This window comes from Podarcis pityusensis (assembly GCF_964106645.2).
Source record: "Podarcis pityusensis genome assembly, chromosome: 6".
Taxonomy (NCBI): Eukaryota; Metazoa; Chordata; class Lepidosauria; order Squamata; family Lacertidae; genus Podarcis; species Podarcis pityusensis.
This window is the reverse complement of record NC_138030.1, coordinates 3,321,436-3,391,581: the sequence shown is the minus strand read 5'-3', so window position 1 is coordinate 3,391,581 and position 70,146 is coordinate 3,321,436. Positions and strand designations below refer to the sequence as shown.

Here is a 70,146-nt window from a genome sequence, read left to right as displayed (position 1 = left end):
CCTTGCAATGCAACAGATGTCTTCATGCACCACAGGCACGGAAGGGCCCCTCATCCAAGAGATGCCTGGGCTGCTTCCCCCCAACCCCACTCGCTCTCCCCCCCCCAAAGGAAAATATCCATGTTCTCATCCGGCTGTGGGAGGTGAGAAGGAGGGGGCGGTGGACCGGGAGGAGAGGAAAGGAGCACGGCTGCCTTGATGGAAAATTGGCAAGAAAAGTCAGGCAGAGTGGAAAGAGTGAGGTCTAGCCCAGAAAAATGCAGCGCCCAAAGGGAGCAAGTCAGGGGGGAGATAGCGGCAGGGCGGGTTAGGGGGGAGGCAAAGCGGATGTGACTGGGGTGGCTAACCTTTTTTGGCCTGAGGTCCGCAAGCCACCTTGGCCAAACTGCTGGGGGCCGCAAGCCAGCAACAGGTCTGATCCAAAGTGTGTGTGCTTGCATGTACAAACCAGTATAAAGTAAGCAGCACATAAGCGGCTCACAAAACACTACCAAACCATTCTACGTTCTAAATCTCATACAGTGGTACCTAGGGTTAAGTACTTAATTTGTTCCGGAGGTCCGTTCTGAACCTGAAATTGTTCTTAACCTGAAGCACAACTTTAGCTAAGGGGGCCTCCTGCTGCCGCCGTGCTGCCGGAGCACGATTTCTGTTCTTATCCTGAAGCAAAGTTCTTAACCTGAGGTGCTATTTCTGGGTTAGCGGACTCTGTAACCTGAAGTGTATGTAACCCGAGGTACCACTGTATTAATGATCCAAAAATTGAGAGAGCAATGTACAAGATCTGCTACAGAAGCCACAAACAGAAAACTCATTCAAATTGTGTCCAAAAGGAAGATTCAGTCTTTAAAGTTCCTTTAGCTAGGCTCCTGTAGGTAAGGTAACTTACAAAGGTAAGTTTGATCAAATGAAGTGTTGGCGATGTTACGCTCAAGTGTTAGATATCAACGAAGATAAATTTGATCAAACGAAGTGTCGGTGACATCGGTGATATCTACAGGAGCCTGGCTAAAGGAACTTTAAAGACTGAACCTTCCTTTTGGACACAATTTGAATGAGTTTTCTGTTTGTGGCTTCTGTAGTACATCTTGTACATAGCTCACTCAATTTTTGGATTATTAATTTAAGATTTCGAACGTAGAATGGTTTGGTAGTGTTTTGTGTGCCACCTATGTGCTGCTTACTTTATACTGGTCTACTATGAGAATTGGCAGCATAGGTTCATTTCTTCAGTGCATGTACAAACCAGACTGTCTGCATGCACCCCATACCTTTAAAGCGCCCCCCCCCCACAAAGAGAACCATGTTGCAGCACCCAGTGGTGCTACAGTTCCCAGCACCCTGAACAAGCTGCCGTACTCAGAACTTGCTTGCTCCCTCTTCCACGTGACGGCCTGTTGGATATTTGAAGATGGCTATCACACCACCTCAGTTTCCCTTGTGCAAGAGACCTTCCCGGCGGATTTGCGGCCGGGGCTGTTTTGATTTTATCGCATCTGCTTATTGGGGATAAAGCAGGGACGTGTCAAAGCAGCTAAAACAAAGCGCTCAGCAATTGCTGGCAAGTGGCCCGACGCACCATTTCGTTGGGGTTGGCACCGCTTCAAGCCTCTTCCCCTCTGGTCACAGCACTCGGCCTGTTGTAAGATCGATTCCCATCTTGCGTAGCTATTGAGGGCAGCAGCTTCAGCCACAGAGAGAGAGAGAAGCCCAGCTAGGAGCTTCGAAAGGGAGACTGTGGAGCAAAGCAAGTTAGTGCCAGCCTGAGACGCTCACAGAGCTGCTCTTCTCTCTGCAGCTGGGTTGCATATCTTGCAGCAGGCTTGCCTCTTTTCAGTCTGTTCCATCCTTTATGGAGGTGAAATATACTCAGAGTCGAGTGTGGATTTCATGCTCTTTATTCAGCTCATAGTAGTGCGGAAAGAAAGTTCCCCTAAAATATCTGCTATATATACATTATTTACACAATGGGCCGCACGTGATTGGCTAATTCTGGGATACTCCTGTAGGCCAGTCAGGTTGTGGATTCACTTCCACCTGGAGATGGATTGGGTGGCTCCTGCGGACCAATCATACAGCTGCATTGTTCTAGGACCAATCAGACTGCTGCATTCTGAATCCTATTGTTCTAGGACCAATCAGACTACTGCCTTTTGGATCCTATTCAACTCAGTACATAACAGGACGCAAGAGCCTATTGACTTAGAGCAGCGTTTGCAAACCTGGCGCCTTCCAGCCACTGCTATTTTTCTTCTCCTTGTGCCCTCCATCTTTCCCAACATCAGGGTCTTTTCCAGGGAGTCTTCTCTTCTCATGAGGTGGACAAAGTCTTGGAGTCTCAGCTTCCGGTTCTGTCCTTCCAGATGTCCTTTCTTGAGCCCAAGAAAGTAAAATCTCTCACTGCCTCCATTTCTTCCCCTTCTATTTGCCAGGAGGTGATGGGCCCAATGGCCATGATCTTCGTTTTTTTGATGTTGAGCTTCAGACCATATTTTGCGCTCTCCTCTTTCACCCTCATTAAAAGGTTATTTAATTCCTCCTCACTTTCTGCCATCTGCATATCTGAGGTTGTTGATATTTCTTCCGGCAATCTTAATTCCGGCTTGGGATTCATCCAGCCCAGCCTTTCGCATGATGAATTCTGCATATAAGTTAAATAAGCAGGGAGACAATATACAGCCTTGTCGTACTCCTTTCCCAAATTTGAACCAATCAGGCACTATAAAGCTAGAAAGTTGTTTATTTAGAAATTCTGCTGGTTTGCTTAAGAGCTGAAGTTCTCTTCGCTGCTGTCAACAAGGCAAAAGTACTGTTTGAGGTGGACGAGTGGGATGGGGGACTCCCTGGTCCCGAATGAGGTAAAACTGGTTATCTCCCACTTGGACTACTGCAATGCACTTTACACCGGGCTACCTTTGAAGGTGATTCTGAAACTACAACTAATCCAGAACGCAGCTTTGCCTCCCATCCAATGCCAAGGAGATAAAGAACTACACAACTCTTAGAAGACATGTGAAGGCAGCCCTGTTCAGGGAAGTTTTTAATGTTTGACATTTTATTATGATTTTATATTATGTTGGAAGCTGCCCAGAGTCGTGGGGTATAATTAATAAAATTATTGTTATTGTTATTCAAGGAGGGACTTGAGGCAACCTCAGCAACCTCAGACATCCATGGAAAATAATAGTAACAACAACAACAACAACAATTTATTATTTATACCCCACCCATCTGGCTGGGTTTCCCCAGCCACTCTGGGCGGCTTTCATCAAAGTATTAAAATACAGTAGTCTGTTAAACATTAAAAGCTTCCCTAAACAGGGCTGCCTTCAGATATCTTCTAAAAGTCAGATAGTTGTTTTTCTCTTTGACATCTGGTGGGAGGGCGTTCCACAGGGCGGGTGCCACTACTGAGAAGGCCCTCTGCCTGGTTCCCTGTAACTTGGCTTCTCGCAGTGAGGGAACCGCCAGAAGACCCTCGGAGCTGGACCTCAGTGTCCGGGCTGAACGATGGGGGTGGAGACGCTCCTTCAGGAAAGAAAAAGAAAACAAAAAAACAGAGACAATTGGCTTGGTCATTTGATTGCCCTTTTTACCCATTGCTGTCTTTTTATTTGTATATATTGCTTGTTTTATGTTGCCATGGCCGTTGGCTAATGCGAATAAAGAGCTAGTGTGGTGTAGTGGTTAAGAGAGGTGGACTTGTAATCTGGTGAACCGGATTCGCGTCTCCACTCCTCCACCTGCAGCTGCTGGGTGACCTTGGGCCAGTCACACTTCTCTGAAGTCTCTCAGCCCCACTCACCTCACAGATGTTTGTTGTGGGGCAGGAAGGGAAAGGAGAATGTTAGCCGCTTTGAGACTCCTTAAAGGGAGTGAAAGGCGGGATATCAAATCCAAACTCTTCTTCTTCATCATCATCTATCTGTCAGAGACAATTGGGGAATGAGAGTACAACACCCAGGTCCCTCCACGAGCTTCAGCCTGGCAATTTCATCCGCTAGCTTCCATCCGAAATGCAGCAGAGTTGCAGTCCGTCAATGAGGACAATACTGAGCAGAGGCGGATTTAGGGCAGCGGAAGCCTAGTGGGCGCTGCAGGGCGTCGCAACTGTGACGTAGTGGATTGAGCAGAACGCAAGGCTGGCGTTGGGTGGCGTGCCAAATTCTGACCTCTTCCAGGGCACCGCTGAGATTTGAAATACCAAAGTCCAGCTTTTTACTGAGCAAGATGGAGCAAGGCTATGACTCAGTGTGAGGCGAATTCTTCTTCTTTCCACTTCAGTGGGACTTGTGCGAGAGAATTTATGGGTGGTTTTTGTCCAATGGAAAGAGCCAGGAAAAAGGCCAGACCTCAATAAACAAAACAGCCAACGGTCCTTTGAGCCTTTTTATCTCTGCTCTTAGGCTGAAATGTGAAATGATGAATCATCCCTTCTAGGGCCTTAAAATAGATCGTTGGACTTTTTTTCTCTTTTTTTTAAGGGTGCTTTTCGGAAGAATCTCCCTCTCCCTCACCCAGGTTCTGCGTCCATTCAGAATTTTGATGGGGTCACGAGAACAAGTCAAGAAGAGGCAAGGAATGGAAAGCCTCATGCCCCAGGAGCATGGAAAGGGGACCGGTCCATTTCCAAACTAGAGAACTTGGAGAGGATGTAGGAACGTTATTGCCTGTTCTGACATTCCCTAGTTATGGGGCGATGAATGTAAATAAGGCTTTGAAATTGTAGGACCACCAATTTCCAGAGGCCAGCCTGTTTTGTACTGAGCTGAATCCTAGATCAATAGGATCCAGAATGCAGCAGTCGGATTGGTCCGCAAGGGCTACCCAATCCAGAACCAGGCGGAAGTGAATCAGCGACCTGATTGGCCTGCAGGAGCAGCCAATCAGGCTTCTGGAGGAAGTGAATCCGCAACCTGATTGACCTACAGGAGCAGCCTGGAATTAGCCAATCACGCGGGGCACATTGTGTAAATAATGTACATATAGCTAGACGTTTTGGGGAAAGTTTCATTCATTGCTACTGTGAGCTGGATAAAGAGCATGAAATTCACACTCAACTCTGAGTATATTTCACAGCCCATTGCAGCAAGTGCAGAAGAACGAGCCTAGCCGCTGGATTCGACAAAAAGCCCATCTAGTCCAGCATTCCCTTCTTACAGTGGACAACTAGATTAACCCTTCTGAAGCCCATGAGCAAGACCCAAGTTCAACAGCACTCTTTCCTTTTGTGGTTTTTAGCAAACGGCGTTCAGAAGCATAGTGCCTCCAACAGCAGAGAGAAAACATAGATGTCATGGCTAGCATCCTTCAACATCCCTCACCTCCATGAATTTGTCTCATCCTCTTTTAAAGCTACCTAGCTTGGTAGCCGTCACTGTGTCCTGTAGCAGGGAGTTCCGTAGTTTATGCGCTGCAACAGCACTCACCCAACTTGTAATTCCCAGCAACTGGTCTTCAGAGACACATTGCCTCCGACAAGGGAGGCAGGACTTAGCCATCATGACTAGTAGCTACTGAGACCTTTATTATTATTTTTTGTAAAATTGATTTTATTGAGAGATTTTTCAAAAACAAGACCTCAGTTTCCAACCTGTCAGTGATTACATACACCTGACATTTTAAAAGAACAATACAAGCACGCACTGTAAAAACATCCAGCTAGGGTGGCGCTGTGGGTAAAACCTCAGTGCCTAGGACTTGCTGATCATATGGTCGGCGGTTCGAATCCCCGCGGCGGGGTGAGCTCCCGTCATTCGGTCCCAGCTCCTGCCCACCTAGCAGTTCGAAAGCACATCAAAGTGCAAGTAGATAAATAGGTACCGCTTTATAGCGGGAAGGTAAACGGCGTTTCCGTGTGCTGCGCTGGTGCTGGCTCGCCAGCCGCAGCTTCGTCACGCTGGCCACGTGACCCGGAAGTGTCTTCGGACGGCGCCGGCTCCCGGCCTCTTGAGCGAGATGAGCACGCAACCCTAGAGTCGGACACGACTGGCCCGTACGGGCAGGGGTACCTTTACCTTTACCTAAGCAAGATTACAATCGTTGATATAAACCCATCTAGAGATGCTATGTATTATCCATCATAAATACCATCCTCTCTCTCTCTCTCTCTCTCTATAAATTCCATCCTGCTCTGCCTTTGCTTTTAAGGACACGTCAGTTAGGAGTCATGGGATCAATTTGATCCATCCCATGCTGTCTGAGGTGCTACACCTTCCAAATGGTTAGGATTAAAAAAACAAAGATGGTCCAGTTTCGTCTACCAAGTCAGAACAACAAAGTTCAATTAAGTAGTGTCTCAGTCCATGATCAATGCAGATGGTGACAGCAGTCATGAAATTAAAAGACGCCTGCTTCTTGGGAGAAAAGCAATGACAAACATAGACAGCATCTTAAAAAGCAGAGACATCACCTAGCCGACAAAGGCCCGTATAGTTAAAGCTATGGTTTTCCCAGTAGTGATGTATGGAAGTGAGAGCTGGACCATAAAGAAGGCTGATCGCCGAAGAATTGATGCTTTTGAATTCTGGTGCTGGAGGAGACTCTTGAGAGTCCCATGGACTGCAAGAAGGTCAAACCTCTCCATTCTGAAGGAAATCAGCCCTGAGTGCTCACTGGAAGGACAGATCCTGAAGCTGAGGCTCCAGTACTTTGGCCACCTCATAAGAAGAGAAGACTCCCTGGAAAAGACCCTGATGTTGGGAAAGATGGAGGGCACAAGGAGAAGGGGACGACAGAGGACAAGATGGTTGGGCAGTGTTCTTGAAGCTACCAGCATGTGTTTGACCAAACTGCGGGAGGCAGGGGAAGACAGGAGTGCCTGGCGTGCTCTGGTCCAGGGGGTCACGAAGAGTCGGACACGGCTAAACAATAAACAACAACAAAGTCATTTCCCAGCAACCATATTAAAGCACCTGCTCCACAAGATTTCTGTAGGTGTCCCTCCTCCCCTTTGTGAGCTTGTCTTTGTGAGTTCATGGTCATCACGACCATTTGTGTGAGCCAGTGATGGGATCAGGGGAGGGATCTGGCATGCCGAGATGCCTCCGTCTCCATTAATAGAAGGTTGGCATTCAGGATAGGCAAGCAAACATGGCCTGGGGTGTGAATCGACAAGCCCTCTGCACCTTTCAAGTCGGGTTCATGCAGAGTTGAAGGAAAGGAGTCACTCCGCAAGCAGATGCCGCCCCGATCCCCTGATAGCCACAGACTTCTGAGTAACAGGAGAGGCTAGATTACATTACGCCGAGGAGCACAGAGGGATAGGAAATGGTGACACAGTTTGCGTGCGTGCACACAAACACAACTGGCTTGCCAGCAACCCAGAAGGGGGGGAAGTATTCGGAAAGAAAATACATATTGCAGCCAATATTCCAGAGCTCCTTGGCTGCCCGCCAGCTATGTGGAACATTTGATTTCATTTACAAGGCAGTTTCACTGGGGACCTGGTCACTTGGTTGTGCTGCAAATGGCACCCAGGTGGATCTGGAGAGGAGAAGGTCCCCAAGAGAGGTGGCTGGAAAGATTCACGTATTGTGGGAATCTGCTTGTGTGAAATGGCTTTCTGCATAGCCTGGGTTATTTCAGCCACACGGCCACGACTCCTGGTCTCGTTTTGTAGCGGAGGGAAGGCAATGATGTGCTTGAGAGTGGTTAAACTATGGGAAGGTAAAGGTAAAGGGACCCCTGACCATTAGGTCCAGTTGTGGCCGACTCTGGGGTTGCAGTGCTCATCTCACTTTATTGGCCGAGGGAGCCGGCCTACAGCTTCTGGGTCATGTGGCCAGCATGACTAAGCCGCTTCTGGCGAACCAGAGCAGCGCACGGAAACACCGTTTACCTTCCCGCCGGAGCGGTACCTATTTATGTACTTGCACTGGTGTGCTTTCGAACTGCTAGGTGGGCAGGAGCAGGGACCGAGCAACAGAAGCTCACCCCATCGTGGGGATTTGAGCCGCTGACCTTCTGATGGCTGCGACTCCTGGTCTCGTTTTGTAGCTGAGGGAAGGAAATGATGTGCTTGAGAGTGGTCAAACTATGGGAAGCGTCACATAAATAGCTTCTCACGAGGTACAGCACCCAAGGGGTTTAATTGTTCCCGCAGCAATGAGGCATTCCACTCGTGCGCCGTTCAGCCAAAGGAAGAATCTGTGAAATGGGCTGGTGGTTGTGGCATTGATCATTCCTGAGGTTATTCTTTCCAGTGAACCCAGATACATATTTCAGTTACAGATGGCAAGGAAATAAGCATCCTTCCAACTTTTAGAAGAAATCTAAGGCAGCCCTGTATCAGGATGTTTTTAGTGTGTGATGTTTTACTGGGGTTTTATAATTTGCTGGAAGCCTCCTAGAGTGGCTGGAGCAACCCTGTCAGGTGGGTGGAATAATAATTTTAGTAGCTGTGTCCAATAATGTTGGGAACTTGTTCTGCAGCTGTTTTCCCACACACACTTCTATATGATTGTGCAATTATAGACTCTAATCTAAAAAAAAAGAATTAGTTTTATAGCATTGCTTTCTTGTATTCATTTTTTTGGCTTGAGTTTTGTTCTTACTTTATAATCCACACCAAGCCTTCAGAATAGGAGGAAATAAAGTTCTAAATACTCTATGTCACTGGGCAAACTCACTTCTGTTATGTTAGCATTTGCTGATCTTTGGGGCTTGGCAGGAACTCCCAACTTTTTTTTTATTTCACTCTCAGTTGTTTCCAAAAGGTTGACAAAACAGGAGCCTGCCCCAAAATTAAAATGCCACCAATGGGAAAAAAGCAGTTAATCTAACATGGGTAGGCAAACTAAGGCCAGGGGGCCGGATCCGGCCCAATCGCCTTCTCAATCCAGCCCGCCGATGATCCAGGAATCAGCATGTTTTTACTTGAGTAGAATGTGTCCTTTTATTTAAAATGCATCTCTGGGTTATTTTGGGGCATAGGAATTCGTTCATTTTTTTCTCTCCAAAATATAGTCCGGCCCCCCACAAGGTCTGAGGGACAGTGGAGCGGCCCGCTGCTCAAAAAGTTTGCTGACCCCTGATCTAACTCCACAGAACCAAACACACGGAGACCCTCTGAGTGCTCCTATTTTCCAGGGACATCCCTGCTTTAGAGAAGCCATCCTGGTTTCTGATTTGATCCCAGAATGTCCCACTTTTCCTTAGGACGTCCCTATTTTCATTGGAGAAATGTTGGAGGGTATGGAGTTAGCCAACCCCCTGTCTGAAGGCAATCCTGTACAGGGAAGTTTTTTTTAATGTTTAATGTTTAATATTTTATTTTGTTTTTATATATGTTGGAAGCTGCCCAGAGGGGCTGGGGCAACCCAGTAAGATCTGTGGGGTATAAATAGTAAAATTATCATTATGGAATGGGACATCCCTATTTTCATTGGAGAAATGTTGTAGGGTATGCACACTTTGAGTTTGGGATGGTCTCTCTTGGCATCATGACTGACCAGTCCATGCAATGCGTTTGTGCTGCCCTCTGGAGGCTGTGAGGATTATCAGAAGATCATCCCAAAGCAGTGAAAGATTTTACTTTCTTGGACTCCATGATCACTGCAGATGGTGAAATGCAGTCAAGAAATTAAAAGACGCCTGCTTCTTGGGAGAAAAGCAATGACAAACCTAGACAGCATCTTAAAATCAGAGACATCACCTTGCCGACAAAGGTTTGTATAGTTAAAGCTATGGTTTTCCCAGTAGTGATGTATGGAAGTGAGAGCTGGACCATAAAGAAGGCTGATCGCCGAAGAATGGATGCTTTTGAATTATGGTGCTGGAGAAGACACTTGAGAGTCCCATGGACTGCAAGAAGATCAGACCTCCCCATTCTTAAGGAAATCAACCCTGAGTGCCAGTGGCGTAGCGTGGGGGGTGCAGGGGGGGCCGGCCACACCGGGCGCAACATCTGGGGGTTAGGGGGCGCAAATCCACGGGTTAGGGGGTGCAAATTACTTCACTTGCCCCGGGTGCTGACAACCCACGCCACGCCACTGCTGAGTGCTCACTGGAAGGACAGATCCTGAAGCTGAGGCTCCAAGACTTTGGCCACCTCATGAGAAGAGAAGACTCCCTGGAAAAGACCCTGATGTTGGGAAAGATGGAGGGCACAAGGAGAAGGGGACGACAGAGGACGAGATGGTTGGACAGTGTTCTCGAAGCTACCAGCATGAGTTTGACCAAACTGCGGGAGGCAGTGGAAGACAGGAGTGCCTGGCATGCTCTGGTCCAGGGGGTCACGAAGAGTCGGACACGACTAAACGACTCAACAACAACAACATCCCGAAGCAGCTTTTGCCAACCTGGAGCTCTGCAGTTCTTTTGGAAAACAACAGCTGTCGGTCCCAACCAGCCCAGTCATGAACCTGCAGCTGGCCCTGGAGGGGAGCCAGTCATGGCTGGAGAAGTGAGCTGGTTGTCTTGGCCACGGTTTTCTTCTCTGTTTCACATCCTCATTGCTGTCACTTGATTCATCTTGTGTTGGGAGTGGTTCAGCTAGAGACTTCCAAGCCGGGTGGAGCAATCAAAGGCCCTTGGTTGAGACAGTAATGGCAGAAGTAGAACCAAAAGGGAGAAATAGGTCCTGGATGACCAAGAAGTGTCCTTTTTCATCAGCTCCTCCTATCTCTGTCTCCGTCTTTCTCAGGCTCCAGCAGAGCTGATCAGACACAAGCACAGCCCTGTGTGTGTGTGTGTGTGTGTGTGTGTGTGTTTGTGTGTCAAGTGACAGAGGAGAGCAGTTCTTGGTGGAAAAACCACTGCCCTAACCCATCTGCAGCTTGCAGTTCCAGGTACAGATTTTGGACCAAATTTGCTCAGGACACCTACAATTCAGTCCCACACTGATCGGCTGAAAAATGGCGATTAGTGCATTGTAGCACCTTAAAGACCAGACTAGTGAAGCTTTGCTCGATACATGAAATTTGTGTGCATGTGTAAAAGTAAAAGCCCTATTGGACAAGTCCACCATCCTGTTTCTGGCCAGTCAGAGCCTTCTATAGATATGTAGAACATAAAGTCAGGAACCATCCACCATTGGCATCCTGCTCGAATATAGAGGTATAGCCATCACAACCAATAGCCATTAGCAGACTGATTCCCCCACAAATTTGTCAAATTCCACTTTAAAGCCATCTAGGCTGGCGCTTATGAGCACATCTTGTGAGAGGACATTCCATAAATTAGCCAAGCAACATGTGTAGAAGCAACATGCAGAAGTACACTAAAACTTAGCTATGCCAAGAGAAAAAGCTTGCTTATTTCTTTGCCTGCACTGAATTTTCTGCGTTGTTCTCTCCCTGCTCCATGCCTAAATTGATACACCTCCATCAACCGCCTTTTTAAAAATTGAAAAGCAAAACTAGGAGGTCCCAAACACACCATGCTTTCCTTTTATGGAAGATGCTTCAGAGCAGCGGTTCTCAAACTTTTTTTCTCTCTACAGCCCACTTGAAAATTGCTGAAGGTCTCGGCAGACATGTTTTCTGTCTGCTGTAGTAATTCTAATGCACTATGGTTACTGCTGGGTGTAATTTTGTTGCTTCTTTTATATCTTACACATTGCATTTTATTCAATTTGTCTTACTCAGAACTCAAATTGTGATGCAATAAAATGCAATATAGGAAATAAAAGAAGCAATGAAAATACAGTAACAAAAAACGCACTGAGAATTATTTAACGTGATGAATGCGCCACCTCCGGCCTCCAACACAAAACCAGACACACCACAGGCCCCCTGGAATGAAGCTCACAGACCACAGTTTGGGAACCCCACACAAGAGCCTACTAAATATTTTGGGGTCACTTTTCCAAATTTTAATACCTCCACAATACCTTTTTGTGCCTGGGTGGCTAGAACTGTGCACTGTATACAGAATGCAACACAGCCTTCCAAATTCAATTATTAGGGACAGATTTCTTTCTTATTAAGAAAGAAAGAAAAAACTAGGCAGTGTGGATGAGTCCTCCTTGCCTTGCACGTTCCCAATTGACTATTTCGATTGGTGAAACTGGCACTTTTGCAGGTGCCACAGAATACCTGTTTCGCTTTTTATAAGCCTATTGTTTAGTGCAGCACTTTGGAACTCCCTGCCTCTTGAGATTAAGCAGGCGCCTTCCCTGCTCTCTTTCCGCTACTTGCTAAAAACATCATTGCTTAGACAAGCCTGCGCAGATACTTAGAAAGTCAAGTTAATTTTAATCTGTTTTAATACTTGAACTTTTGCATGTTTTAAAGTAGGGTTGTGAGAGAGGTCTCTGGGATGGTTGCTGTGGTTGCTTTTATACAGTAAACCGCGCTATGCTATTGGAATGAAGAGTGCTGTATACATTTAATAAATCATATTAATAATAATGATAGTAACAGTTTATTTTTTACAAATTTAATAAATGTGTTCAGTGTGTTTTTATACAATTCATAAATTATTGTTGTTTAGTCGTTTAGTTGTGTCCAACTCTTCGTGACCCCCTGGGCCAGAGCACGCCAGGCACTCCTGTCTTCCACTGCCTCCCGCAGTTTGGTCCAACTCATGCTGGTAGCTTCGAGAACACTGTCCAACCATCTCGTCCTCTGTTGTCCCCTTCTCCTTGTGCCCTCCATCTTTCCCAACATCAGGGTCTTTTCCAGGGGGTCTTCTCTTCTCATGAGGTGGCCAAAGTCTTGGAGCCTCAGCTTCAGGATCTGTCCTTCCAGTGAGCACTCAGGGCTGATTTCCTTAAGAATGGATAGGTTTGATCTTCTGGCTGTTCCCTCATTGCGAGAAGTGAGGTTACAGGGAACCAGGGGCCTTCTCGGTAGTGGCGCCCGCCCTGTGGAACGCCCTCCCTTCAGATGTGAAGGAAATAAGCAGCTATCCTATCTTTAAAAGACATCTGAAGGCAGCCCTGTTCAGGGAAGTTTTTAATATTTAATACTGTTCTGTTTTTAACATTTGATTGGGAGCCGCCCAGAGTGGCTGGGGAAACTCAGCCAGATGGGCGGGGTATAAATAATAAATTATTATTATTATTATTATTATTATTATTATTATTATTATTATTATTATTATTCTTGCAGTCCATTCTTCGGCTATCAGCCTTCTTTATGGTCCAGCTCTCACTTCCCTACATCACTACTGGGAAAACCATAGCTTTAACTATATGGACCTTTGTCGGGAAGGTGATGTCTCTGCTTTTTAAGATGCTGTCTAGGTGTTTGTCATTGCTTTTCTCCCAATTCATAAATATTAATTGCAATAATAACAATAATAACTGAAAATAAACCCGAGGATAAATGGAAGACAGGAGGCGAGAGAGGGGCCTTCAGCATCCTTCCCTTCCCCTCCCCCCAAAGCGGGATGCAGGCCCGGGCGCCTGGTTCCCTTAGCAACGGGGAGGCCCTGCGCCGTAACCAAGGGGCGGGGCCTCCTCCCGCCGCCCGCGCACGCGCCGCGACGCACTTCCGGCTCCTTAAGGGAACGTGTCCCTGGGCGCCGCCGAGGCTGCCTCCGCCGGGCCGGAAGTGCGGACTGCGTTGGGGACTGGAGACGATGGAGCAGGCCGAGGCGCACAACGGGAGCGGGGCCGGCGACGCCTCCTCGGCCGGGGCGGCCGGGGCTCGGCCTCCCACCACCCCGGAGGGCATGGCGCTGGCCTACGGCAGCCTGGTGCTCATGGCCCTGCTGCCCATCTTCTTCGGGGCGCTGCGCTCCGTCTCCTGCGCGAAGGGGAAGGTGAGGCGGGGGGGGGCGGCCAGGGCAGGACCCTCTCCCGCTCCGAGGCGGGAGGTCGCGGCCCGCGCCCGCCAGGGGCCGGCGGAACTCCACGAGACATGAGGGGGGCTTGTGGAGCAGGATGAACCCCGGGGGGGGGGAGACGCAGCTCTCGGGGGGTAGAGGGTATCTGCCTGGCATGCAAAACGGGCCCCCGGCTCAGGGCACACCCAAATCGGTATTTCCAGGTAGGGCTGCGAAGGATCCCCAGCCTGCAGGTCCATCCAGCAGCTGCCAGTCAGTGCAGGCAGTACTGGGCCAGGTGGACCTAATGGCTTGAGTTTTTCTTCTCTGGCGATCACTCGTAATTATTATTATTATTATTCATACCCCAGCCACTCTGGGCGGCTTCCAACAAAAATAAAATGCAGTCATCCATCAAACATTAAAAGCTTCCCTGAACAGGGCTGCCTTCAGATGTCTTCTAAAAGTCTGGTAGTTGTTGTTCTCTTTGACATCTGGTGGGAGTAAGATCGTAGCCGAGTAAGATTATCTTCCATAAACACGGTTTTAACAATGAGTCCGTAAGTGACGGTGGAGGCCAATTCTGGATCCACACGTCCTTCCACAGTGGGGACATTGGTTTCCGGGTGGCAGTTGATCACGGTGAGGGTTTGCCAAGCGTGCCTTCCTCTTAGCACGTTTCTCCCTTGAGTCCTGAGTTTGAGTGTCTTCAAAACCCACGACACCTTTGGTAAAGGCTTGACTTGGGTAAATGTTTTGACTAGCTTCCCATAGAATCACAGGGCTGGAAGGGGTCCCAAAAGGCCATCCAGCCCAACCCTCTGCAATGCAGGAATGGCTGCTGAAGAACCCCTGCCAGGTGGACATCCAACCTCTGCTTAAAAGCCTTGGGTGGAAGAGAGTCCACCCCTTCAGAGGGAGCCCGCTTGGCTATCAAAGCAGGTTCCATGTTTCTTGTGAAGGAGGTTGGTGCCGTTGGCCGTGGTTAGCCATGGTGGCTAAGTGGAGCCTTTGTGCACAGAGAGAGTCTATTCCTGAATAGCAGCACATGGTGAGGGGGAGCATAGGGACATTACGTTCATGGGGTTCTTGTGTTCTTGGACTCCTTGAAGGAGCGTCTCCACTCCCATCGTTCTGCCTGGACACTGAGGTCCAGCTCCGAGGGCCCTCTGGCAGTTCCCTCACTGCGTGAAGCCAAGTTACAGGGAAACCAGGCGGAGGGCCTTCTTGATAGTGGCACCCGCCCTCTGGAATGCCCTCCCATCAGATGTCAAAGAGAAAAACAACTATCTAGCATTTAGAAGACATCTGAAGGCAGCCCTGTTTAGGGAAGTTTTAAATGACTGATGTTTTAATGTATTTTTAATCTTTTGTTGGAAGCCACCCAGAGTGGCTGGGGAAAACCAACCAGATGGGTGGGGTATTAATAATAATAATAATAATCCCTGACACCCCCTCCAGTCTTTCGGCTTGCAGCAGGCGTCTTTGCTTCCTCCCAGTACCTGAATAGCCCAACTATAGTTCTGTGATTCTGTGTGCTGGTGCCTGTGTTAGAAAGCAGGGCCCTCTTTTCATACATGTAGTGTGGTGATGGCGTGTTCTCCCCACATGCTGCAATTAGGTGCCCTGTCTAATGTTTTTCTTTTTACTTCTGGCCATGTGCAGAGCATAGAATCATAGACTTGTTGAATAGGAAGGGAACCTGAAGGCCATCTAGTCCAACCCCCTGCAATGCAGGAATCTCAGCCAAAGCAGCCTGCCTCTTGCACCCTTCCCTTGCTGCCTCCTGAGTTTTGCATTAGGCCATTGGTCCCATCTAGCTTTGCATTGTCTACCTCAGCAGTTCTGTCTCCTTCCCTTGGTATCTCCTGGGGCTGTGTGTGTTTGTGTGTGTGTGTGTGTGTGTGTGTGTGAAAAGCATGCACTCCAGCAAGTGTTTCTTCCTTTCCAAGTTGAAAAAGGATTCACTTTGCTACATGCAGTAGCGCTGGCCTATTTAGCACAGGACTTTTTGTTCCTTTGCTCTTGAGTGTGCACCTTGGGGAGAACTTGGGACGGAAGGAAGGAGGCCAACTGACGTGTTAGCAGGCAACAGGGCCAAAGTGGAGAGCATGCCCCTCCTCCTTAGATGCTTGAGTGCTTCCTTGGGCAGGCAGTTGTGGCTAGCTGTGTGCTGACGAGCTGCTTCTGTAGAGAATTCATGTTTTGCATATGCTACATTCGCCCCTTTCTGTACGTTTCCCTTTATGAAATTGTGAATGTTGTGTAGGCTGCAGATAAGAAAGAAAAATACATAATCTTGGATTCGTGCACTGAGGCTGGCAGGAATCAATTTTTTTAAAAAAGAAATACTTCACCTGATACATAATTAACATCTGTTGTTTTAGTGCTGGAAGCTGTGGGGAGGGCACTGGCATAAATAAAGTCATGGAATCGGATGGTGGCTCCAGCCCAAGATGGTCAGACCTGTTAATTTCTTTAGGGGTGGTATAATTCAGCCTTGCAAACATACTCACAGAAGTTATGAGCCTGGAAACAAAAGGGGAACCTGTTCTCTTCCAACTTCCTTCAGTTTCTGTTTCTGAATTTTGGAAGGGATGCCGACTGTCCACAGACTATTTCAGGTCTGATATAACAACAGGTTCCCCCAGCCACTCTGAGGAGCAGGTGGATTGAGCCACCATTGTCGTATTAAAAAGTGCCAAAATAATTGCAGGCTGATACCTCAACTGGCCATGTAGTGCTCCATCGAAAGGTACCGTATTTTTTGTTGTATAAGATGCACCCAGACCGTAAGACTCACCTAGTTTTTGGAGGAAAACAAGAAAAAAAATATTCTGAATCTCAAAAGCCAGAACAGCAAGAGGGATCGCTGCGCAGTGAAAGCAGCAATCCCTCTTGCTGTTCTGGCTTCTGGGATAGCTGCGCAGCCTGCGTTCACTCCATAAGACGCACACACATTCCCCCTTAGTTTTTAGGAGGGGAAATGTGAGTCTTATAGAGCAAAAAATATGGTATTTGTCACAAAAATGACTTCAGAACAAGAAGCTGAAAAACAATGAAAAAGGTGTTTGTGTGAGTGTATCAGAGCAAATTTCCATATGACGCATTCCAATAGGGAAACTAATTTGCCTCTGACTGTGCCTGGCAACCCCATTGCTCAAGTTTCCTGAGGGCTGTAAAAGCAGATGTGGTTAAGTGGATGCAATATCTGCCCTACATTGCAGTTATTCTGCTTCCAGTGGGAAATAGGGAAGAGCACATTGGTCACTGTCCAGGCTGATGGGCTATCTTGTAACACTAGAACTCGGGGACATCCAGTGAAGCTAAATCTCCAAAGATTCAAGACAGGTACAGGAATGTCCTCCTTCATGCAATGCATAGGTAAACAATGGAAATAGCTCCCACAGGAGGCAATGATGGCTACCAATTTAGATGGCTTTTTAAAAAGGATTGGACAAATTCTTGGTGGAGGAGAGGGCTATCAGAGGCTACCAGCCGCGACGGCAATGCTGTGCTTCTGAATATCAGTTGCTAGAAACCGCAGAAGGGCTGAGGGCTCTTGTGCTTGAATCCTGCGTGCTAGTTTCCCAAAGGCATCTAAGGGAATAATAGGATTCTGGACTAGATGGGCCATTGGCCTGTTCCAGCAGGCTCTTCTTGTACAGTCATACCTCGGGTTAAAGTACGTTTCCGAGCACAATTCAAAGTGTTGGTGCTGACCTTTAAAGCCCTAAACGGCCTCGGTCCAGTATACCTGAAGGAGCGTCTAAACCCTCCTTGGTTCAGCCCGGACACTGAGGTCCAGCGCTAAGGGCCTTCTGGTGGTTCCCTCACTGCAAGAAGCCAAGTTACAGGGAACCAGGCAGAGGGCCTTCTCGGTAGTGGCACCCGCCTTGTGGAACGACCTCCCACCAGATGTCAAAGAGAAGAACAACTACCAGACTTTTAGAAGACATCTGAAGGCAGCCCTGTTTAGGGAAGCTTTTAATGTTTGATGTATTACGGTATTTTAATATTTTGTTGGAAGCCGCCCAGAGTGGCTGGGAAAACCCAGCCAGATGGGCGGGGTATAAATAAATTATTATTATTATTATTATTATTATTATTATTATTAAAGTAGCTTCAGGTTGAGCATTTTCAGGTTGCGTTCCGCGGCGACCCAGAAGTAATAGAACAGGTTACTTCCGGGTTTCGTCGCTCGCGCATGTGCAGATGCTCAAAATGACGTCATGTGCAGAAGTGGTGAATCACGATGCGCAGACGCGGGTTGCGCTCTGCTCAGGATGCAAACGGGGCTCCGGTACCACTGTATTCTTAATATCTTTGCTTCTAGAGTTCTGAATAAGGTATCCTTTCCGGCCTAAGGGGCTAACATTTGACCAACTTTTCCTCTAGAATGCTTCGGATATGCCGGAGACCATTACCAGCCGAGATGCTGCCCGCTTTCCTATTGTTGCCAGCTGCACCCTCTTAGGCCTCTATCTCTTCTTCAAAGTAAGTAAAACCACTGGGGATCTTATTGCAGTCTTCTGCTGGCTGACAGCTAATCCAATAACGCTCCCTTTTGTGGGTGCAGAGGAAGCAGAATCGCTCCTGGGGAGGGGAAAGTGGCAGAAACCTTCCTGTCCAAAGTGTTCACAATACAGTGGTGCCTCGCAAGACGAAATTAATTCGTTCCACGAATTTTTTCGTCTAGCGAATTTTTCGTCTTGCGAAGCACGAAATCCCATAGGAATGCATTGAAAATCAATTAATGCGTTCCTATGGTCAAAAAAAGTCCAAACAAATCCAAATTTGGTACAACAAGAGTTTATTAAGTGCTGCTTAAAGTCACACATACTGTAAAGAGCATTTCAAAATTCAAACCCAGAAATTTTTTAAAAAACAGCAGAGTGGCCCAATGGTCACAGAAAATCATAAAAATGCAGAAAAAAACACACAAGCTTCCAGATTCTTGCAAACCCCTCCCCAACTGTTCCCCCAGCCACCCAGCACACAGAAATTCAAATCCAGAAATTTTTTTTAAAAACAGTAGAGTGCCCCAATGGTCACAGAAAATCATAAAAATGCAGAAAAAAACACACAAGTGGATGCTGTCTGATGCTAGTAGAAGAAGGTTTTTCATTTCCTGGATCTGCCAGCTCGAGGTTTCCAGCTTTTGAAAAGGCTGGGTATGCCTCTTCCATAAGAGGAGGGTCTACTTGTACAAACAGTGTAATATCCTGGGGGGACAATTCCAGCTTTTAGCTATTTTATCCAGCCTTTCTATTCAGGATTTCCCAGAACTATGTACTTGGTAAAGTGGATGAAACACAAAATCACAGAATTAAAAGCAGTGTAATAGAACGATAAAGGCAGCACCCTTGAAATATCAACAGGATAATGTTTTAAAAGAACTGAAATATCTAAAAGTGGCAGATTAGACAAAATTAATAAGAAGCAGCAGCTTTATTTAGCCGAAATAAATAAAAAATCCATCCATTGTCTAAAGGCAAAGATGGTGCCTGGTGCATCCCTGCTTGGCAGTGTGTGTGTGTGTTAATCCAGGCTCCATAATCCAGGCTCCACAACCACCAAGATGGCTCCCTTCCTCAAGCTCTGGCATAGGCAAACTCTAGCCCTCCAGATGTTTCGAGACTACACTTCCCATCATCCCTGCCCACTGCTCCTCTTAGCTAGGGATGGTGGGAGTTGTAGTCCCCAAAACATCTGGAGGGCCGAGTTTGCCTATGCCTGCTCATGCTCATCAGCTTCACCACCCACAGGATGGGACAGAGCAGGGCCTCCAGTACTAGCTGGAAAGGCTAGAGAGTGGAGCTGATCTGATCTGCTGCATTGCCTGTTTCCCTTCCCCCTCGCACAGTGGTAGGTCGTCTGCTTTGCACGCAGCAGGTACCAAGTTGCATTTTGAAAAGTTTAGGTGAAGTGGGAAGATAGATCCATTTAGCTCCAGTAAAAGTCCAGAGTGGATTGCAGCATCAAATGAGTTTTGCAGTGTGCGCCAGGCCTGAGGAGACTTCCCCAGTGCTGTTCTCCTGACTGGCATCCAGAATACCTCGGAGCAAGGCGAGGCCTAGCATGGTTCCCCGTGCCGGTCCAGATTGCCTCCTCTGATCTGGTTGCATGCAGAGTGGGAGCTGATCTACTTGTTTGGGACACTGGAAACCCCTGGGTGTGGAAGGTGTGCAGAAATGGACATGCTTCCATTCCCACCAGAAGTCTGGATTCTGGTTGGTGCTGAATTCTTCCCCATCCCCGATCTCTGGTAGTAGGAAGGCTGAGCACCTCTGCTAGAGATCCTGGAGATGTCATGGGTAAGATGGAGCCGTAGAAGGCACCTTCATGTGACCACTTGCCTAAGCCATTTCAAGTGGAAATGGGTGGTGGGATATATAGTTTCATTTCATTCCAACTGTTTGCATACCGCTTAATCACCGGAATTTCTATCGGGTATACAGTTGGATTACAGGAAACATACAGTGGATAAAAGAAATTGATCCTGAAGTCATAAAATGCCTGCTGAAATAGAAAGGTCATTGTCATAGACATGATGGATTGGCCTTGGAAATTGTTAACTTCCTGGATTCCTGCTGCATTTCTGCCAGACGAAGCCAGCCTTGGGCAACTGGCAATCACAGCCTGTACCGGCAGGAAAGGAAATGGAATAATTCGAACTGGCAATTGGTGTTTCCAGGGTGACTGTTTGTTCATCGCACAGGATTTGTATCTTAGAGATACGCAGATAAGCTGTGTTGGAGGTCAGGAGAATGGAGGCCTTTGTGAGGAACAACTGCAAAAGTGGTCAAGGTGACCAAAGAACAGTTGGTTACTGGTTCTAACATTAGAAAGCTTTCATTGTAACTATCACAGAGTTTTTCCAGTCAAGAACTTCTTCCCAACCAGCCCGGAATTAACCTTTAGAGGCAGCGCTATTAGAAAATTCATGAAAAAGAACACACACACTTCTCCTAGGGGAGAAGAAAACCATCTGATCTGGGCAATGAGACTGGGCAGAGATGATGCCCAGACCCCTGGTCTGGCATAAGACAGCCTTCTCTAACCTGGTGCCCTCCAGATGTTTCTGACTACAACTCCCATCAGCCCCAGTCAGTGCATACTGATGGGAGTTGTAGTCCTAAACATCTGGAGAGCTGCTCACATCTGTCAGAAATTAAAAGAAAGCAAAATTACAGCCTTGTGGCTTAGATGTGAAAGTTTAAAAGCAATTATGCTTCCGGGTTGTTCTTCCTCTGTTTTGACACGTTGCATAGTTAGAAAGCAGGCTGTTTAACCTGACTGGTTTTTCTTGTCTTCTAGATATTCTCTCAAGAATACATCAACCTGTTGCTCTCCATGTATTTCTTTGTCCTGGGGATCCTTGCCCTTTCCCACACCATCAGGTAAAAGAAGGAGAACAGATGGCTTGAATACTGTGTGTTGCGATTCCATTTAAAAGAAAAAGAAATCTGAACCCTGCTGGTTGCAGCAAAACAGCCTAAACTTAGCTGGCATTTTTATTTAAAGCAAAATTAGAGGGCCTGTGCTGGGGATGCTGAGCAATACGGCTTCATCAAATAGAGTTATCCCTCACTCCTCTCAGCTCTTTCCTGCCATTACAGGAGTCTTCCTTCTCTCCGCACGCCTCAATAAATTTCCCTTCATTTCTCGCTCTAGAACAAACAAAGCCAGAGATCTCTTCAGAAATTGCTTTTGGGACATTGGGGCATTCCCAGTGGACACTGTTAGCTAATATTATTCCAGAGTTGGCTGCTTCCAAAACTGCTCTTCCATTCCTCAGCTATATAATAAATTTTCCTCTGTTTGAACCAACTAACATTTCAGGATGAGGAGGAGAAGGGATGAGATCAGAGGTTTGTTAGCAGAGCTGGAGGTTGGTAGCATGTCTCTGACTCCGCAGCTCAGGGTTTTTCAGACTGAGGGCTGCATTTCCACATGCCAGCGGCGGGTGGGACCAAAAGCAAATGTGGGTGGAACAATGAATGCAGAAGCCTAGTTTCTGCTGCCTTTCTGTCCTCCATCCCGGCTGGCAAGGGGCATTATCAGAGTTAAAGGGTTCATTCCAGGCAGGGAAAAGCCATGCAAGCAAAACTAGGAAGTGCTTTTCAAGTGTCTCCTGGGAATGCCCTTTTCAGGGTGTTCTACTTCCCTCTGACATGGGAGACAGGAACATAACACACCTGGCCAATGAACTTCAGCAGTCTGCAATGCCATTCACTGGGTGAAGAGGCAAATCAAAATGTTTCCTTGGCAAAGGGATCCGCTTAAATCCTTGGCTTTGTATTTTTGCTGAAATGGTCACTGTTCTGCAAAAGCACCACACCCAATAAGCAGGATGGTGTTGGCATCTATAATGGCATGGCTCAGTCTTCCTAAAATCCTTGCCAAATTGAGCCTTGAAAAAGGAGTTCATACCCACTCTTTGAACACTACTTTTAATGAGCTGCTGGTGGTCAATTCCAGGGTCTCTGCATCTCAGTACAAAAAAAACACACACAAAAACCTTAGCTGCCTTTGGGGGCAATAAGGCCCCACTCATACCTGCCCCCCTCCCTTCCCACCTGGCCCCATCAGGATTCAAATGAAAGATGCACAGTGCAGCTGATAAATTGGCTGTTTCTTACCAAATTCAAAATGAAGCTCTCTGGGTCAGCTTAATATTGAGCCTCCCATTTTAGCTGGTTCTTAGTGTAGGGCTGGTGATGATGCTGGGAACTCGGCTCCTAAACATGACCTCCTCCCGTATTTTGTCGTCATGAATAAAGACATCCCTGAGGGGGTCATTTGACCTGTCCTTAAAGGCGATGGCAGAGGGTGGTTTAGGCCTTGCAAATAACGTCACACAGGTTATTAGCCCACTTCGTTCAAGTATAAAATGTGTCCCTAAAGGGAAAAAGGAAACCATGGTTTGCAAGACTTCCTTGCCTGGAGCCAATTTTTGTGTGTGCCTCTTTACAAGCTTGGCTCAGTTTCTGCTGCATGTGTGTGCATTAGGCACTTGACTGGGGCAAACACTCATTGAAGGCTTTTGAGCTAAACTTGAGGCCAGCAGGAATGCTTAGTGGGTGACACCCCGCTGCCCTCCTCTCATAATAATAATAATAATAATAATAATAATAATTTATTATTTATACCCCACCCATTTGACTGGGCTGCCCCAGCCACTCTGGGCGGCTTCCAACAAAATATTAAAATACAGTAATTCTTGGTTCTTCATGAGTCACCTTGTCCCTTCTCTGCTCTTGATTTCAGCCCCGTGATGAACAAATTCTTCCCGGTCAATTTTCCCAACAAGCAGTACCAGCTTCTCTTCACTCAGGGCTCTGGGGAAAGTAAAGAAGGTAAGTCCCTCCCTGCCAGCCAGCTTGAACTCCCGCCTGAAGCATTTCCTGTGCAAATCCTACATTTCCCCTGGCTTGCCTGTTGCTTCCTGATTTTCCCCAACTTGAAGGCCATCAGTAGGCTTGCCTGCAGTTTTCTGCTTTGGCTAGTGGGCTCTCCCTGGAGTTTCTAATTCTTTCAATATGGCCAATATACCGGGCAAGTGTCCTAGGCACCCTTGTCTTTTAGTCGTCACACCGCTGTTGCTGTTTCTATGCCCACACAGGCAGCAAACACCTGTGGAGTGATGTGCTTTAAATAATAAAAAAATCAGAACTAAGATAAAACAACTACATACAGTCAGAGAATCAGCTGAATATCTAAAACCTCTCTTAAGTGGGTCTTTCTGCTTGCAGAGCTTATGGCCCGTCCCCCAACCCATAGTTCAGTGGCAACATGCATTATTTGCAAGATCCATCATTTCCATTCACTGGATTTTGGAGAGTGGGGCTGGATAAGATCTCTCTCTCTCTCTCTCTCTCTCTCTCTCTCTCTCTCTCTCTCTCTGCCTCTCTCTGTGCCTCTCTCTGCCTGCAAACCTTCAACAGTCTAGGTGGGTCAGCGGTCTGTCTTAAGTCAGCTTTGTGAGCTCATAATCTAGGTGCGAAAACAAGCGTCGCTTCTCTTAGCTCTTTGCCAGCGTGCCTGGGTGCTGCCTATCCCTTACTCTTGCTTTGTATTAAAAGAGGCTGATAGAGGTGAAAACGACGTGGTGGCTTTTGTTGCAGAGATTGTCAACTACGAGTTCGACACCAAGGACCTCGTGTGCCTGGCCATGAGCAGCATCGTTGGAGTCTGGTACCTGTTGAGAAAGGTACGCCCAGCACCTGGCAAAGCCTGGGCACCACTTTCCCTTTGCCTAAAATTCTGGGCTTGCCTGTGCTGTGCTAGTGCTGTTTTTATTGTAATTATCTCTATGTTTTTAATAGATTTTGGGGGGGGGGGAGAGAGGGAGAGAAGAGATTTAACCCTAGCAGTGTTTAATTGCTTTTAATGATGGTTTCCACCCCCCTCTGTTTTTATCTTTTTTATTTTTATCTGTAAGCCGCCTTGAGTGCCTGTCAGGGGATAAGGAAGGGCATAAATAAATTATTAATAATAATAGTAATTTTAGTAATTATAATAATTTATAAAATATATAATATAGAAATGTATATAATATTTATATTTATAATATACAGTCATACCTCGGGTTAAAGTTGCTTCAGGTTGAGCGTTTTCGGGTTGCGCTCCACGGCAACCCAGAAGTAATGGAACATGTTACTTCGGGTTTCGCCGCATGCGCAGGCGCTCAAAATGACGTCGTGCGCAGAAGTGGTGAATCGCAACACGCATAGATGCGGGTTGTGTTCTCTTCAGAGGTACCGCTGTATATATAAATTTAATAATAATAATAATAATAATAATAATAATAATAATAATAATATCCTGGGTTTTGACCTTCCTTGCCCTTCTCCCAGCACTGGATTGCCAACAACCTCTTTGGCCTGGCCTTCTCTCTCAACGGGGTGGAGCTGCTGCATTTGAACAATGTCAGCACCGGCTGCATCCTCCTCGGGGGGCTCTTCGTCTACGATGTCTTCTGGGTAAGCAAGTGCTGGTTTCTCAGGGTTTCTCTAAATATTTTATTTCTACTTGCATTTATATCCCACTTTCCCTTCAAGGAGCTTGAGGTGTGGTGTTCGTAGTTTTCCTCCCCGCTCTTTTATCTTCAAAACAACCCTTTGAGGTAGGATAGGCTGGGAGGCGGTGACTGGACCCCGGGGTCACCCGCTGGGCTTCAGGGCCGAGTGGAGATTGCAACCCTGGTCCCTGTCAAACCATTACACCGCGCTGGCTCCTCCTTGGGGATCTATGGCAGAGTGAGTTCATGCCACCGTGTGGCTTCTTACATTCTTGTGTTACCAGTCTGTCTTATTTATTTATCGCATTCATATTCAGCCTTTTCCTCCAAGGAGCTCAAGGTGGCACATGTGGTTCTCGCCCTCCTTTAATCCCTACAACAATCTTGCGAGTTAGGCTAGGTCGAGAGGCGGTGACTGCTCCAGGGTCGCACCCGGTGAGCTTCATGACCAAGTAGGGATTCGAACCCTGGTCTCTGCCAAGCCTTCGTTGGACGCTCTATAACGTTGCTGTGCACCATAAAATACTGTGTACAGCAGTATGAAAATGCTGTCTTGAAAAATGTTAAAATCAGTAAAGCATAATCATTAAAGTAACCAGCTGCTCAACACTGGGCCTTTCAGCATGGAAAAGTCTTCAAGAGATGCCTGAAAGTTAACAGAGAGGATTCCTTATGAATCTTCTGACAGTTATTCTCCTAAGGAAGGCCTGGTCTCCATTGGGTGGCTGCCATGGTGTGAATGCTTAAGCTGCAGTCATCATCCTTCTCACCATTCTTCTCTCTTCCCTAGGTCTTTGGCACCAACGTTATGGTGACGGTTGCAAAGTCCTTTGAGGCGCCCATAAAATGTGAGTACTTGGTTTTTGAAACCTTTGGTGGCAGGAGCGGTGGCTAACTGAGCGACGCTGCAGCTTGAGCAACAGAGAAAGCGTTTCTTGTAAAGCAGGGTATGCAAAACCTCCATCCCGAGGGGCTAATTCAACCCAACAGAGGTCCTGAACTGGCCTGCGGTGCCAGTTCCCTCAAAACTACTCCTTGCTGCCCCAGCCCCGACCTCGGGTGAGAGGCAGGTATAGGCTCACTGCTGTGGCTTTGGAGTTGGTTCACTTTGGTGTCAGGTGACTCCTGGGCAGCCCCGCCCACCTGTCAAAAGTTTGGTGGTGGGATCTGGTCCACCCCTTCCACTGAGCAGTATTAGCCCAGCAAGAAAAGATAGAGCTCATTCAGCTCTTGCTCTAGGGCCACTGCCTGCTTTGGGTGCTCACAATCCCATCCTAACCAACCTTAGGAATAATAATAATAATAATAATAATAAATTTTATTTATACCCCGCCCTCCCTGGCCAGGATCAGGCTCATGGCGGCTAACTTCAAAGTATGATACGTTAAAAACATAAACAATTGATTAAAATAAATATTAAAATCAAATTTGGAGCAGAATAAAATAAGACTGCAACCCACAGATTATAACTATTGGGGATGGGAGCATTGAGTGCTCACCAGGCCCAACTGTTTGTGCTGATCTTATATGAACTGGTTGGTGGAAAGGGTTAGGGAGGCCACTTACATACTGGGTGCTATAACAAAAAAAGAGGGGGTGGGTCAGACTGGGCCCTGACCAAAGGCCTGTCAGAACAGCTCCGTCTTGCAGGCCCTGTGGAAAGATGCCAAATCCCGCAGAGCCCTGGTCTCTTGCGACAGAGCGTTCCACCAGGCTGGGGCCAGTGCCGAAAAGGCCCTGGCTCTGGTCGAGGCCAGTCTAATCTCCTTGAAGCTTGGGACCTCCTGCACTGGGAGAGACACCAGTGTGTGTTTAATTTTTTTTTAATTTAAATTAATTTTTCATTTTTTTTACCAACAACCAAAACACAGTTAAACCCCCCCAGGCGACTGATACATTGGGTATACATAATCAATAACAACATATTCAAATCAACCATATGTACAATTCTATATACATTAACGCTCCTCCCTCCACAAGGTTTATTTAACTTTTAACATTTTAATTGCCCCAAATTGTTCATACCTGCCTAAATAATTCAATATCTTCTCAAACCAACCCTCCTCCTTCTCACTGACCTTAAACCCTTTCATTTTGTGTATCTTCACAGTTAGATATTCTAAAATTATAATAGTTCTCAGTTTTTCTTCAGATCATATAAATCTTTCGCCCTTTTAAAGCAAACCTGCTGTAGTCTTTGAATGACAAACTTGGACTCTCTCTCTGTCTCCTGCCATGGACTGAACTTGCTTCTCCCCTCTTTCCTCTCTCCCAGTGGTTTTCCCCCAAGATCTTCTAGAGAAAGGCTTGGAGGCCGACAACTTTGCCATGCTGGGCCTGGGGGACATTGTCATCCCAGGTAAGGGGGTCGGGGAGTGTGTGACTATGCGGCGGTTCAGTACAATGCAACAGCCCCTCTGGCTCTCGCTTGCTGCTCTTGGTTATCGGCTGGAAAGAAGGAGGCAGCTTCTGCACTCCTGGAGAAAGGGAAGGAGGCTTAGCAGAGAAATAGGAGTGGAGCTAGAAAGTTAATTGGTCGTCCCACATTCCATAGCACATGGGTGGGGAACTCTTTTTGGCCCAGGGCAGGGCGGGGGGCAGACCATAGGCCAGTTCCCTGGAGGTGGGAGGGGATAATCCACCTGCCAATCACCTGGCCCTGTTTTGACACCAGATTGGCAAGTGAGTTATCCTGTCGAAAGTTTTCATTCCAGCCTCTGCTAAAACACAGCCTTTTCCCCAGTTGCCAGAAACTACAAGAGGGGAGACGGGACGCGGGTGGCGCTGTGGGTTAAACCACAGAGCCTAGGGCTTGCCGATCAGAAGGTCAGCGGTTCGAATCCCTATGATGGGGTGAGCTCCTATTGCTCAGTCCCTGCTCCTGCCAACCTAGCAGTTCAAAAGCACATCAAAGTGCAAGTAGATAAATAGGTACCACTCCGGCGGGAAGGTAAACGGTGTTTCCGTGCACTGCTCTGGTTCGCCAGAAGCGGCTTAGTCATCCTGGCCACATGACCCAGAAGCTGTACGCTGGCTCTCTTGTCCAGTAAAGCGAGATGAGTGCCGCAACCCCAGAGTCGGCCACGACTGGACCTAATGGTCAGGGGTCCCTTTACCTTTACAAGAGGGGAGGGTGCTCTTGTGCTTGTATTCTACTTGAGGGTTTCCCTGAAGGCATCTGGTTGGCTGCAGTGTGACATAGGATGTTGGAGTAGATGAGCCATGGACCTGATCCATTAGACCTCTTCCTAAGAGCTGTATGACCTGTTGTCTATCCCTGCCAGAGGTCACAGTGAGTCGCCTCAATATTGCTTTCAGCCACAAGGGGGTGCTGCGGCCTCATGGACCATATTAGGAGCAGGGAGTCTTGAGAAGGGCAGCGTGGCTGAGTGGGTGGGTGCCTGGCACAGCCTCCTCCCTGTAGCCCTAACCACGACCCTTCCTCTCTCTCTCTCTCCTCCCAACCCGAACCAGGAATCTTCATTGCTTTGCTGCTGCGCTTTGACATCAGGTAAGCCCCCTGCACCCCGCCCCCCCGTGAATGTGGGAAAGACCACCACTGGCAATCCTGTATTGCTGAGTGATGCCCTTTTTGTGACGGTCTGCTCTTGGAAAACATTCCAGTTGAGAGCAAGAGTGGCCGTTGTTGGAGGGTAAGGTGGTTTGGGGAACAAGGGCCCAGCAGGTTTTCTCTGGTCATGCCTTTGTGGCCTGATGGTATCTCTCTGCTTCTTTGAGACATTTTTCTCACCTGTTCATGGCTTTGGGTGGGCTGTTAGGGAAGCTTTTCCTGCCCCTGGATCACCATAACGCCCATTTCTGCTTCCTTCCCTGACTCAGCCTCAAGAGGAACACGCACACGTACTTCTACACCAGTTTCGTGGCTTATATTTTTGGGCTGGGCCTCACCATCTTCATCATGCACATCTTCAAACACGCCCAGGTGAGCCGCCTTTACCTGCGTCCAAAGGCCACCTACCTGCCTGCAACGGCCGGTTGCCTCTTCTGGGAAAGCAGGAAGTTCTTTGAATTGGAGATGGAAAAGGGGAGGGGGCAGATGAGAAATGAGGAGTTTGGCACTGTTCCAGCAGCCCACTAGCATCACGATAGCTAGGTGTCCTGCTGGGACACACAGCTTCTCCCATGTAAAAAGTGCAGACATCACAGTTTCTAAGCAAACAGCCCCACACAGCAGCGAAGGCTTGCCTCTGGGCATCTCACCAGTGACCCAGCTGGCCAGAAAGAGAGATGGCTGCCCCAGTCCTAGCTGGCTTGTTGGGGATTCTTTTTAAGAGGGCTCCCGGCTTTAAGGGTTCATGGAAGGTGACCCTCTTCTGGGTTTCATTGCCTGAGGGGGGAAGGCAAATGGCGATCTCCCTTCAGCCAAAAACCCTCTGCCAGCCAGGCCAGTAATGACGGAGGTTGATTCAAATCTTGGTTCCCTCAAAGAGCACTGCATTGGAAAGTTCCCTGGTGCTAGCTGAGATCTGCTTCACAGAAACGTAGAATTGCAGATTTGGAAGGGACACCAAGGGTCATCTAGTCCAACCCCCTGCAATGCAGGAATCTCAGCCAAAGCATCCAGGACAGGTGGCCATCCAACCTCTGCTTAAAGACCTCCAGCGAAGGAGAGCCCACCACCTTTTGAGGTAGTCCGTTCCCTTGTCAAACGGCTCCCACCATCCGAAATTTTTTCCTGATGTTTAGTCGGAAGCTTCACCCAGATCTGTTTTACAGATAAGGCGAGTGTTTTGAGAAGAGCGGCTTCCCTGACCCCAGAGGCCAGTGATCTCCCATGGCCTGTTGCACTAGCGTGAGGCCTGAGCTCTAGCTTCCTGGCTCAGACCAACCTGGGGCCTCCGGGTGAGGCTGGACTCCCACCAACCCAGCCAGGACTGGTGGGAATTGATGTCCCAAGTACAGTGGTACCTCTGGTTGCAAACGGGATCCGTTCAGGAGGCCCGTTCGCAACCTGAACAGAATGCAACCTGCGGGTCGCAATTCGCCACTTCTGCACATGCGCATGACATCAGTTTGCGTGTCTGCACATGCGCGAGCGGCGAAACCTGGAAGTAACCTGTTCCGTTACTTCCGGATCGCTGCGGGACGTAACCCAAAAACGCGCAACCGGAAGCAAATGTAACATGAGGCATGACTGTATCTGGAGGAAGGGTTGCTTTAGGCCCAGCTCAGGAGTCTGCCTTTGACACTTAAACCACTTGGTGCCTTTGGCTTGGCAACTCTGACCCCACCGCCCCTGCAGGCCCACTGCAATCCCTGTGGTCAATTTGTAATTCTACCCTTGACCTTCCAACTTCCTTAGACTTGTCAGTGTGAAACAGTGAACGGACTTTTGGTGCATCAAGCCTGGCCCTCCACACTAACGCTGTGCCCCTATAGTTCCACTCTGTGCCCTATTTTGGCCCAGCCCGTGCCTGTCTCCCGAACCTCGTTTCCAGCCCCCTCTCTCCCTTCTAACGCTTCCCACCCCCCTTGATTTCCCCTCTCAGCCTGCCCTGCTCTACCTGGTCCCGGCCTGCATCGGCTTCCCTCTCCTGGTGGCTCTGGTGAAGGGAGAAGTGGCAGAGATGTTCAGGTAAGAGATGCTTTGCGGCCACACCCCAGTTGCGATTCTGCCCAGGCAGATCCAGCCGGGTTGGGGGACTCTGCGGGGAATGGGGCACAGCTGAGTCAGCTCCCGTTTCCTTCCGACAGTCTTCAGAGTGTGAAGTAGGCCTCTGAAAGGAGGTAATAATAATAATAATAATAATAATAATAATAATAATAATAATTTTTTAATTTATTTATACCCCGCTCTCCCCAGCCGAGACTGGGCTCAGGGCAGCTAACAACCAATAATAAAAACAAGTTGATTGAAATACAACTTAAAAAACAAGATTAAAATACAACATTAAAAGGTACAGGTGGGGATGGGTCCAGCCAGCGTTTGGGTCGAGCCAGAAAGCTGAACGCCACCAGTGCCACACTGGAGACACTCTGTCCTCATCCCATCTGCTGGTTATCGGCGTTTTCATCTGCCATGAGTCAGTGAATTGGCCTTTGCTACCCTTGTGCCCTCCGGGTCTTTTGGACTACAGTTCCCATCAGCCAGCATGACCATTAAGAACACGAGAAGCACCTGCTGGGTCATGGCCAGTGAGTGGCCCATCTAGTCCAGCATCCTCTTCTCACAGTGGCCAAGCAGATGCCCCAAAGGTGAAATCCAAGGGGGGTGGACCAAAATATCTGCGGCAGCATAAGCAAACTCCTGTGCTCAGTTAAAGCGTTTTGAGAGTGGCATGGATGCCAGGAGTGGCCAAGGCACCTGTGGTTTGGGATTCTTCTGGGCAGGAAGTGGGGGGCTTGTGGCTCTGCCTGCCTCTCCAGCATGGCGCTGCTCCTTGTTCCCCAGCTCAGCAGAATGGGAGGAGGATAAAACCCCAAGGGGCAGGAAGCTGCAGCCTTGAGCTAAGAGGAGAGCTGACAGTAATACCAATCTATTTCTCATCTGGCAACCAATGCGCCTCTTTGGTTCCAGATAGTTCATGACGAGTCTAAAAAGCCCTGGACACAAATTTTCACGGCTCTCTAGCAGCTATGGTGGCTCGTTTACCAGAAGTAATGCATTTAGCGTTAAATCTGGAAGTGTTTACTCGATTCTGACCAAACTAAGCCTCCTGGTGTGTATTTTGCTCCTCCGCAGTGAAGCCGTTGTGCAGACACTGCCCGTGGGGTAGCAAAACTTGTCACTGACGGCCTGAGTGTTGGGGAGGTTACAACAGAGGGCCTTGTTAGATCCAGCCTTGTTGAAATACAGAGGAGTGCCTCTGAACATGTGCAGAAAATCCTCCCCCTTAAACTTCAGCTCGCTTTCAAACATGCTGGGTTCAGGGTAAGACGACAAGCCAAGAAACATTCTCTGAGTCAGGGCCACCTAGAATCAGAGTCCCTCTGTGATGGGCAGCCAGCCTCCCACAAATAAATATTCAGATCCCTGGGTCTGCTGCAATTTAGGGGTGTTCCCCCCAAACAACAACTGGGGGATGAGCAAGTGGGTCAGGCTCCCCATTTCCATATTAGGTTCACAAAGGGGTCTGAGCGCCTCTGGGGTCCCTGCATGGCTGGCAGCGAAATCTGCGGATGTGGAAAAGCAGCTGTGTGGTTCTGTGCCAGTCCTTGAGTTCTTCTCCCCACCCCACCTCCTTGGAAGTGCTGTGGGGTTTGAAGGGGGGTGGGAAGGAAGAGGAACTGGTGATGAGAGTGATGAGCGGAAGGGCCCCCCCCCCAGGAATCCCAGCAGGTGTCGTGTGGCCTCCCTCGGCCCTCTTCCAGGTGGCTTTGATGAGCAGCCGGTTCCTGGGGGTGCTGACAGGTCTGATGTGACGCAGCAGCTGGCCTCGCACCTCTCGGGGCACCCTGACCTTCACCCCGGGCAAGCTGTGAGGAGGGTACCTTCCCCCTCCAGTCCCCAGGGGGGCCTTTCTTCTGATCAAGCCATTCCTGGAGGATTTCTTCTGTGCCATTGTTGGGTTTTTTGCCTGTGTCGCTTTGAATGAAAGGCTGGGGCAAGCGGGGAGGGTTTCAGTGGCAGGAATTTGGGGTCCTGCCTGATATCTTGCCCTGCAGGGCCTCGATGAACTGGTGGTGTTTATGCCTGGGAGATCACCCACTAAGCTATTTATTTACTTTGTTTCATAGAATCTATATACCGCTTGGTTGTTAAAACACACACGCCGTCAAAGCGGTTTACCAAAAGGAAAATCACCCAGAAGAAAAATTAGCAACAATAAGTTGCTCAAAGCGTTAAAACAGCATTAGGCTGAAAACAGATTAAAACTTGCACCAACTGTCTGAACAATTTACCGTATTTTTTGCTGTATAAGATGCACTTTTCCCCTCCTAAAAAGTAAGGGGAAATGTGTGTGCGTCTTATGGAGCGAATTCAGGCTGTGCAGCTATCCCTGAAGCCAGAAGAGCAAGAGGGATCGGTGTGCACGATCCCTCTTGCTCTTCTGGCTTCAGGGATAGCCACGCAAAGCCTCTTGAGCGCAGCTGGAGCGCTCCTGCCTCTTCACTCAAGAGGCTTTGCGTTGCTTTCTTGTTTCTTGTTTTCCTCCTCTAAAAACTAGGTGCATCTTATGGTCGGGTGCATCTTATAGAGCGAAAAATACGGTGGCTCGGGCTGCTGGTCCCTGCCAGCTCTGCGTGTTCGAGGCACAAGGGACACTTCAGGGCTGGCCTTTGCCTTTCGCCATCGGACAGAAAAACCCAAGCCAAAGTGTTTCTCAGAAGCGCAGGGCACATTTGTACATAGCGGGGCAGGTGGGCACAGAATTGCTTTCAACCTGTTTTCCAGTGAATTTTGAGCTTCCTTGAAGAGAGAAGTTTGGACGGGAATGAAAGTGTTTCTTAGAAACAGGGACCTGTGGTCACAAAGACCTGGACAGCATCTCGTTGAGGGTTCAGAATACCTTTGCTTCGTGGCTCGGCTGCTTTCAGAGCAAGGCTGCCACGTCGCGCCTTTGGTCCTGGGCTCCTTGCCCTCGCCACTCTGACCTTTTCTCACCTGGGCAGCCGTGGAGCAGTGCCAGCTGCAAGGTTTGGAGGGCCCTCAGGCAAGACACCCTCCCCGCAACCCGGCCTCCTTCCCTGCATCTTCACCACTTGAGCCTGGCGCTCCTCATCTTCCTCTTCCTCCTCGTCTCTCCCACTGCCTGGTTTGCTTCCCAGACAGGGAGCTCCTGAGCCAATCAGATTGCTGGCATCTTCTCCTTCCTTCCTTCCTTCCGTTCCTCCTTGTGTTTGGGACAGGAGGGTTACAACAGTAGGGGCAGAAAGGGCTCGTCCACCTGGCAAGGTAGCCCATCTAGGAGAAGGAGAACTCTGGTCCTCAACTTCTGCTGCATTGTGGGACATCTAGAGGGGGAATAAAAGGTTAAGAAGTAAAGCCTACACAAGTGGAATCCCTAAGGTGGCTGGGTGGTGCTTTGTCTGCTGTTGGGGTGCTTCCAAGGGAACGGGGGCAATTTGCAAGCCCCCAGCTGGCTCCAGCCCACTGGCTGGTAGCCGGGCGATCTCCAGTCCTTGGCTCAGCATGAAACAGCAATCCACATCTTCAGAAGCTGGAGCACAGCTCTAATCAGCAGAGTAAATAACACTGCTCAAACAGAAGTGGCAGGAGACGGCTGTGAGAACATATTTATAGGCAGTTTATTCACAAACATGTCTTCTCTTTTCATGTCCAAGAGCAAGCAGCAAAAGCAATAGCTATACACACAAACAGGAAGGTCCCAGCAAGCTGTGCTGGAGTGTAAAAGGCATGGGACATAACAACAATCCACACATCTGTTTTAAGGTGGAACGGAATATCAGTATCCTAACATCCTCCCCCTTTCCGTGTAACCTGTATCACCTGCAATCCCTGGCGCCAAATGTCTCGTTCTGCTTTCCTTTGGGCCGTATTAGCGAGGCTGAGAGGGGGGCCTTTTCATCTGGGCAGCCCAGGACTTCCATCCGCACTGCCCAGGCTTGCACCCTGGGGATTTGCCAACACAGTGGTTTGACTTCACCCCTGGAGGTGCACTCCATTGTCTGTCAGGACAGATGGATAGCAGTAACGGTGGTGGAAGAGTGGGGGGCTGGGGCTGTTGGGTGTTGGGTGGTTCTCCATCTGTTGCCCGGCCATGCTGGCCCTGGCAGTAGAGCCAGGTGAGGCGGGGGAAAAGCTGCGTCTCTGTGCCATCTCCCTCTTTGCAGCCGCTCTCCCTGCCGTCCTTCCTAAGCCTTTCCCTTTCTCTCTCTCTCCTCCTCTCTGCCCTGTCTGTGTCTCTCTCCCTGCAGCTACGAATCCTCCGCCGAAATCTTGCCCCATACCCCACGGCTCACCCATTTCCCTAGCGTCTCCGGGTCTCCGTCCAGCCTCGCTGACTCCATGCAGCAGACACTGTCCTGCTCCCACAGACGCCGGCAGCAAAACCCCAGCGCCATGTAGCTCTCTCAGGCCTGCCTGTGTAGCCAGGTAGGGGGAGATCCAAGATTTAGACCCCAGGGACGGGGGGGGGGGGCAGAGGAGGGAGGGAGGGTCTCGGTACCTTGAGTTGGCAGCTTCTGCAAATGCATGCCCAACAGGGACCCATAGGTCCTTTCTCCCCACTTTCTGCACACCAAGAAGTGCATCCACAACCACCCCATAATGTACTGGTTGCACCTAGGTCCTTTGTCTCCTGGTGCTCTCCAGGGGGGCTGGACTACAACTCCCAGTCAGCACAGGCATACAGTGCTAGGGCTTATGGGGGGCATGGCTGAGCTGGCAGGGGCTGATGGGAATTGTAGTCCAAAACAGCTGGCTGGTCCGCGGCTGGGGAAGAAGGGCCACGGGTTTAATGCCTGGCAGGCAGGGCTGCAGGAAACCCTTCTGGGTATGCGGCAGAGCTGTTGCTAGTCAATATTATTTGCATTTTTTAAAAAGTTATATACCATAGATTCTGGCGTATTAGGCGAAAGGGTGTATAAGACGACCCCTCAAATTGGCAGCTGCCAGTTATATGTGGCAGCTTCGCTGGGCGGCTTCCTCCCAGCCTGGAGCCCGCCAACCCACTGCTGCTGCCCAGCGAACCCATACCCGGCGTATAAGAAGACCCCCGACTTTTTAAAGGATTTTCCAGGGTTAAAATGTCGTCTTATATGCCGGAACCTACAGTATATGGAGAGCAGATACATTGAAATGGACTGGAGTTATTATGTCAGTGGATCTGCTCTGAGTAGGACTAGCATTGGCTACAGCCCCAAGCCCCAGATTTTTGCCCAAAAAACCGGCATGACGACCCAGCAGCGAAATGCGGAGTTGCCAAGGCACCTCTGCAGTAGAACTGTTTCCGCCAGGAGGTGGCGTGGAAATGCAGCTGGCCGAGGGCCAGATTGGGAGTGGGGAGCTGGGGCAGGAGACGCCTCGGAAGGAAGCGCCTTAGCTCTGTGGCTGAGCACCTGCTTTTGATGCAGAAGGTTGTAGGTTCAAGCCCCAAGGGCATCTTGCAGGAGGCCTGCCTGGAACCCTGGAGAGCTGCTGCCGGCCAGAGTTGGCACTCAGGAGCATGAAGGACCAGTGGTTCCTATTGCCTGGCCAGTGGTCCGCATCCTTCTCTCCCTTAGTTCCTGTGAGCCAAATTTAGTAGATGGGGAGGCAGGGCACCTGTAAACTTGTCTTCCTCCAGTGGCCTGGGAAAAGGTTGCGCTTAGGCTCCCAGTCCTAGAACCACAGAATCGTGGAGCTGGGATCCCCAAAGGTCATCTAGTCCAACCCCCTGCAATCCTTGAGACGGAAGGTGGTGGAAGCGAAGCCACTTCCACCCATCTCGTCTCGGGTCCTCTTGCAACTGACTCTTTGCTCTGTCCGCTCTTCCCGGAGGTTGTTGCTGCAGCGGCAGCTTGCATGCCTCCCACAGCGAACTGCCCCAGGCCCAAGCCAGCAGGGAGTTTCTGCTGCTCCGGAGCTGCCTCACGCCCTTGCCCGGCCTCGTTGGCTCCAGCACAGGAAAAATGGCGCCCTTGGCCGTTGGCACAGCCTGCTGTGGAGCTGGCACAGGGCTGCCTCCACGTGACTTGCCCTTGTCCCACTTGGTGCAGCAGAATGAACACACCCAACCAGGCGCCGTTGATGCGTTGAGGGGGTTCCTTGGGTTTGCTTCCCCACTCTTGCCCCCTGTTTCCTGTCCCCCACCCCCATAACACAGAGCCAGGGAAGGCCGGGAGAATTTCTTCTCTGCTTCAGGTACCCCATCCGTTCCCGGCTGCCGTTGTTTGAATATCTGCTTTGTTCATGGGCCTGATTTGCAAAACCTTGCCAGGGCTGTGCCTTAGCTTAGAGGCCACGCTTCAACTGCAGGGAAGGGTGCAGAGCTGCGATCTCTCAAGAGAGCCCAATGACCAAAGGCTTGGGGGGGGGGATAAAAGGGCAGGGCTTTCCCTTCTCTGCTTGAAAAATATGATGTCACTGGGGAACTCTAATCCAACACCTCCCGCCGCCCCGGGAAAAAGGTCTGAATTCTGGGACAGTTCAAGCTCCTTAAGCTCCTTTTGCCTTTTCTTGCAAGGCATTGGGGGGGGGGGGGAGAGATGAAGGTATTGAATAATGGAGTTGTAAAATTGGAAGGGATCCCCGAAGGTCATCTAGCCTAACCCCCTTGCAATGCAGGCATCACAGTTAAGTAGGTACAGTGGTGCCCCACAAGACGAATGCCTCGCAAGACGAAAAACTCGCTAGACGAAAGGGTTTTGCGTTTTTTGAGTCGTTCCGCAAGACGAATTTCCCTATGGGCTTGCTTCGCAAGACGAAACGTCTTGCGAGTTCTTGCGAGTTTGTTTCCTACACCAGTGTGGTGTAGTGGTTAAGAGCGGTAGTCATGTAATCTGGTGAACCGGGTTCGCTTCCCCGCTCCTCCACATGCAGCTGCTGGGTGACCTTGGGCCAGTCACACTTCTTTGAAGTCTCTCAGCCTCACTCACCTCACAGAGTGTTTGTTGTGGGGGAGGAAGGGAAAGGAGAATGTTAGCCGCTTTGAGACTCCTGAAGGGGAGTGAAAGGCGGGATATCAAATCCAAACTCTTCTTCTTCTTCTTCTTCTTCTTCTTCTTCTTCTTCTTCTTCTTCTTCTTAAAGCCGCTAAGCCGCTAAACCGTTAATAGCCGCTAAGCCGTTAATAGCCGCTAAGCCGCTAATAGCCGCTAAGCCGCTAATAGCCGTGCTTCGCAAGACGAAAAAACCGCAAGACGAAGAGACTCGCGGAACGGATTAATTTCGTCTTGCGAGGCACCGCTGTAATAATAATAATAATAATAATAATAATAATAATAATAATAATTTATTTATATCCCGCCCTCCCCAGCCGAAGCCAGGCTCAGGGCGGCTAGCAACAGTAAAAGTAATACAGCACTCTAAAATCAACTCAGAATCAAATTAATGGCAACCATTGGGCTAGAGTTCTGTGAGGATTGCCAAAGGAGGGGGTCAGGCTATGCCTTGGCCAAAGGCCTGGTGGAACAGCTCTGTCTTGCAGGCCCTGCGGAAAGATGTCAAGTCCCGCAGGGCCCTGGTCTCTTGTGACAGAGCGTTCCACCAGATCGGGGCCACGGCCGAAAAAACCCTGGCTCTGGTTGAGGCCAGCCTAACCTCCCTGTGGCCTGGGACCTCCACGATGTTTTTGTTTGAAGACCGTAAGGTCCTCCGTGGGACATACCAGGAGAGGCGGTCCCGTAGGTACGATTGTCCTAGGCTGTATAGGGCTTTAAAGGTATATAGGTCCTAGTATAGGGCTTTAAACCAGCACTTTAAACCTGATCCTGTACTCCACCGGGAGCCAGTGCAGTTGGTAGAGCACCGGGTGAATGTGATTCCACGGCGAGGACCCCGTAAGGAGTCTCCCCGCGGCATTCTGCACCCGCTGGAGTTTCTGGATCAGTCTCAAGGGCAGCCCCACATAGACCCAGTGGAGGTCCTCTCCTAGCAGCCAGCTGCACTTCTCTGCACAATCTGCCCACGTATCTTCTATACCTTTCTTCCGAGCCTTAAGGGCTAGAAACATGGCTAATTGTTTTGGTTTCAGAAAAGGAAGAGGAGTCTTTGTCTTTTGTGCTTGGGGACTTCCGCCACTTGCCCCAACTCTGTGTGCAGTTTTTGTCTCCCAGGGCAGAGCTGAGCTCCCGGCTGGATCTTGTGCCTCTTGCCGAGAAGGCGGCCGCCTGACTTCACCCTCTCCCTCCCTCTTTCTCGTCTCTCCCCAGCTACGAGGAGAACTCTGCCCCCAAGGAGGTGCCCCCGGGAGATGCCAAAGAAGGGAAGAAGGAGAAATGACTGTGGGACGCTCAGCCGGGCTGGGCTCCGTCTGCTGGCCGCCCGCCCTCCCCGCCTCCCCATCGCAAGTGAATTTCGTTTTTTAAAAGGCAACTGGATCGTGTAACAGCCATGTGTGTTTGTACGTGTGCATCTGTCTGAAGACTGGCGGGGCAGGGGGTGGGTGGAAAGCAGGAGGAGGGGCCCCGTATATTAACCTCCTGCCTGCCTGCCTCCTTGCCTGCCTGCAGCTCCTCCTGTTCCCCTAGGGAGGAAGAGGACGGGGCAGGTGGGGCAAGAAAGCAGCTTCACCCCTTCCGCCAACTGCCTTTTGACGCTCACTCCCCTGACCGCTGTTCATTGTCTTGGTGGGAAGAAGGAAATATGGGAGGGTGGGGTGGGAGGGGAGAGAAAGGGAGACTATGAGCTGATTTTTAAATTTTGTATTGTGGATTTGCTTCTTCTCATATTAAAATGAAACAAAACAAAAAAAAATTATTGAAGGACCAGGACGGACTCCGCAGTGTCTTTTTCACGAGGTCACCGAATCGGCTGAGATGGTGTGTTGAACGAGTGGATGTTGACTCACAAATGATCTGAGCGGGATCTGCAGGATCTGCTGCAGCTGGCTGGCCCCAGAAGTGGAGGCACGTGGCTTTCCTTTTGGAAGTCCATGTCAGGGAACTCCACAATGGGGCACTGTTAAACTATGGAACTCTCTCCCACAGGAGACACAAAACTGTTGTTGTTTAGTCGTGTCCGACTCTTCGTGACTCCCTGGACCAGAGCACGCCAGGCACTCCTGTCTTCCACTGCCTCCCGCAGTTTGGTCAAACTCATGCTGGTAGCTTCGAGAACACTGTCCCACCATCTTGTCCTCTGTCGTCCCCTTCTCCTTGTGCCCTCCGTCTTTCCCAGCACCAGGGTCTTTTCCAGGGAGTCTTCTCTTCTCCTGAGGTGGCCAAAGTCTTGGAGCCTCAGCTTCAGGATCTGTCCTTCCAGTGAGCACTCAGGGCTGATTTCCTTCAGAATGGAGAGGTTTGATCTTCTTGCAGTCCATGGAACTCTCCAGAGTCTCCTCCAGCACCATAATTCAAAAGCATCCATTCTTCGGCAATCAGCCTTCTTTATGGTCCAGCTCTCACTTCCATACATCACTACTGGGAAAACCATAGCTTTGACTATACGGACCTTTGTCGGCAAGGTGACGTCTCTGCTTTTTAAGATGCTGTCTAGATTGCTTCAAAAGAGAATTGGGCAAATTCCGAGAGGAGGAAGAGAGGGCTATTATTGATGGCTTCTGGCCGGAATGGCTGTTCTCTGCGCTCGACAGCCGGAGGCAGCCCTGCTTCTGAATGCCAGATGCAGGAAAATGCCTGAGGGGGGAGAGGTGCCCTTGTGTCGAATCCTGCTCTCTGGTTCCCCGGACGTCTTCTGGTTCAGCAGACTTTTATGTTCTTGTGCAAGCAGAGGCTGCCTGAAGGAGCTGCTGGGGCCTTCTCCTGGCCATCAGTGACTCACGAAAAGCAGGGCAGGCCAGCCTCTCCAACTGATCTCGGATTTGGCAGAGGGAGAGAAGAAAAGGGTGCCCTGCAGGGAACTCCTCCACCTGCCTTTCTGGAATTACTCGGCCATGAAGGGTCTCTCCTGGTCTGAGAATTTTAAAATCATTCAGCCTGGACACTGAGATACAGCGCCAAGGGCCTTCTGGTGTTTCCCTCGTTGCGAGAAGTGAGGTTACAGGGAACCAGACAGAGCAAAATCTCATAATTGTAGAGTTGGGAGGGACTCAAAGGGTTATCTAGACCAATATATCTAAACTTCAGTTATATCCCCACGTTTACTTAAATGTGCCTTTTTGGCACCTAGCTGTTCTTCCCTGTGTTACCAGCAGGGGGAGTTGCTTAACTTCATGGCCTTGAGAATTGTTCATCGAGCTGCTGCATTGACTGACTGGTCAGTAAGTGATCCTGAGCAAACATCAATCAGCTGTCAGTTTGAAGGAACTTAATTTGCAATTAAATAAAAATAAAAATCAGAGCCGGGCACGGTGGATGCATCAGCCACTGGCTGCATGGTGCCCAGTTCCAAGACTGGGGTTTGAGTCTCTCGTATCTATGCAAGGTTATTTGATTGATTGATTGATTGATTGATTGATTGATTGAATGAATGAATGAATTTATATACTGCCCTATACCTGGAGGTATAGGTGCTGCTGTGGTCTAAACTGCAGAGCCCAGGGCTTGCCAATCAGAAGGTCGGCGGTTCGAATCCCCGCGACGGGGTGAGCTCCCGTTGCTCGGTCCCTGCTCCTGCCAACCTAGCAGTTCAAAAGCACGTCAAACTGAAAGTAGATAAATAGGTACCACTCCGGCGGGAAGGTAAACAGTGTTTCCATGCGCTGCTCTGGTTCGCCAGAAGCGGCTTAGTCATGCTGGCCACATGACCCGGAAGCTGTACGCCGGCTCCCTTGGCCAGTAAAGCGAGATGAGCGCCGCAACCCCAGAGTCGGCCACGACTGGACTTAACAGTCAGGGGTCCCTTTACCTTTATACCCAGAGGTCTCAGGGTAGTTCACAGAAAAGATCACTATATATATACCAAGGTTACTCCCATGGGACTTTCAGTCCCTGGACATTCCTTCCATAGGCAAAGAATAAAAAATATAAACCACAAAGCATTACAGCCAGAATGGACGAATGCACAGAGATATAACATAGCTCCAAAGGGATAATAAAGTATTAACTCATCCAAATATTCCCTTTACAGAATAATGAAGATGTATAAAACTAGAGATATTCACCACCTGTGAGCTGCTTCATTATTGAGAGTAAAGGTTCTATATAGTGTTAAATGAGATAGACATTTGCAAAGGTGGGTGGCACCAAGTAACCATTAGCCTCAGTATTTGTATAAGAAATAAAAATTCATGCCTTATTGAGGGGAGGAGAGAAATGTCCTTCGAGCTCGGCCCTTCAGAGACTTTTTGTTCAGGAGGTATCTTTTCAAGATGGGCAACTTGCCAAACCCTTGAATACCAGATATCCAAACGGTTAAGAGGAAAGGTCTTCCAGGATTTGGCAATATAGCCCCGGGCTGCTCTTAAGGGATGAGAAGCAAAGTCTTTACCTTTCAGATCCTGCTCTGTTCTCATATACAGGTTCATCAAAAGGTGCCAGGTGGGGAAATGGGTACGGCTTGTGCCCTCGTGTGCCTCTTGCTCACGCTGTGCTTTTGGCCCCGAGATATTGACAGGAGCCAGGAGATGCCGCAGGACTTTTCACAGAGCAAACGGTGGTGGCAAATGCCAAACTGAAGAACAAACTGCCCTGGACCAGCCGGTAGGGTTTCATGAGAACGCAGGTGGAAGTTTGGTTCCAAGCAGGTATTGCCAGAAGCATTCGTCCTCGGAGGATGTGAGCCTGCAAAATTGCAAGTTGAGCAAAACGGTGGCCCATCCATCTGGCAAATTGCTGCCCATGATGATGATGATGATAAATAATAGCCAGTGGTGGTTAGAGCATTGTAAAACACCTGGGAGAGACTTGGTCATGAAACTTTCCCTGGGTGGCCTTGGGCCAGTCACGGTCTCTCAGACAAACCTACCTCACAGGGTTGTTGTGGAGTCTGAACGAGGAGCGGAGGACCAATGCGCACCACTTTGGAGAAGCAGTTTGGATATAAATGCAATACATAAATAATTTGTATTATAATTTCAGCAATCCGAGAACTTCATAGGCGCACTTTTCCTGCAACCATTACAACAGCCTGCAAGGCAGATCAGTATGATTATTACAGTGGTACCTCAGGTTACATACGCTTCAGGTTACATACGCTTCAAGTTACAGACTCCGCTAACCCAGAAATAGTACCTCGGGTTAAGAACTTTGCTTCAGGATGAGAACAGAAATCGCACGGCAGCAGCAGGAGGCCCCATTAGCTAAAGTGGTGCTTCAGGTTAAGAACAGTTTCAGGTTAAGAACGGACCTCCGGAACAAATTAAGTACTTAACCCAAGGTACCACTGTATTCCCATGTAGGATGCAAAAGTTGAGAGTGAGTGGTCAACTTAAGGTTATCTAGTAAATTCACAGCAGACCTGAGAATTAAACATACCGTAGTATCTGTAAGTCAAGTCAAACAGCTCTGGCTAGCTGGCTGGATCAAGTCTGGCTCAGTGCACTGCCGCCTCCTGCCTTCAGTGGAGAATACCTTTAAAGGCCTTTTAAAAAAATAAAAATAAATCACCTAGAGGTGAGACCTTTTGCACCAGGGAAATACCCAGCCTCTTGCAGTTTGCTAAGAACTTATGCTATAGTTTGACGCTGTGCCCAGGACTGCTCCCACAAACCAAAATGCTTGTTCCTCTCCCACTTTCTGTTTCTTTTAAATTTGAACATCTAACCTGCCAAAGCAGTGATTCCCATGTGGGTGGTACTGTCCCCTGGGGGGGAATTCCCTAGTGGGACACTAAGAAGCAAGGGGGGGGCACTGTAGTTGTAAATGACTTGCCAGTCTTTGAAACACTGGATCAAGTTCCCCGAGTTTACCCAATTAATTCAACTAAATAGCTTTAGCTGGATTCGGAAGAATCGTGCAGCTAATTGTTACCGTTTCGAATTTTATTGTGCTGTTATCTTCCTTGGTAGGTCATGCAACCTGCTATTCTGAATAATGCTTTTTAATGGGTTGGGGGCACTGGGGATGAGTTTGTGGACCCGAGGGAGCGGGGGGCCTGAAAAAGTTTGGGAACCCGTATGCTAAGCAATTGTGCAGAATTCGAAAGTCGGGGTGTGCCCTGTGAAATTGGGTTGGCTTGATGATGATGATGATGATATTTGCTGCCCCCATTATTTTGGGGGTGTTTGTGATTGGTTTTGTTTTTTTCCTATTTGAACAATTTATTAAGGTAAAGGGACCCCTGACCATTAGGTCCAGTCGTGGCCGGCTCTGGGGTTGCAGCGCTCATCTCGCTTTACTATTCCGGGTCATGTGGCCAGCATGACTAAGCTGCTTCTGGTGAACCAGAGCAGCGCACGGAAACGCTGTTTACCTTCCCGCCAGAGCGGTACCTATTTATCTAATTGCACTTTGACGTGCTTTCGAACTGCTAGGTTGGCAGGAGCAGGGACCGAGCAACGGGAGCTCACCCCATCGTGGGGATTCGAACCGCCAACCTTCTGATCAGCAAGTCCTAGAACAATTTATTAGTTTGCCTGTTTTTACAAGTTTAGAAAAAGAATCCCAGGATTTTTCCCCCTGCGTGTTTTCGCCTAGCTTCCTTGTAGTCCATGACGCCAGCTGAAGTTGTCAGCACAATGCACCCAAACTGACGTGAAGGTACCAGGTTGTTCTGCCACTTTTCCAAATCCTTCAGTTGGACATCAAATCTGGGGCTGATCACACCACACTTGTTGAGTCTGCCTGTGAGATTAACAACAATCTTCCCAGCTCTGTGATCATCAATGATCTCAAATTCACCTATGTAACCATGCTTCATCATCACAGTTAAGAACCGGACGATAACTTTGGAGCACGGTCTTTTGAGAACTTGATGTTTTCCACGCTTCTCAGCATTGTTGATGCTTTTAAGAGCATCTGCCAGAACATTCATGTGCACCATGATGCCAGTGCAGCAATATGGCAGAAAAACCTTGCAATTGGTTTTTAATTTTGATTTAGCCTTGCAAAGCCTTTGCAAGGGAGCGGGCTCTGATCCTGTGCACATCGCAAAAGCAGCGTGTGGCTGTTGAACGTGGAGAGTTGGAAATGGGGATGCTTCGGAAATGGGGTTGTGTGGGAGGGATAATTACGAACCCCAAAATTTGTGATTCCCCTCCAAACCTGCGCCAAAGTTTTGCTGCTGTTCAGCAGTGGGGGGAAACCCTTGTTTTGCAGTTCCCTACCAACTGACCAATTGGTGCATCAAACAAAATTTGGGGGTTTGTAGTTAATGGTTCCTCCACCCCCTGCCCGTCACAGTGCAGCCCAGGCAGCTTCAGATCTGCAGCTGGAAGGGGGGGGGATCTGCTTTCCAAAGCCAAAACATCTGCAGCCTCTCTCCAGCCCCCACCCACCCATTGTGCCTCAGCAGGATTCCTTCAGCTCCTTCCCCTCATTCTTTCCACACTGACCCTTCTGTTTATCCTGATGCAGGTGGGCTGCTTCTGGCCCCCTATTGAACCGCTCTGCCCTCTGGACAAGACTGCGGCCTGTTCAGATCAATGGCGCCTTCTGTTGCTGGGCTGTTTCCAAGGGACCGTCCCCTGCCGTTTTCGCAAGGGGGGGCAGCCGTCCTCCAAGCCTGGCGATCTTTTGACAGTCTCCGGCCGAGCAGGGCCAAGATTTAACGCGTCCGCCCCGCTGACCCCAGCTGTGCCCTGTGGCCAAGCAGACCTGCCTTACCCTCTGCCACCAAACGCCGAAAACAACTGTGCAAAAAAAGTCAGGGAGTTAACCCAGCGCAGAGCTCTTTCGGGAGTTGACAGCCCTGGAAGTGCCTCTAAAAATAGGTTCGCGGGATGCTGCTTCCGGCTGATCCTTGCAATGACGGTCAAATGGTCAGGAAGTGGGAAAGGGTTCTTGTTGCAAAATTTACTCTGCATTAGGGGAATTGGACCCACCCTCGAACTTCCTGCAATTCTGGGCCATCACCCCAAATGGCAAAAATCTGTTTATTTCTGGTGTGACTGGGAGGTCATCTTGAACTTTTCCAGGAGGGGAGGTTACAGAATTTGGGGCTTCTAGCTCGAAAATCAGTTAGGGGGGTATGTCAGAGGCATATGAAATTATAAATGGTGCTGTGGACGTGGGTGGAGGTGTGTTGTTCTCCCTCTCAAAATCCCAGAACCTAGGGACACCTGGAGAAGTTGAACATTCAGAGCAGACAAAATGAAGTATTTCTGTGGAATTGTTAAACTGTGGAACTCACTCCCACAAGATCCAGTGGAAGACACCACTTTGGATGACTCTCAAAGTGACTTAATAGCAGTTAGCCTTCATCTTCTCTCTTCTTATACAGTAAATGCTTTTATTGGGTTTCTATAACAAACATGCATTTTAAAAAAAACACCACACACATCACTTGTCCTCCACAAGTTGGGCTATCCATGGCTGCTATTAATTTATTTATTCTATTTATAAAAGTATTTGTTTACTTCCTATTACTATCTGTCTCGAGGTGGAGTACAGGCGAAGATGGTAAAACAATAACAGCAAAATTGCAGTAGTATACAGACCAATGCAACCGATGAGGCAAAGGGCACTACTAATTAATTCCTACAGTATTAAAAAGCAGGAAAGTGCAGAGCGATCCTAATATCCCTGCATCCCAATTTCCCCCATGAATTTGATGGCTTCCTTCTGAATCTGGGGGGGCCTCCTGTCCTTCGAGACACTCTCTGCACGTTTCAGAATCCTGTTTTTCCTCCAGCCCCCTCAACTCGCTGCCAGGTAGGAGAGCAATAGCCAGAGTTTTGGGGTGTCCGCTGAGCCGGAAGCTGGAATCACAGAGACCTGCTTGCTCTGCCCTGGATCCAAAGCTGCGACTAACAACGAAGCAAGATTTGTCGGGGTGTCAGTGCTGTGAGCCCCTCCATCTTGTGCCCAGCTTTTATATTTGTGCAAATAAAACCGTATGTCTTAAAGACACCACAGTCTCTGCTGACCTTCATTCCAAGGAAACCGAACATAGCTAAGTTCCTGGAGTCCCTCCCCGCTCAGAGATTAGGCTGGCCGGTATCAATAGACACGTGGCAAGCGTGCTGTTCTCCGACACAGCAGACCCGGACCCAAAGATGAATTTCACGGCATAAACCCAGCCGCCATCACAACATAACTGGATCCTGGATAGCTCAGTTGGCTGTGGGTTCAGTCTCCATATGGGACAGCTGAATATTCCTGCATTGCAGGGGGTTGGACTAGATCAGGGGTCAGCAACCTTTTTCAGCCATGGGCCGGTCCACCGTCCCTCGGACCATGTGGTGGGCCAGACTATTTTTTTTTTGGGGGGGGGGGGAAATGAACGAATTCCTATGCCCCACAGATAACCCAGAGATGCATTTTAAATAAAAGGACACATTCAACTCATAATGATGATGATAATAATAATTTATTATTTATATCCTGCCCATCTGGCTGAGTTTCCCCAGCCACTCTGGGCGGCTCCCAATCGAGTGTTAATACAGCATTAAATATTAAAAACTTCCCTAAACAGGGCTGCCTTCACATGTCTTTTAAAGGTAAGATAGCTGCTTATTTCCTTCACATCTGAAGGGAGGGTGTTCCACAGGACGGGCGACACCACCGAGAAGGCCCTCTGTCTGGTTCCCTGTAACCTCGCAATGAGGGAACCGCCAGAAGGCCCTCAGCGCTGGATCACATGTAAAAGCGCTGGATCACATGTAAAAAACACACCAGGCAAGCCCTGCAAATAACCCAGAGATGCATTTTAAATAAAAGGACACATTCTGTTCATGTAAAAACACACTGATTCCCGGACCGTCCGCGGGCCGGATTGAGAAGGCGTTTGGGCCGCATCTGGCCCACGGGCCTTAGGTTGTCTACCCCTGGACTGGATGATTCTTGGGGTCCCTTCCAACTCTACAAATTTATTATGATTCTAAGACACTTGGTGAAGTGCCAGGTGCGGGGAGGAGAATCTGCCCAGAGACCTTTTCATCATGGGCATAGCCAGGGGGGCAGCTGCCCTTCCCCTAAATCAAGTAAATAAATAAACCAATTGCGCCACAGATAACTCTGTCCTGCCCAGCCCCCAACATAAAGCCTGCCACCCCCAAAATAAATCCTGGCTATGCCCATGCTTGACTTGAGCAATTTTCAGCAGCAAGGTTTGCCAAGGAGGCAGCTTCTTGCCAACCAGGTGTGTTCAAGCTGTTTTGCACCGGGGGCTCTGATATAGTCCAGAGTATCAGGAGGGCAAATAGAAGGGGAAGAAATGGAGGCAGTGAGAGATTTTACTTTCTTGGGCTCCATGATCACTGCAGATGGTGACAGCAGTCACAAAATTAAAAGACGCCTGCTTCTTGGGAGAAAAGCAATGGCAAACCTAGACAGCATCTTTAAAAGCCGACACATCACCTTGCCAACAAAGGTCCGTATAGTTAAAGCCATGGTTTTCCCAGTAGTGATGTATGGAAGTGAGAACTGGACTATAAAGAAGGCTGATCCCCAAAGAATTGATGCTTTTGAATTCTGGTGCTGGAGGAGACTCTTGAGAATCCCATGGACTGCAAAAAGATCAAACCTCTCCATTCCGAAGGAAATCAGCCCTGAGTGGTCACTGGAAGGACAGATCCTGAAGCTGAGGCTCCAAGACTTTGGCCACCTCATGAGAAGAGAAGACTCCCTGGAAAAGACCCTGATGTTGGGAAAGATGGAGGGCACAAGGAGAAGGGGACAACAGAGGACAAGTTGGTTGGACAGTGTTCTCGAAGCTACCAGCATGAGTTTGACCAAGCTGTGGGAGACAGTGGAAGACAGAAGTGCCTGGCGTGCTCTAGTCCAGGGGGTCACAAAGAGTCGGACACAACTAAACGACTGAACGACAGCAACATCAGGAGGGCGCCAGGTTGTCAAAGCCTCCAGCCTTGGGCGATGGGGCTCGAACTATGCAGGGGGGCAGAGAGGTCCCAGCCCCCTTCCCGCTGTGGGCGCCTTTCTTGGCTACTGTTTTCCGAAGGGCTTGGCGTGGTTTCGCTGCCCTCGGGATCTGTGGGTGGTGTGAGGTCTCCCCCTGCCTATCCCCCCAAGAATCCAAGCATTGCAAGGGTCTGCCCCCCACATTTGTGGGGGGAGAGGGGAGCCAGGCCCCCAGCTGCAATTCTGCATCGCTGTTGCTGTTTCCCTCCCCCTGGCAGGGCAGCGCCGGGCTCTCGCTTGGGACTATCCCGGCAGCGATGCCCGATGCCAGAATCAACAGGCCGTGTTTTCTGGCTCCGCTGCCCGTCCACAAAAGCCGTATTGAGCCATTATCCCCCCACGGCGGCTGCAAGCAGCAAGGCTGGCGCCTCGCGCCCTGCCATCTAATGACCCTCCGCTGTCTCCTGCAGATGTTTTCGATGACTCGCAGCTACTTTTTCCAGCGCTCGTGTCCGCAAAAACAAGAGAGGCCACTTTAATTCCAATTAAAGACCTCCAGCTAAGCAAACAGTGTGCAGCGGGGAACGGGCAGAACCCGGCAGCCAAACCCGGCCCACCGAGCCACCAAGTCTAGACTCCAGATGTGCCTTTGCCAGTCCCCACTCGACCCAGGCAAGAGCGACGCTCGCCGGGCGGAGAGGGCAAAGAGCCCAGGGAGCCCCTGTGCATCAGGGAGGGCCTGGGAGCCACTGACCGCACGTGGCCCCCAGACCAGCTCTGCCTCGGGCCTTGAGGGCCCTGCGGAGGCAAACTCCACGCTAGGGATGCCTGGAAAAGGAACCGAAAACAAGGCTGCCAACGTCGCAATGGCGTTACGCAAATCTCTGGAATCCCGGGTGGGGTTCTGGGCGCCTCTCCTCAAAGGGGAGATTGGAAAGGGCTCAGGAAAGGACTCACAGAAAGATCAAGCAGACAGAGCGACTCCTAGGATAGCTGTCGGTAGAGCAGAAGAATCCTAATCTCGGTGGTTGTGGGTTTGAGCCCCATGTTGGGCAAGAAGGTTCCTGCTTAGCAGGGGTTGGACTAGATGACCCGCTTGACAGTCCTATGATTCTAGGTAACTTTCAGGAAAAGTTGCAGAGTTTGGGCTTCTTACTTTAGAGGAAAGGCGAGGGAGAAGGAACCTGGTAGAAGTTCGTAAAGTTATGTTTCATATACAATGGTATCTTGGTACTTGAATGGCTTGGCTCCCGAGCAAATTGGCTCCCTGACACTGCAAACCCAGAAGTAAACCCAGGGTTTGTGAACGTTTTTCGGAAGCCAAATGTCCGACGCGACTTCTGCTTGAGTGCAGGAACAGATTAAGTTTGAGAACCAAGGTACCACTGTATTCTGTAAGCCGCCCAGAGTGACTGGGGAAATGTAGACAAATAATAAATATTATTATTATTATTATTATTATTATTATTATTATTATTATTAGTTATGCATGGCATTGAGACAGTGGACAGAGAAAAGTATTTCTACCTCTCTTGTAACACTAGGACATGTGGACATCCGATGCATAGTTAAACTATAGAACTCACCCGCACCAACCTTAATAACAATAACAATAATAATGTATTATTGATATGCCACCCATCTGATTGGGTTGCCCCAGCCTCACCGGACCGCCAAAATCCGGAAGTACCAGAAAGGGTTACTTCCAGGTTTCGGAGGTCGCACATGCACAGAAGTGCTAGATCACACTTTGCGCATGCGCAGAAGCACCGGATCGCAACCTGCGCATGCGCAGCTGCGGGTTGCAAACGTGCATCCCGCACGGATCACGTTCACAACCCGATCATCCACTCTATACAATATTTTGGAAGACATCTGAAGGCAGCCCTGTATAGGGGAGTGTTTTTTTTTAATGTTTAATGTTTTATGATGTTTTTATATATGTTGGAAGCCACTCAGAGTGGCTCGGGCAACGCAGTCAGGTGACCAGTGTATTATCATCATCATCATCATCATCATTACTATTACAGTGGACGCTCGGGTTGCAAATGTGATCCGTGTGGGATGCACGTTCGCAACCCGCAGCGGTGCGTCTGCGCACGTGCAGGTTGCGATTCGGCGCTTCTGCACATGCGCAAAGCACAATTTAGCACTTCTGCACATGCACAACCACCGAAACCCGAAGTAACCCGTTCTGGTGCTTCCTGGTTTTGGCGGTCCATAACCCGAAAAAACGCAACCTGAAGCGTCTGTAACCCAAGGTATGACTGTATTATTATGGACAACCCTATTTTTGGAGGGTATGGGAACTTGGCTGGGCAGGAGGACTTCTCCACATCCTCTGCGGCTGTGCAGAGTGGGAATATGTCAGGGGTGATCTTTTTATTTCGAGGGATTCCCGCGAGGTCGGCTGCTTCCGAGGAGCTCCAGAGTGTGAAATTTGAAAACTACTGGGCGGCAGGGAGGGGAACGGAAGCAGCTCCCCTAATTAAAAGTGGATCTCTTACAAAAGGGCCACCTGAACAGGAGTCATAAACCTCCAAAAGAGGACAGCAACTCTCTCCCTCCACCCCCCCCCACAACCCCCCCCCCTTCTCCTTTGCCTCTGGCTGGGCTCCAGAGCAGACCAGCACCTGGGCTGTTACAAAAACAGGCCTTCCCAGGCTGGGTCGCTGCTCCCCCCCAACTTCTGCAACTCCCCTGCAAGCCTGGCTCCACTCTGTCTGGCCAGCTGTTCGGACCACCTTCCTTCTCTCGGTGGGGTCCCTCCAGATGGGGAAAACTTGGGCTGGTCCTCCCTGCAAGAGGAAACGCCGCCTGTTCTGGCAGGAAATCTACGTTTGTCTTGCAAGGAGCCCCAGGAATGTTTCCAGAGCAGGGGCAGCTGGACGGCAAAGATGCAGCCTGCCCCCGTTTTTATCACTTCCCGTAAAAATCCAGGACGGGCCGCTGGCTCCCCGTCACCCCAGAGCTGTGCCAAACAGCTCCCTTTTTTAAAAATTGAAGATTTTCTTGATTTACAAAAGTGTGTGCAATGTCTCTCTCTTGTATTCCCCCCCCCCCATCTAACATTTTTACACATCAGTTTCATTTGTTGAGACATTCGGAAGAAAAGGGACATGGGTGGCGCTGTGTGTTAAGCCACAGAGCCTAGGACTTGCCGATCAGAAGGTCGGTGGTTCGAATCCCCGCGACGATGGGGTGAGCTCCCGTTGCTCGGTCCCTGCTCCTGCCAACCTAGCAGTTCGAAAGCACGTCAAAGTGCAAGTAGATAAATAGGTACCACTCTGGCGGGAAGGGAAACGGCGTTTCCGTGCACTGCTCTGGTTCACCAGAAGCGGCTTAGTCATGCTAGCCACATAACCCGGAAGCTGTACGCCGGCTCCCTCGGCCAATAAAGCAAGATGAGCACCACAACCCCAGAGTCGGCCACGACTGGACCTAATGGTCAGGGGTCCCTTTACCTTTAGGAAGAAAAGGGGGAAGGAGATGGAGGGGGGAAAAGATGGGTGGAGTTGGGGTCAGGTGGCGATGTTTCTATTTTATTTACTATATGTAGGGTTTGGTGTCAGCGTTGCTTGCGCAGGTTCTTTGCTGTTCACTTGTGTTCCTCTCACTTGTGGTGAGAGAGGTTGGGGTTGGCCTAGGGCAGGAGTCAGAAAACTTTTTCAGCAGGGGACCAGTCAACTGTCCCTCAGACCTTGTGGGGGGGCTGGGCTATACTTTGGAAAAAAATAATGAACAAATTCCTATGCCCCACAAATAACCCAGAGATGTATTTCAAATAAAAGCACACATTCTACTCATGTAAAAACACGCTGATTCCCGGACCGTCCGCAGGTCGGATTTAGAAGGTGATTGGGTCAGATCCGGCCCCCGGGCCTTAGTTTGCCTACACATGGCGTAGGGTGTGGTTGTTCGTTTGTGGTTGGCTGTGGTGGTCTTTGTTTTCATGTGTGCGTGGGGTGGGTGGGTGGGTGTTTTGGATCAGGTTAGCCATACTGATTCATATGCTGTCGGCGGATTCTTGTTCCTGTCTTGTTGGGCTGTGTGTTTGATAAAGGGGAGCCATACCGGGGTGAAGGCGTCTTCTTCTATATGTCCCCGTGTCAGTTTCAGTTTATTGGTTAATTCTTCTAGTAGGGCTGTTTCCCATACTATTTAGTGCCATTGGTCCATGCTTACTCCTGACAGGTCTCTCCAGTGTCTGGCTATGATGCTTCTGGCTGCTGAAAGTAAGTGGGTTATGAGCTCTTTGTGGTGTAAGTGGGCATTGTTGTCTTGGAAGGGCCAATTCTGGGGTGATTTCTAATACTTGCTTGCCCCGGAACCTCACCAAAATGCTGGAGAGGGTGCACCTCCACAGGCACATACCTCTACATATGGTGGGAGTGCCCCAAAATCCAACTAAGTAGCTCCTTCATATATATATATATAAAAACCCCAGATTTTTCACAAGGGCATCGCAACCAAAGACACACATGGAACTGTGGCGTTGGAAAGGGACCTGGTGGGTCATCTAGCCTGACCCCCTGCAATGCAGGAATCTCAGCTAAAGCATTCAAGACAGATGGCTGCCCAACATCTGGTAGTCCAGGCTGTGCTCCCCGCCCAACTTCAAGGTGAGGGGAATGAGCCTGGCCAAAGTGAAAGGGCATCGAATGCTTCAGAGAGCCCATTTCAGCCAGGTTGACCCTTGGGGTCCCATCCAGTTCTGTAAGTCTATGATTCTGTGATTGTTCTGCTGCGGGTTTCCCACAGGCATACAGACAGACAGACATAATTTTATTTGTATGCCGCCTTTCCATGGTTCAAGCCATGCTCAAGGCAGCTTACAATATGAAAAAAAATACATAACTGCAACAAAACAAAAGTTCCCATAAACATACATAAAATATGAAACAAATACAGTCATACCTCGGGTTACAGACACTTCGGGTTGCGCACTGCGCCAAACCCGGAAGTACCGGAATGGGTTACTTCTGGTTTTCAGTGCTCGCGCATGCGCAGAAGTGCTAAATTATGCTTTGCGCATGTGCAGAAGCACCAAATTGCTGAATCGCAACCCCTGCGTGTGCAGACGCGGTGCTGCGGGTTGCGGGCACTGCGGGTTGCAAACGTGCATCCCGCACGAATCACGTTGGCAACCCGAGCGTCCACTGTACTCAACCAAACTGAACAATTCCCACATCATTCACAATAAGATCTATACCAAAGATACAAAAAAAAACCCTCCAACAATACTTCTAAGACACAGAGAGGTCAAGATCCTGCAGCTTCTGCTCTGCAGCCACACATTGGGAAGTTTTCGTTCCCAGGGATAAGAGAGTCTCCCATTTTCTCTGCTGGATGAAAGCCTCTTCCACTTTTCGTGTTGAGACGCCGGCGAGATCAGAACGCTGGACTAGATGAGTTCATGGCCCCGATCCAGCTCTCGTCTGTGAATTGGCCCTGTGGCAAATTCCCTACGGAACTCCTTGCCCCTGCACCCCCCTTGGCTGAAAGGAGTGGCTTGGCCTTGGGGCGAAAGGGGGGCAGATGGACGGATCCTGTGCTGGTCACCAGCCATGCTCCTCTCTCTGCTTTGGCCTGGAGGGGATGGATGACGCCCAGGTCCTGGTGCAGGAGTCGGAAACAGGCATGAAGGCTTTGTGCGAGGAGGGGCAGGAAATTGGACTAAATCCCAGGAAACGCCGCTCGGCTCCAGCTGGTCTAGGCCAATGCGGATGGGGGGGGATGTGAAAAAGTGGGGGAGAGGGGGTTATGTGAAGCTGTTTCCAGGGCTGTCATTCCTGGAGTTTCTGTGAGCAATTTCGGAGGGTTGGCGCATAGGATCACCAAATCGTCACATTGGAAGGGAGGCAGAGGGTCATTTAGTCGGGACCCCCCCCCCCCGGGATGTGGAAGAGGGCAAACCCATCAGGGATGGAGGTCTGGCGATAGTGGGTCCTTGGCATCTGTCTGTCTAGGGAGACAATGGTTTGCCCTATTGAGGGGGTGAAATCTGCAACAATACAACCATTTCGAAAGAGGATGCACTCCAGGGTGTTGTTTCGCGCTGAGGGTCTGATCCAGATTCCTGCATCTCCCCACAGGGACCTGAACCGTGCAGTGGGGTGTAGGGGTGGGGTGTGGACAGGGCCAGATTTAGATTTGATGAGGCCCATAGCTACTGAAGGGGAGGCGCGTGGCGCTGTGGGTTAAACTACAGAGCCTAGGACTTGCCAATCAGAAGGTTGGCGGTTCGAATCCCTGTGACGGGGTGAGCTCCCGTTGCTCGGTCCCTGCTCCTGCCCACCTAGCAGTTCGAAAGCACATCAAAAGTGCAAGTAGATAAATAGGTACCGCTCTGGCGGGAAGGTAGCTGGCGTTTCTCGCAGTGAGGGAACTGCCAGAAGGCCCTCGGCGCTGGACCTCAGTGTCCAGACAGAGTGGTGGGGGTGGAGACGCTCCTTCAGATATACTGCATTCCTGCATTCCAGGGGTTGGACTAGATGACCCTCGGGACCATTCCGACTCGACAATTCTGTGATTCTATGCAACATAATCTAACCACTCTGCAAACAAATCAGGTTGAACGCTAATTAAACAGCCTGTGGGGAGATGCACCCCATCCTTTTAAAAGCCCATCCGTTACATGATATGACTTGGCTTGTTCTTCAGACGTTTGGTGTGGGACCTGTCCGTTTCATGGTACCATTATCTCCCTGCAAACAAATCACTCTGCCCGGACGCTGAGGCCCAGCCCTGAGGGCCTTCTGGAGGTTCCCTCGCTGCGAGAAGCCAAGTTACAGGGAACCAGGCAGAGGGCCTTCTCGGTAGTGGCACCTGCCCTGTGGAACACCCTCCCTTCATGGATCACTGCCTTGCTGTGGCAAAGGGCCTGGAATAACTCAGAGAAGCTATTAGCTATGCCGTGCAGGGCCACCCAAGATGGACAGGTCATAGTGGAGAGTTTTGACCAAACGTGATCCACCTGGAGCAGGAACCGGCAAGCCACTCCAGTATCCCTGCCAAGAAAACTCCATGGACAAAGACAACAGGCATATCAAAGTTATGATGCTGGAAGATGAGCCCCTCAGGTCAGAAGGCGTCCAACATGCTACTGGGGAAGAGCGGAGGACAAGTACAAGTAGATTCAGAGCTGATGAAGCGGCTGGGCCAAAGCCGAAAGGACACTCAGTTGCGGATATGCCTGGAAGCGAAAGGAAAGTCCAATGCCTTAAAGAAAAATATTGCATAGGAACCTGGAATGTAAGAACCATGAACCTGGGTAAGTTGGATGTGGTCAAAAATGAGATGGCAAGAATAAATATTGACATCCTGGGCATCAGTGAACTAAAATGGACGGGAATGGGCGAATTCAGTTCGGAAGACGATCACATCTACTACTGTGGGCAAGAATCCCATAAAAGAAATGGAGTGGCCCTCATAGTCAACAAAAGAGTGGCGAAAGCTGTACTGGGATGCAATCTCAAAATTATTATTATTATTATTAGTATTATTATTATTAGGATGAGTTCTCAATAGACAGGTCCCCTGGAAGCGCCCTGACTCCCAGGTGAATTTGCAGAGGGCTCCAGTAAGAGAGCCTTGCTGCCAAAAGGAAAGGGAGGAAAAGAACTTTTTCGCAACGCTCATCTTGGGTGCCTCTGGTTCAAATTCGACAGAACTGGTTTTTCACAGGCGCACCACCTCCCTGCCTTATCCCCCACAACTTCCCCGCCTTTCTCAGCCACCACCTAATCCTCCTTCCTCCTTGAAACAGAGGCTCCTCTGGCCACTTCTGGTCCCAGAAGGCAGTGGCTTTGTCATGCTAAAGAGAGCGACCTGCTCAAAAAACGCGCCATCTGCATTTGAAGATCCTCGCAGAATGGGAGACCATCTGGAGCAAAGCTGGCCAGCAACCCATCCTCCTCTCCACGCCCCCCTCCCTCAAAGACCTTCTCAGAGAGTTCCTTGAAAAGAACAAGGGGTGGGCAAGGAAGGGGGGGTGATGGGAATGGGGAGGAACACTAGGAAACTCTGGCCGGACAATTCAGCTCTTGGGCTGCAGCAGCTGTAGCCCCCTTGGCTCCAGACAATGACAGATGCAAAACAGAACCGGAGACCGCTTCCCATCCCCCCTTTTTAAGCCAAAGTGCATCAGATGGTGTGATAGCATGCAAGTTTCGGAATGCCACAGAACTCTTTTCTCACCCGACATCAGTTGGTGCCAAGAGCATGCCAGCTTCAGAATGTCGCAGAGCTATTTCTCATCCAGTCCATTGGGAAGGGAGGTTCCCAGTAATACTGTTGTTGTTTAGTCGTTTAGTGGTGCTCGCCTCTTCGTGACCCCCTGGACCAGAGCACGCCAGGCCCTCCTGTCTTCCACTGCCTCCCGCAGTTTGGTCAAACTCATGCTGGTAGCTTCGAGAACACTGTCCCACCATCTCGTCCTCTGTCGTCCCCTTCTCCTTGTGCCCTCCATCTTTCCCAACATCAGGGTCTTTTCCAGGGAGTCTTCTCTTCTCATGAGGTGGCCAAAGTCTTGGAGCCTCAGCTTCAGGATCTGTCCTTCCAGTGAGCACTCAGGACTGATTTCCTTCAGAATGGATCGGTTTGATCTTCTTGCAGTCCATGGGACTCTCAAGAGTCTCCTCCAGCACCATAATTCAAAAGCATCCATTCTTTGGCGATCAGCCTTCTTTATAGTCCAGCTCTCACTTCCGTACATCACTACTGGGAAAACCCAGTAATACATCACCCCCTAAATATACTCTTTCTGGGGTAGTTTGTCCACCTGGGGTCCCCATCCTGCCCTCAGCTCTCACCTGTGACTCCTGGAAGCTGCCAGCATGTGACACACCCCAGGAACAACTTCAAGGGAGGGTAGCCGATGGGTTTCAAGCCCTTAGCATTGATGTATAGAAGTGAGAGCTGGACCTTAGGGTATGCAAAGACAGGCTCTGGCAGATGTGGGTCCAATGGCCAAGAAGGCAGTTTCTGCACAAGCTGTGAAGCAGGGCTTTTCAAACTGTGTGTCCTTGCACGATGCTGCGGTGTGTCACGAGAACGCTCCCCGCACTCCTCCCCTGGCTGGAAAGGGGTTCGCTTAACATCAAGCTTGCTAGTAAAACTGAATTACTGTGTCGCAAAATGATGCGTATCTAAAAAGTGTCTCGCCAACTTCAAAAGTTTGGAAAGCGCTGCTGTCAAGGAAAGTGAGGGACAGATGGGGCTCGCTCACCTGGGAAGGGAGCAGGAAAACTCTGATCCTAAACTTCCACTGCCTTGCGGCTATGCTTATTGTGAGAAAGGCTTTGGGAGAGAAAAATCTGGACCCGCTGCTGCCTTGTGGGACAATTTCGGGAGAAGTCTTGTAAACAGTAAACCCTACTGGTTAGTGGAAGGGCATGCTGTGTAAGTTTGTGCTTTGCAGGCTGCTCTCTCTGGACCTCATCTGCCTGCATATCCTCAGCCAGACGGGCTGAGAGGGTTACCTGCCAAGGCCTGTGCCAAGTTTCCCACTTCTGAAGCTCAATAAAGTTGTGGCCAATTTGAACCCATACTCTGGTCTCTTGTCTCATTCTTTGGGGGAAAGGGGTAGGCGCCACAGACAGGGTTTAGTGCGTGTGCCCGCAAATCTGGAGCGGAGTTGGATGGCACCTTGTATGGCTGCTCCTGGCAATTCCTGCAGCCAAGCTGGTGGCAAAAGTATTGCTTTGCTTTCCTTTGTACCCCTTCAGCAAGGCCTTGTCCTCTGGGCAGCCCAGGACCTCTTTGACTTCACCCTCAGAGGCTCACTCCTTTGTCTCTTCAGACAGACAGATGCAAACAACTCAATGTATGTGGAGGTCAGATTTTATCTCTTCCCCACCTGCCCTTCAACAAGCACAAGGTGTTGTACGTAGCTCTCCATCTGTTTTTACCCCACCTGGGTGGTAGGTTAGGGGGTTGAGGTCCGGTGACTGGCCACTGTCACCCACTGAGCTCTGGGACTGGGTGAGTATTACAACCTGGTCCAACTCCGTTCTGTCCCAGCATTCTTCTAACCACTGCACCACACTGCCTGGTACTCTATTTAACAGCATTCGATAGGGGCAGGACTGAGCCAGCTCTGAATGGGGAAGCAGCTGTGGGAACTATGCCAAGCCAAGGTATGTTGCTTACTGGGTTCTATGCCAGCCTAGCTGGGCAGGTCTTCCTTTCTCCCTTCCTTTTAAAATCTCGTTGTTTCTTGTTAGCTTGCCATTGTTAGCTTGCTCACCACACTGAGAGCCAGTGTGGTGTAGTGGTTAAGAGCGGTAGTCTCGTAATCTGGTGAACCGGGTTGGCTTCCCTGCTCCTCCACATGCAGCTGCTGGGTGACCTTGGGCCAGTCACACTTCTTTGAAGTCTCTCAGCCTCACTCACCTCACAGGGTGTTTGTTGTGGGGGAGGAAGGGAAAGGAGAATGTTAGCCGCTTTTAGACTCCTTAAAGGGAGTGAAAGGCGGGATATCAAATCCAAACTCCTCTTCTTCTTCTTCTTCTTCTTCATTCCACCCCTAGACCAACAGAGGTGTATCACCTTTGACAAAGGTGTTTCAAGGTGATGTAGGTGTCCCCCTGACTTTTTATGCTGTGTTTATTTGTGACCTGCCATTCACCATAAAGTCCCAGAGTTACAACTTGGTTACCTTCCTCTGCACACCTGCTCGTTTTGTATGCAAAACTGCAGGGGTCACACACACACACACACACACACACACACACACACACCCCAGCCTATATTAGCTGTTAAAATAGGTAGCTAACCCCAAAGCTATTTCTCCTTGCCTGATAGGCTTGGACTCATACAGCTCATCTGCTGTGCTTGGGGTTTATTCAGAGTTCATTCTCACCTGTTCAGGTATCCTTGGTAACAAAAAGAGGCCATTTGCACATCCTGTAACTGCTTTTCTCTCTGGGCTGCAAGGTCACCTTTCCTTGCAAAGAAACCTAAGATTTCCTGTGCGTCACCTCTGACTCACCCTGGCACCTTGCAATAAATATTAGCAGGCTACACTCTGGATTTCGCTCCAGCGGGTAAGAATTTGGCCCACCCGTTGCCTGCTCTGGGTGGGCTCCAAGCTGGGAGGACTGTTTCCTCCGTGCTCTGCCAGGGTGCGATGCTTGCAAAGGAATGCACTGGCAATGCAGGGCCCTGCAGCCTGCAGGATGAGACCCTCTGCTCACCACCTGTTGGGCAGAGATTCAACCCTGTTGGTTGCACGAGTTTGCTTCACCACTGCATTCCTTGAACACATCCTGGCATGGAAGGAGAACAGTCTTGCCCAAACCAGCCATTGGGAGCAGTTGGATGGGACAGAGTTGAAATCCTACACTGGCCTCCGACTTTTGAGTGGTTTGTGCCTGGAAGTCAGAGAGTGCCAGAGGAACTGTGGGATTGGCACACAGGTGCCCTTGTTTCTGTGCAGCCATGAGTCTGGAGAGGTTTCGTCAAATCGCCGAACCTGTGAGATTTGACAGTAAAGCCGTCATGAAAGTTGGAGGGCAGTGGATGAGCTGTCTGCCTTTTCATGCTGCGTTGAAGCTGTTTGTGGTGCAGATGCAAAGCTGCTCTGCTCCTGGGTTAATAATAATAATAATAATATTTTTTTATTTATACCCCGCCCATCTGGCTGGGTTTCCCCAGCCACTCTGGGCGGCTTCCAACACAATATTAAAATACAGTAATGCATCAAACATTAAAAGCTTCCCTAAACAGGGCTGCCTTCAGATGTCTTTTAAAAGTCTGGTAGTTGTTGTTCTCTTTGACATCTGATGGGAGGGCGTTCTACAGGGTGGGCACCACTACCAAAAAGGCCCTCTGCCTGGTTCCCTGTAACTTGGCTTCTCGCAGTGAGGGAACTGCCAGAAGGTCCTCAGAGCTGGACCTCAGTGTCTGAGCAGAACGATGGGGGTGGAGACGCTCCTTCAGGTATACAGGACCGAGGCCGTTTAGGGCTTTAAAGGTCAACACCAACACTTTGAATTGTGCTCGGAAACGTACTGGGTTGAAGCTGCCTGTGAGCAGCTGGTCCTTTTCAGGAGCTGATGCCCCTTTCAGGCAGTATATGCCCAAGAGACCTGCCAAGTGGTGCTGTGGTGCTACAACGTTGTATCCCAAGAACCAAGATCTCTACCTGCTGGAGAGCCTGCAGGATCAGGCCTCAAGCAGGACCTGAGCACAAGGCCTCCTGGCAGTGTCAGGAAATCTGCTCTTGGGAGTCAGTTTATGCTATAGGAAGTTACGTACTTTAAGCAGAACCTGCTCCTGCCAACCTAGCAGTTCGAAAGCACGTCAAAGTGCAAGTAGATAAATAGGTACCACTCCGGTGGGAAGGTAAACGGCGTTTCTGTGTGCTGCTCTGGTTTGCCAGAAGCGGTTTAGTCATTCTGGCCACATGACCCGGAAGCTGTACGCCGGCTCCCTCGGCCAGTAAAGCGAGATGAGCGCCGCAACCCCAGAGTCGGTCACGACTGGACCTAATGGTCCGGGGTCCCTTTACCTTTAACGAGGGTTAAAAGCTGAGCCAATCCAGGCAATGGACTCTCTTTAGGTGCATGATTTCTCCTGCTCTGGAGGGTAGGACTCGAACCCATGGCTTCAAGTTACAAGAAAGTAGATTCCGACTAAACATCAGGGAGAAATTTCTGATGTCAAGAGCTGTTTGACAGTGGAACGGTCTCCCTCGGGATGTGGTAGACTCTCCTTCCTTGGAGGTTTCTAAGCAGAGGTTGGATGGCTATCTCTCATAGATGATTTAGCTGAGATTCCTGCATTGCAGGGGGTTGGACTAGATGACCCTTGGTGTCCCTTCCAACTCTACAATTCCATGATTCTATTATCTTTGCACAAAACGCACGCTCTCTCCCCCTTAGCCTCCATTCCCCTTCTAGAAAGGGCAGATGGGAGACCCCGCTGAAGTGGATCTCAAGTACCACAAAGGATCTCAGGTACCATGTGGGTTCTGTTATGTTTCTGCAATGCTTGAACATGCTAATCCCATTCCTCCTGCTAGGAAACCAGTCAGAATTTTGCTCTGGAGGTCTGTGCCCAAGCACGGCAGCTCATGCACAGCACAGTCGGCCTCCTCTTGTCTTTCAAAGGAGCAGCCCACATTCTGCATCGTCTCTTTCCGTCTGCTTGGTTGCGAGTCGCTTTAGGTTTCCTTACAAAGCCACCGGCAAATTTAATAAACGAAAACAACAACGACGACTTGCAGAGGAGCTGAGCTGTCGGGCAAAGTGCCTTGCTTCCATCTGGCAACTTTTCCCTCCTCGCCAGGGAAGTTTTATTGCTGCTCCTGAACGCAAGCGCATCTTACATTTATATGGTAGTCGGAACGAAAGGAAGACTTTAGAGCTCTGCTTCCAAAGCAAGCTGGGAGGAGATGGCGCTTAAAATGGGGTGTTCTTAAAAACAATTCCATCTGTGACCATACGGAGTCAGAGCCGTGGGGACTGGGAGCTGGCGAGGGCTCAGTCTCCCCAAAAGACCCTGCCTGCCCGCCTGCCTTGTGTGGTCTCTTCAGAAACCTTGTTGTGAAGTGCCTATACAACTCGGGGCCTTTGATATCCACCGCTGCTGAGCAACCTCTGCCTGGCCCAGAGGGGGCGGGAGCCCCCAGCCATTCCCAGCTTAGCTCAGGGCGAGCGCCATATGGCCAAAGAGGCGGGTAGAGAAGCCCTCTGCGCTTTCCCAGAATTCACATGGTAATGAAGTCGCTCTCATGCGCAGGGATGCAGGCTGGCGCTGCCCACGATGCGGCGAGCGGCAAAGGCGGCCGCTCTGGGAGCTTTCACACGGCAGCCACAACACAGCGCCATCAATGGCCTTTAAACCACCTGTTTGGTTTTCCCACCGTGGGGCATAATGGGGGGGGGGAGAGGGGTCTCTGGGAAGCCGCTCCCTTCCTCCTGGTTCTCCTGTCTCCCCACTCCATGACATCCCAAATCTGCTTGCCATTCTGCCATTCTCTCTTCCGCCCAGCCATCTCACAACCATGCTGTGCACTGTTCAGTGCACCACTCCCAAATGCCTCTCTCTTTCTCTGTCTCGTGACTCCTTGCAACAGCTCTGTGAGGTAGGCCGGTGGTGTAATTCCCATGCTGCTGACAGAATTAAAAAAACCCTCAAGGACATTGCCTCCTGTGGCAGGGAGTTCCATAGTTTAACCATGCACTTCACTTCCTTTCAGCTGTCCAAAATCTTTATTTTATTTATTTATGGCATTTATATTCCACCTTTATCTTCCAAGGATCTCAAGGCGTTTCACGTGGTTCTCCTCCTCCCAACAACCCTGTGAGGTAGGTTTGGCTGAGAGATCATGACTGGCCCAAGGTGAGCTTCATGGCTGTGTAGGGATTCGAACCCTGCTCTCCCAGGCTCAACACTCTGACCATTGCTCAGCATTGGCTCCCTTCCAACATTCAGTTTCCTTAAATGTCCACAAGTTCCAGCACCATGAAAGAGGGAGGAAAACTTAGGGTTTAATGCATGGGTAGGCAAACTAAGGCCCAGGGGCTGGATCCAGCCCAATCGCCTTCCACATCCGGCCTGCGGACGGTCTGGGAATCAGCATGTTTTTACATGAGCAGAATGTGTCCTTTTATTCAAAATGCACCTCTGGGTTATTTGCGGGGCATAGGACGCGGGTGGCGCTGTGGGTTAAACCACAGAGCCTAGGACTTGCCAATCAGAAGGTCGGCGTATCAAATCCCCGCAACGGGGTGAGCTCCCGTTGCTCGGTGCCTGCTCCTGCCAACTTAGCAGTTTGAAAGCACATCAAAGTGCAAGTAGATAAATAGGTACCGCTCCAGCGGGAAGGGAAACGGCGTTTCCGTGCGCTGCTCTGGTTCGCCAGAAGCGGCTTAATCATGCTGGCCACATGACCCGGAAGCTGTACGCCGGCTCCCTCAGCCAATAAAGCGAGATGAGAGTCACAACCCCAGAGTCGGCCATGACTGGACCTAATGGTCAGGGGTCCCTTTACCTTTACCTAGGAATTCATTCTCCCCCCTCCAAAAAAAAATATAGTCTGGCCCCCCACAAGGTCTGAGGGACAGTGGACCAGCCCCCTGCTAAAAAAGCTTGCTGACCCCCGGTTTAATGGCTGGGCTGAGCTTTGGGTTGGGATATCCTAACAGCTCCCAGCCACCCAGTCTGTTCTGTCAAGTTAGGAATGGCAGAATTTGCACCACGATTGATTGATGCTTCTTGATACTGGAAATCCCCAGTGGGGAGAATAGGCTACTTGCTGGTTTCCCACTGAGGCGTCTGCCTGGCCACAGGATACTGGACTAGATGGGCCATTGGCCTGATCCAGAAGCCTCATGTTCTTAATGCTTCCGTATCCCAGTTTCTGGAAACGGCAGGAGAAGAAAGAGATGCTCTTGTTTTCGGGTCCTGCCAAGTGCCTTGCCACCCACCCACCAGCTAGGCTCTTCTGAGGACCCGACGCCTGGGAAGCACCTTGAATCCTGCTCCCAGGTGATGCCTCCCCTCCTCTCGGCCGGCCTCTGGCTCGGTGACAAGCGCAGGAGTTTTCCCACAGTCGAACACCTGAGCTCGCCAGCTCCCGGTCGCGCACCTGCGATGCCTGAGCGATGCCTATCAGCCGGCCGGCCAGCCAGGCGGGTGGAGATGAGAGGGGCCCCTGGCACGGGGAGAAATGCCCTTGGCGTGATTAACCCGGCTGCGATGGGAACCGTGGTCTCCGGGACGGGAGGAGGGCGCAGGCTCTGGGGGAGCAGCCGGTACACCTTGTGCCCTGGCCAAATCTAGCCTCTCCAACAGACGGCCGCCTCCCAGGGGGGAGAAGGGAGCAGGATTGGCGCCTTTGCAGCTGCAGCTGCTTTGAATGAGCTAATTGCACGCTTTGAAGGAGCCGCCCGCGTCTAGGTGGGAGCCCAGGAAACAGCCCTGGCAATTGCAAGGAAGAAATAAGGAGGATCTGACTGAAGCAAGGCTCGGACCATTAAGTCCATCTAGCTCAACGTTGTATGCACTGATTGGCAGCATTGTCCACGCTGGCTCCCCAGGGCTTCATTCCTCACCTGTCTTGGGGGATGGCAGGAACCGAACCTACGACTTTCTGCATAAAAGGCAAACGCTTTGCCGCTGAGCCCAAAGGCGTGGCAGAAAGTCGTCTTTGCAGAGATCATTCCATCTCTGAGCTCTGAGCATCCTAATCCCCCTACCCAAAAAAAGTGCTGGAGAAGAACGGAACGGCGCTCTGCGCAAGTTCAGGAGACCTGTATTCTCCTCCTTAGTTTATTCTTTTTTTTTAATCATTAGTTTTTATTCAATATTTTCCGCTACAAAATAAACAAACATCTTTCATCTCCAATTTCAATTCATAGAGTCTTTTCACAGTTTGTTTGCAGGTACTTACAGGTAGGTAGCCGTGTTGGTCTGCCATAGTCGAAACAAAATAAAAAAATTCCTTCCAGTAGCACCTTGGTCATGTACATGCATACTTCTTCAGATACTTCAGTTACTTCAGATATCTGAAGAAGTGTGCATGCACACAAAAGCTCATACCAGTAACAAACCTAGTTGGTCTCTAAGGTGCTACTGGAAGGAATTTTTTTATTTTGTTTGCAGGTAGTGAGAGAGACTTTTGTCCTTGTCATCTTGTGATTGGGGGGAGAGAGGGAGAGATGGGAAGGGCAGAATGTTGTTCTTTCATTCTGTCAGGGCTGCTCTTGCATCTGGGTCTGAAACCCGTGTTCTCTCCAAATCAATTTTGTAAATACTGTTTGAGTCTCCCTGGATTGGAAATTGGGAGGTAGGATCCATTCCCACATCTGGGGGCTTGTCAAAAACTTTAGTTTCAGAGTGTGCAATGATTAAAAAGCAGGGAAACAGCAACAAATAATTTCAGTGTATGCACCCCTCAAAAAAAAATGTGTGCAAGGTCCAATTGACCAGCCATACTTTTCTCCTGAATACTATAAGGGGTTCAGGCACCCCCCTTCCAGCCTCCCCCCTTAGATTCTGCTCTCCCCCCCCCATTGACACTTTGCATTCCAGGCCCACTGAGCATGCTCAGTCATCATTTGGCTTCTCTTGGCTGGGACTGACCCATTAGGTCATTTATTTATTTAAGTTTCAGAGATCTTGGGGTTCCCCTGGCCATGGAGAATGTCCTTCATCTTTCCTAGCCGCCCAGTTTGGGCTCCATTTCTGCTGCCCCTCACTGTTTGCATGCACTCTTAGAAGGTGTGATGCCCATTCTCAGAGGAGTTCATTCCCCCGGCCCGCACAATTTGTTCAGATTTCTTCACTAGAATGAGGCAATTCCAGAACAGCAACTCATGGCAGGGATGCAACAGACCGCCTCCTCCTCCAAAGACAGGTCATCTGCTGCATCGTTGCCCCAAGAATGATCAAATTATCTGATCACGCTTGATGCCAAGTCACGAGAGAATCCCAGAAGAGGCAGGCTGGAGCGAGCCGTGGACATGCAGAGACACGACAGGCAGCCTCGGAGAGCTAGCTGAGCCTTGCAGTCCCTCAATGGCCCTTGGGGGCCCCTGCCAACTCTACAATCCTATGATTTTATGTACCCCAGCAGAGGCTGACTAGAATGAGCCGTGATCATGCAGAGAAGCGACGGTCAGCCTCCTCCACAGATGGACATTCTCTGCTCCATAAAATACATGCCTTGCCACACCTAACAACAACAACAACAACAACAACAACAACAACAACAATAACAATAATTTATTATTTATACTCCGCCCATCTGGCTGGGTTTCCCCAGCCACTCTGGGCGGCTTCCAACAGAACACTAAAATACAATAACCTATTAAACATTAAAAGCTTCCCTAAACAGGGCTGCCTTCAGATGTCTTCTAAAAGTTTGGTACAGTGGTACCTCGGGTTACATACGCTTCAGGTTACATATGCTTCAGATTACATACGCTTCAGGTTACAGACTCCGCTAACCCAGAAATGGTACCTCGGGTTAAGAACTTTGCTTCAGGATGAGAACAGAAATCGTGCTCTGGCGATGCGGCGGCAGCGGGAGGCCCCATTAGCTAAAATGGTGCTTCAGGTTAAGAACAGTTTCAGGTTAAGAACGGACCTCCGGAACGAATTAAGTACTTAACCTGAGGTACCACTGTAGTCATTTTTCTCTTTGACATCTGATGGGAGGGCGTTCCACAGGGCGGGCACCACTACCGAGAAGGCCCTCTGCCTGGTTCCCTGTAACTTGGCTTCTCGCAGCGAGAGAACCGCCAGAAGGCCCTCGGCACTGGACCTCAGCGTCCGGGCAGAACGATGGAGGTGGAGATGCTCCTTCAGGTATACAGGACCGAAGCCTAGTGTCCCTCCCTGTTCCCCCAGTCCAGGGTTTGGGAACTGCTGCTGTATTCTGAGCCAAGATTGGGTGCCTGGGCACCCAGAGGCAATTGACAACTCGTCTCTCCCCGATGCCTATGCTCGTCCCTTGATTGCTGCTTGCCCGCTTTCTGGCAGACAAAACCTTTCCCAGGGTGGGCGCAGGTTGGATCCTCCATTCAGCGTCCTGCCCGCCCCCAGAGGAACGCCATGCGGATGCCCTGTTCCCACACGGGCTATCAAAGCCTCTAATTAGCCCCCATCTGCTCCTAGTGGACCCCCTCCGCGCCGCCCCCCCTCCCCGCCACCAGTGGTATGTGAGCCTCTATTGAGAGTCCGGGGCTTGGGGCTTTGTGTGCTGGAATGCCATTCTCTCAGCTGCCGGAGCAGCCCGGGAAAACAATCCGAGGGGGCCTCAGGCGGCCCACCCCCACCTCGCCGTCCCCCCGGCCAGCCCAGGCTGCCTCCGCTTATATCTGTGGCTGGGTTCTCTGTGCCGATTAGCCCAATGTCAAAGCTCAGGTCCCCCGGGGTCAGAGGTCACGGCACTGAAGGCGCTGCAGAGGTGACGGCCACAGGAAGAGGCCCGGAGCTGACCCTGGAACGCAGAAGGGACCCTGAGGTCATCCAGTCCAACCCGCTACGAGGAGCCCAAACAGCAGTCCCCTCTCATAGCATCCTGAAAAAGCCCGTGCTCAAGGTGTCCAGGATGCAGTTTTTCCGATAGGGAATGCCACCATAAAGCATCTGAGCATGTTCAGAGTTTTTTTCTCTGTGCCTCTGAGCATGTACAGAGTATTTCTCTCTCTCTCTCTCTTCAAAGCAGCAAGGAACTCCAGACCCTTGACATCTGCGATGGGGAAAGAGCTGGGAATGAGCGGCCATATCGACCGGTGTGGCTTTCGAAAAGGCCTGTTTCTTGGATTTCTGCCAAAGATGGGAAGCTTAGCAGTTTCATGCAGTTGTGGCATAAAGCAAACCTCCCTCAGTCTATTGTTAATGCCCGACAGACAGATTACAGCAAAAGTAATAAAAGGTTTTTCCAGCAACATGTCCTTCTTGCAGCGTTCCAACACAGATTAGGTTCTGGCCAAAGGGCAGAGTCCTCAGCAAATCTGCTTCTAACACAAGCATATTTCTGCTTTATTTTATTTTTTCCACATTTTATTTATAGTTTCCAATTTTACAACAAATACATATTCATAGCTGTCAACTTTTTCCTTTTTTAAAGGGAAATTCCCTTATTCCAAATAGGATTCCTTGCAAGAAAAGGGAAAAGTTGACAGCTATGTATATATTTATTAAAACCATCTCATTATCCCCAACTTCTCTTCCCCACTTTCTGTGGTTCATTCGACTGCATATCCTAAATGCTCCTTTACCTTTTCATTTTCAGTCTTACATCTTTTGATTCAACCTTCTCTGCTCTGATTATTCTAGTTCCGCTTGCACTTTAAGGCGCTTACAATAATTCTTCGTATATTCCACAAATCTCCCCTCCCCCTGTTCTTTCTTAAAAACCAAGGGTGTTTCTACTTTCTTTGGTGCTGAGTCACTCTCTGAGGAGTTTGCTGAGTCACCCACAACCAGCTGCAGGTGCAGGGAGAGCCCACCTAAATTAACCCTTCCTTGTCCCTTTCCCCCCCACATACACTAACATTCCGACCCACCAGATCCAAAGGGCACCAGCCAGAGACGTAGCAGGGGTTGCTGGTGCCCGGGAGTCTTTACTTGCAAACTAGCCGCAACCTGGGAGACGGTTGCTAGAGGAGAGATAAAGCAGAGAAATGCAAAGCCAGGAGTCCTTGCAGCAAGGCACTCTGCGCAACGCAGTGCTTTCCTGCCTTCCTCTTCCTCCCTCCTTCCATGGTGGGGGGGGGTGGCGGCAGCAGTGCCCTGACCTTCTCTCACTCTTGGCCAGCCCAGGGGTGGCATGCGCATGGATGTCCCTGTGCCAGCCATGAGGAGGAGGTATCACCCTGGCCAGGGCACAATTTGCCTCCCTGCGGCTCTGGCCTCAACGAGGGAGGCTGTCGTGGGGGTACCTGGTTGTGCCCCCTCTAAAATTGACATACAAATTGTGAGACAAGGACAACTGTGACTTCAAGGAGGAACGGGAACGTTATACAAATTATTTAAAAACACAACAAAACGAACTGGACTCCTTGGCAGGTTTTGAATAAACACACACAAATTTATTGTTGATAACATGATGGAAAGGAGTACGACAAGGCTTTATATTGTCCCCCTGCTTATTTAACTTGTATGCAGAATTCATCATGCGAAAGGCTGTGCTGGATGAATCCCAAGCCAGAATTAAGATTGCTGGAAGAAATATCAACAACCTCAGATATGCAGATGACACAACTTTGATGGCAGAAAGTGAGGAGGAATTAAAGAACCTTTTAATGAGGGTGAAAGAGGAGAGCGCAAAATGTGGTCTGAAGCTTAACATCATAAAGCCCAAGATCATGGCCACTGGTCCCATCACCTCTTGGCAAATAGAAGGGGAAGAAATGGAGGAAGTGGGAGATTTTACTTTCTTGGGCTCCATGATCACTGCAGATGGTGACAGCAGTCACAAAATTAAAAGACGCTTGCTTCTTGGGAGAAAAGCAATGACAAACCTAGACAGCATCTTAAAAAGCAGAGACATCACCTTGCCGACAAAGGGCCGTATAGTTAAAGCTATGGTTTTCCCAGTAGTGATGTATGGAAGTGAGAGCTGGACCATAAAGAAGGCTGATGGCCAAAGAATTGATGCTTTTGAATTTTGGTGCTGGAGGAGACTCTTGAGAGTCCCATGGACTGCAAGAAGATCAAACCTCTCCATTCCGAAGGAAATCAGCCCTGAGTGCTCACTGGAAGGACAGATCCTGAAGCTGAGGCTCCAAGACTTTGGCCACCTCATGAAAAGAGAAGACTCCCTGGAAAAGACCCTGATGTTGGGAAAGATGGAGGGCACAAGGAGAAGGGGACGACAGAGGACGAGATGGTTGAACAGTGTTCTCGAAGAGACCAGCATGAGGGAGGCAGTGGAAGACAGGAGTGCCTGGCGTGCTCTGGTCCAGGGGGTCACGAAGAGTCGGACACGACTAAACGACTAAACAACAACAACTACAACATGATGGACAGATATTTAAGGATATATACAATTTTATAATATACAGAGAAAATATGTGCAGCGAAATCAGGGAGAGGAGCTGCTGAGGGAAGTCCATGGTTGGGGGGGAGGGGGAGGGGGGAATAAAAGGGGGTGGGAAATTATGTAGGTGATTATATGGTCTGATAATTTGTTATGTGGAAATTGAGCAATAAAAAATATTTTTTTAAAAAAATTGCACCTGGGGCCACAGCCTCCCACGCTACACCAATGACACCAGTTTCCACTGCTGCTCTTCAGGCACGATGGAGAATAGTGTCCCGTTACCCATGCAGAAGGGAGATGCAAACTCCAGACTGGCTTGATTCTGCGCATGGAATTGGTGGCGCTGGGTCCACAGGCCAGTCCTTCGCTTCAGCGGAGAAATGTCTTCCCCTGCTCCCTCTTTCTCCACCCAGACCAGCTGGAACAGCCTTTGCAGTGGCTCCTCAGACCACTTCCCCTCTGTGAGGGATGCTGCGCT

General features: G+C 49.7%; 1 protein-coding gene, 2 long non-coding RNA genes and 1 pseudogene across 7 annotated transcripts; 1 reads left to right on the top strand and 3 right to left on the bottom strand.

Annotated features, from left to right (window-relative positions):
* Positions 1–13,487: 13,487 nt before the first annotated feature.
* On the top strand, positions 13,488–39,073 carry HM13 (histocompatibility minor 13). Of its 4 annotated transcripts, none has more exons than XM_081011435.1 (13): positions 13,488–13,710; positions 18,112–18,210; positions 21,034–21,116; positions 22,987–23,075; positions 23,802–23,929; positions 24,576–24,701; positions 25,530–25,587; positions 27,015–27,098; positions 28,214–28,250; positions 28,580–28,682; positions 30,250–30,335; positions 34,580–34,757; positions 38,516–39,073. In XM_081011435.1, exons 1-12 carry the CDS (start codon positions 13,528–13,530, stop codon positions 34,728–34,730), a joined length of 1,227 nt encoding a protein of 408 aa, XP_080867561.1. In that variant the 5' UTR covers positions 13,488–13,527; the 3' UTR covers positions 34,731–34,757; positions 38,516–39,073. The 4 variants fall into 4 exon arrangements, with proteins under 4 accessions (XP_080867561.1, XP_080867562.1, XP_080867563.1 ...); XM_081011436.1 differs by having other exon boundaries at positions 13,490–13,710; positions 23,844–23,929; XM_081011437.1 differs by lacking the exon at positions 34,580–34,757 and having other exon boundaries at positions 13,492–13,710.
* Positions 21,123–23,057, bottom strand: LOC308480302. Its single transcript, XR_013988012.1, has 3 exons — positions 22,959–23,057; positions 22,359–22,617; positions 21,123–21,386 (listed from the first exon to the last, which is right to left on the bottom strand). It is a non-coding gene; the product is annotated as an uncharacterized lncRNA (long non-coding RNA).
* Positions 30,342–46,364, bottom strand: LOC308480320. The gene is made up of 3 exons (XR_013988035.1): positions 44,698–46,364; positions 42,680–42,785; positions 30,342–30,477 (listed from the first exon to the last, which is right to left on the bottom strand). It is a non-coding gene; the product is annotated as an uncharacterized lncRNA (long non-coding RNA).
* Positions 43,761–44,222, bottom strand: LOC308480212 (small ribosomal subunit protein uS8 pseudogene; annotated as a pseudogene). Its single transcript has one exon. The product of its transcript is annotated as a small ribosomal subunit protein uS8 pseudogene (transcript).
* Positions 46,365–70,146: the final 23,782 nt, after the last annotated feature.

Coding starts and splice junctions, on each gene's coding strand:
- HM13 (XM_081011435.1), top strand. CDS start 13,528: ATGGAGCAGGCCGAGGCGCACAACGGGAGCGGGGCCGGCGACGCCTCC. Junction 13,711..18,111: donor TCTCCTGCGCGAAGGGGAAG/GTGAGGCGGGGG, acceptor CTTTTCCTCTAG/AATGCTTCGGATATGCCGGA. Junction 28,683..30,249: donor ACATCTTCAAACACGCCCAG/GTGAGCCGCCTT, acceptor TTCCCCTCTCAG/CCTGCCCTGCTCTACCTGGT.